Source organism: Eleutherodactylus coqui, chromosome 7 (assembly GCF_035609145.1).
Source record: "Eleutherodactylus coqui strain aEleCoq1 chromosome 7, aEleCoq1.hap1, whole genome shotgun sequence".
NCBI classification, from domain to species: domain Eukaryota; kingdom Metazoa; phylum Chordata; class Amphibia; order Anura; family Eleutherodactylidae; genus Eleutherodactylus; species Eleutherodactylus coqui.
In genome coordinates, this window is record NC_089843.1 from 230,059,967 (window position 1) to 230,132,055 (window position 72,089).

Below are 72,089 nucleotides of genomic sequence, written 5' to 3' on the forward strand. Positions count from 1 at the left end.
TTGAGGACGATTTCCAGAGAAAAAACATCTCCAGAGTGAAAGAAAAATTTGGCAAGATTTTTTCCAGCACTCCCCCCACTCTCCTCCAAAAGGGTGTCAAGATCGAGCAATTTGAGAAGTGATAGTAGAAGTAGCCTCTAATTCCTCTACCCTGTGGCCCAGATGTTTGATTTCCTCTTTAATTGCGGCCAGATCTGCTCTCACTGGGCACAGGGCTTGTGAGATCAGGTCCCTCATAAACCCTCTGGAGATGTGCTCTCCGTCCTCCCCATTGATGGATGCCTCCTCCTCCCCCTCCTTACTGTACGAAGCAGCCATCTCCTGAGCTGGCGCCATTTTGGAGGGAGCACGCGGTGACTGTGAATTCCATTCTTTAAGGTAGTGCTGCATGTCTGTTTGTCCTCTGCTCAGTCAGGGAGTACCCTGGAGCTCTCCCCCCTTTCTCCTTGTTAATCTTCCCCATTTTTTTCTTCTAATAGCCACTGTGAAGGGTCCCTGAAGGTGCCACTGAGATGGACCACTGCACTCAAACTTCCATCTCACTCAGCGGTCAGGCTCTGCCCCCTGTAATTGTTTTTTATTAAAAATTTCAAATTGTGTGGTTTCTATGCTTGTATTGTTTTCCAAGGTACTGCAGACTAGAGTACATAAATCTTTGCAAATTCTGTTAATCAGAGTAAACAGACAGCTTCTCCCCTAGCCTGCTCACCAGCTGTGAATGTGTTTCACTGCCTTTCTTAGCGTCACTTTGATAGTGACAGGCTTCGTGGAGATCAGGGGAATGGAGAGCAGAGAAAAAGCTATTATTACAGAGGACTGTAATTCACACCAGGTGAATTTTCTGCTCTTATCAGCAGTAAGGGGGGATGATGAGCAGCTTTTCAGAGAATCATTGAGAGATAGCTGTGTAGTATTGAGTGGGCATGATCATGCTACACAGCCTCTGAAAGAGGTGAGAGGAGAGGGAGCACAGCTAGTGCATGTTCATGAAAGAGACCAGTAAGTATGCGTTTTTACTATTTTTTTAAGACTTAGAAAAGTTCAAGGTTAAAGTAGTGGGACAACTGTGTGGGAGCTCATTCATGACACCTGCCAAAGTATTTAAAAGGTCCGGGTAATTTCAGGGGTAATGGTAGCTAGTGATAACTGAACTGTGGGAGAGGGCAATGAGTGGAGCTTCAGGATACTATATGATAGAAGAAAAGACAGAATGGACAGAGTGGAGACCAAAATAATGACAAGCTTCTCAAGTCCTGATGGATCTGGCCCTATTCCAAGTTTTAATATGGGACCCAAAGTTTACTTGTTGCTCCCCTGGGTCTTCTCCAGTGAGCTTTGGTTCAAATGGTTATGCACAGGGAACACTAATTAATTTTGCTATGTGTTTGCTATAGAAATGAGTCAATCATTTTGTATATTTAGTATATTACTAAGCATTACGACCAATAATATTCATATAATTATACCATAAAATCATATTTACTATGGTAAAAGATAGTAAATTGGATTATATGTTAATTAAGTACAAACTTTGGAGTAGATCCATACAGTATTTAAGCAATCACATTTCAGTGTATGGGATAGGCAAATTGAATAGGGATTAGGATTATTTACTGCTCCAAGAGTTCAAAGAAAGGGATTAGTGAAATTTTATATGGGCTGAATGTCCTGATCATTTCATAACCCAATAAACACCTATTATGAAACTATAGGCAAATACAGCTAATAAACAAGTGTTATATAATAGGATTATGACTATTGTGCTGCCATTTGATAAAGCTTTAGGACCGCGTCATATATAAATCGTAGCAAGTAAATAACGAACCATAGATAGATCTGGAAACAACATGGATCTGACAGGATTGGGGACCCTTCTTTTGGCTATGGTCATCTCCTGCCTCTTGATCTACTCAACATGGGACCAACTTTATAGGAAACGCAATTTGCCACCAGGGCCTACCCCATTACCTGTGATTGGAAATCTGCTGAGCATCAAGAGGGGTGAGATGGTGAAATCTCTTATGAAGGTTAGTTTTTATATCTAGACTATGTGTCAGCATAGACTGATCATGGATGGATATTTTTTGATAAATACAGAGTGGAAGCAGAGATCCTTTACGGTAGGAAATTCATCTCTCCTTTGTAGAAGTCTAGGGAGGTAGGTTGACAGTGACCTAATAGATTAACAACTGCAAAATTTTCACTAGTACATACTAAAATCAACATAATTTTTTCTATTTGAGAAGCAAAGCAAAATTTATATGACTGAAGATTGAGTCAGAATTTATAGTTTGGGTTAGGGAACAGATTAAGTCAGGTAGAAAGCATAGTGTAAATTGAGATTCTGGATTTATGAGTACGCACAGTTAAAGTTATGGTTATTGGGTGATGTTAGTACTTGCTTAATTTCCTTTGGCAATTTGAAAATTTTAGGAGTTTTTACTGTTAAAGACATCTATTCCCTATCCTGTTGATGAATATCTGATTTCTGGTGGTTCAACCACTGGGATCCCTACTGAACCAAGATTGGTCACAACTAGAGATGAGCGAGCATACTCGTCCGAGCTTGATGCTCGTTCGAGTATTAGTACCACGCGGTACTCATCTCGATTAAACGAGCACTGACCATTGAATTCAATGGAGCTGGCAATACAGCTGGCTCCATTGAAAGCAATGGGCTGCCGGCGAGCGCGGGATGAATTTTCAGGAAGGGCTTAAAAATATAAGGCCTTACCTGAAAATCATCCTAAAATGTGTAAAAAAAAAATGTATACTCCCCTTTCCGCTGCAGCCGGAGTTCAGCTGCGTCTGGCCGGCAGTTCTCCTGAACTGCTTTCTGTAGTATTCAGCAGGTGGGGATTTAAAATCATCTCTAGTCACAACCTAAATGTGGTGCACATGTTTGACCGCCAATCCATTCACTTCTATGGGATGGAGGGAGATAGCCAAGCACATCAATCTTCCTCCATCCCATAAAAGCGAATGGAGCAGCAATCAAGTCTGCACATTGCTGCTCCATTCACAGGGGCACTTGAAATGCAATTTTCTTGATAATGCTGGGGGTCCCAGCGGTAAGACCTCTAGCAATCAGAGATTAATTCCTTATCTCTTGTGGAGACTGAATAAATGTCTTTCTTTTGAAAACTCATGTAATTTAGCATTTCACTTCTTTTTATTGCATTTTGTGTTTTATTCAATATATAGTATGCATTTATCTAGTAAATTCATTTTACTGGCAGCTGCAAGATTCCAGCATATTATCTTTTAAATCAGTATCTATGTTGGGAATTTAGAGCTCTGACCAGTTTACAGATACAGTATATTAGGAAACGACTTGGCACAAAACTGTTGACATTTTTTTTAGATATAAAACAATGCAAGGAAGGATGTTCATTCCTAAGAGCTATTTACCATGTGGCTAAAACAGACTCCACATGGCGTCCTTATGTAATTCATCTGCCCCTATTAATTTGTCCCTCTCTCAAATTAATACAGACTAGTAAAAGAATCACCAATTCTTCTTCTACCTGATAGCTGAAAACTCATGCACTCACGTATTTAGATTGCTTTTCTTTTGCTATCAACTGCCCAATTCAAGAAGAGAGGCTGAAAAACAAAAATATGTTAACCCCCTAATAGTAAAAAATGGAAAAAAAACTTCCAAAAGCATCACTTTTTTATGTAGATAATGAATTTATGTCTCATGTAAATATATTTGATACAGAACTCAGTCACGTTAAGTGCATTTTAAACCCCTTAGTGTCATAACTAATTTAGCAATAAGAACCAGTAAATTATTTCCCCTTTTATTATTTCAATGGTTGCAACTAGGGATGAGCGAGTATACTCGCTAAAGCACTACTCGTTCGAGTAATGTGCTTTAGACGAGTATCTCTCTGCTCGTCCCTGAAGATTCGGGTGCCGCCGCTCTTCCCTGCTCCTCGCCGCAACTCACCTGTTAGCTGCGGCGGCTCCCGAATCTTCAGGGACGAGCGGGGAGATACTCGTCTAAAGCACATTACTCGAGCGAGTAGTGCTTTAGCGAGTATACTCGCTCATCCCTAGTTGCAACTTATTTTGTTTTGTCAATGTAGCTGTATACTTTATATTTTGCAGAATGAGTTCTAGTTTTTACAGGAACCAATTTTGTGTCTACATAACCTATTGAATAATATTTTTTTTTCAGCTTTGGGGCAATGGGAAAAAAAGCTTCTTCACCTTAGGTTTTTGTGATTTATTTTTATGGCGTTCATGTTATGGTATTCATGTTATGTTACCTTTATTCTCTAAATCATTATGATAATGACAGCACCAAATTTGTAGAGGTTTTATTATGTTTTAATACTTTTGCACAATATAAACACTTTTTTTTTAACAATTAGACTTTTTCTGTGTCATAACATTCCCGAACCAGAGCTTTTTCATTTTTCAGTTGACAAAGAGCTCTTTCAGGCCTGCTATTTATGGGAGAACGTATAGCTTTTATTGGTACCATTTTTGACGTATATGACTTTTAAATTATTTTTAATCCTGTTATAGGAAAGCGAGATGATCAGGAATCTGTTATTTCAGCATTATTTTTTTTAATGGAATTTATGGTACTGGATACATCATATAATATTTTATAGTATGGGTATGATAGATGTGGTGATACCAATTATGTGTAATTTTTTAATTTTTGTTTTCATTTTTTAATATTTAAAGCCTTGTGTAGGGGGGAATGAGTTTTTTTTCCCCCTAAAAATATTTAGATGTCATGGTCAGCAGTGACTGCAGCACCAGTGGAGCTAAGTGTCATAGAGCAGTGATTAGATGAGCGAGTCCACACATTTCACTCATTTTCTAGGAAGAAAAAAAAAACATATGAAAATCGGAGAGCAAATATCCTCTTTAATTGATGGGATATGATAACATGAAGACAAAAGAATGTCCCACTCATTTCCCTGGGACATATGGAGAGACAAATCTTCCCTGCTGCAAACTTGTATCCCTTCCCTTCCAGCTCTGCACACCAATGACAGATGTAAATTTAGTACCCCTGTCTCTGCGTCAAACTGCTGTAGCTCTAGCCTGTAAGAATCTTAGCTTTAAAATGACAACAAAAGCACCAAAGTTGTAATATTTTTGTTCTGCTCTATGAAGAGAACTCACCCTAAATTGCTTGAGGAGAGGGGTGTTAAAGATACAGCTATATTGCAAAGTATCTCTGGTTATAAGGGACTTTGGAGGAATATTTGTGTGCAATAATCAGTCCTCACTAAATATTGGTTTACCTGACAATCAGGCTGTGTAAAAGGACCAACAATCATCTGACGAACGAGTGAACACCACCAGACAGGGTAACCAGTTAGTTCTCGCATATGTACTACCACGTGTATTAGTAAATGTTTGCATGTTATCTATTTAAATCTTATATAATCTTAACATAGGGTATATTCCTTATTTCTAGATCCTCTTTTGTTGCTCCACAGGCCTTACTTGAACTGTAACTTTTTTCCTATATAGATGGGGGCTCAGCATGGATCGGTATTCACGTTCTACTTTGGCCAACGTCCAGTGGTCATCCTTAGTGGCTATCAGGCAGTAAAAGAAGCACTCATTGACCAAGGGGAGGAATTTAGTGGCCGAGGAAGAATGCATTCAGTGGACAAAATCTTTGAAGGATTCGGTAGGAAATGTTGAAGTATAGGCTGTAGTACTCTAAAGTACAAAGTAACCCATTAGCCACTACTTAGCTATATAAATTCCTGAAACACAGTTGTCTATACCTAGTAACATTGATTCTTTTGGTTTTGAATATGGGGGCTTGAACTCATGGTATTGACCACTGTAATCTTCTAACATTTCTCAATAACATGGCGAAGACCAATTTCGGGTGGAGTTCCCCTTTGGGGTTGGAATTTTTTTGGGGTCTTGGGTAGAGATGAGCGAACGTGTCCGTAACGGACACATCCGCACCCGGACACCGGCTTTAGCGAACACTGGAGTGTTCGCGCGTAAGTGTCCGGGTGCCGCCGGGGGGCGGGGAGATGCGCGGCGGCGCGGGCGGCAGTAGCGGGGAACAGGGGGGAGCCCTCTCTCTCTCCCTCTCCCCCCCACTCCCCGCCGCACCCCCCCGCGCTGCCACGGCGGCCCCCGAACTTTTTCGCCCGAACACCGAGGTGTTCGCAAAGTTCGGTGTTCGGGCGAAAAAGGGGCGGGGCCGAACGTGTTCGCTCATCTCTAGTCTTGGGTACTCAGATATTTTCCCCGTAGACATCAAGTGGAGAATACTGCTTACCTGCCCTTTTGATATCTTAAGTTTTTCATCTTGGCAAGGAGTAACATAACAACTGTAATAATTGTAAAAGTATTGTGTAGGAGTGAAGGTCTGGTACTTCTAGTGTGCATCAATACTGCTTTATAATTCTGTCAGGACCGCCTTCTTAGTACGATTTTTTTCAATAATTATTTCTCATCTGTTGGCCTAAAACAGTATATAATTTGCTACCTCTATAGCTGTACTGTATTAATATATATATATATACTAGCTGATATACCCGGCTTCGCCTGAGTTAATTTGGTACTGGTGTTTATCTGGTGTTCACACGGAAAATCTTATGAAGTCGTGGTTACTTTAGAGATACTGAGGAAAAACATATGTTCACCATTTTGCATAGTTCTCTGCAATACCCAGGGAACACCATGTGGAGGTAACCATGCGGCATTTCCTTTATATAAAATGACATCAGGAAGTGAGACAATTAGATTCCATATGTAAAATTTGAACGCTAATTCTTTTGCACTTAGAATTGAATAATCGAGTTGGGACCCAATAACTTTTCCTACTTATGACATAATCAATGCTCTTGCCAAATTTCAAGTTTCTCTGACGTTGGGAAGTGAGAGAATTAGATTTCGCACGTAAAATTTGGACGCTAATTCTTTTGCGCATAGAATTGAACAATCAAGGTGGGACCCATTAACTTTTCCTATTTATGAAATAATCAATGCCCGTTCCAAATGTCATGTTTCTATGACACCGGAAAGTGAGAGAATTAGATTCCGTACGTAAAATTTGGACGCTAGTTATTTTGCGCTAGAATTGAATAATCGAGTTGGGATCCATTAACTTTTCCTATTTATGACATATTCAATGCTTATGGCAAATTTCATGTTTCTATGATTTTGGGAAGTGAGAGATTTAGATTATGTACGTAAAATATGGACACTAATTCTTTTGCACATAGAATTGAATGATCGAGTTGGGACCCATTAACTTTTCCTATTTATGATATAATCAATGCTCGTGCCAAATTTCACGTTTCTATGACACCAGAAAGTGAGAAAATTACATTCGGTACGTAAAATTTGGACGCTAATTCTTTTGCGCATAGAATTGAATAATCGAGTTGGGACTACAGATGAGCGAGCATACTCGTCTGAGCTTGATGCTCGTTTGAGTATTAGGGTACTCGAGATGCTCGTTATTCGAGACGAGCACCACGCGATGTTCGAGTCACTTTCATTTTCTTCCCTGAGAAATTTGCGCGCTTTTCTGGCCAATAGAAAGACAGGGAAGGCATTACAATTTCCTCCTTTGACATTCCAGCCCTGTACCACCCCCCTGCAGTGAGTGGCTGGGGAGATCAGGTGACACCCGAGTATTAAAATCTGCCCCGCCCGCTGCTCGCCACAGATGCACACTGAGAGAGATCAGAGAAAGTGCTGTCTTGCTGTAGCTGCTATAGGGAGAGTGTTAGGTGTTATCTTAGTCTTCAAGAACCCCAATGGTCCTTCTTAGGGCCACATCTGACCGTGTGCAGTACTGTTGAGGCTGCTTTAAGCAGTGTTGCACATTTTTTTTTTTTTGTATATCGGGCGTGCAGACCATAGCGTCCTCAGTCTGCAGTCATTTTACAGAATATAGGGGCAGTACTGGTGAGGCAGGGAAAGAGGTATACTGGCTATATAGGCAGTGGGCTTTTTCCCAAAAAGTGGAAAAAAATACTATATTTGGCCTGCCTGTGACTGTCTTCAGTTTACTGTGTGTCTGCTGAGGGATAGTAGTCGCTGATTAACCCCTTAACGACCAGCCCATAGTGTTTTTACGTCCTCCCGAAGTGGGCTTTATTCTCTGAGGACGTAAAAACATGTGTCCTGCAGAGAATAATGCCCCTCGGGCTGTGGACGTGACAGCTCCATGCTGTCGGTGTCCGCAGGTAGCTGACAGCATGGAGCTGTCATCCCGGGCTGTTCGGCATTGCGATCTGCGCTATGCAATGGATAGCGCCGATCGCAAAAAAGTAAATAAAAGTGCAATAAAAGTTAAAGATTCAGCTGTCCTGATGGATCGGATCCATCGGAGCAGCTGAAATTACTCACCGAGGTTCACCACACGACTCCCCGCTGTCCCGATGCTCCGGGCGCCGTAGCGGTCCTTCTGCGCATGCGCGCCAGGCGACATTACGTCAGCCGCATGCGCAGAAGGCCCGGCGGCGCGGGAGACTTAAACCTCCTGGCTCCCGGCTACCTACAGGAGATGTCAGCGGGGACCGCGGTGAGCGGTCCCCGGTACCGCGATCGCCGTTATACAATGGATAACGGCGATCGCGGAAAAGTGCAAAAACATGTAAAAAAAGAAAAGTTTCACCTCCCCTCATGGATTGGATTCATGAGGGGAGGTGAAAATACTCACCTCAGGTCCGCCGATGTCCTCCGGCCGGTGTCGGGACCCCCCGCTGGTTTCTTCGACGTGCCGATGCGGCGCGCATGCGCAGAAGCCGGCGAGCCCGGCAAATTCAAAATCTCCCTGCACCCGCCTGTCACAGATAGCCGAGTGCAGGGAGATATGACTGGGGACCGCTGTATGCGGTTTCCAGTCATATGATCACCATTATCCATCGGAAAACGGTGATCATATAAAGTTAAAAAGTAAAAAAAAAAAAAGTTAAAAGTAAAAAAAAGTTTAAAAAGTTAAAGTTTCATCTCCCCATACGGATCGTATCAGTAAGGGGGGATGAAATTACGTACCCAAGGTCCCGGATTTGTTCCCTGGTGGGATGTTGATCCGCGGATCTTACCCCAGCTTCGGCGCATGCGCTCGTCAGCATGATGGCGGACGCATGCACAAAAGTGAAATATTGCCCAAGAAATATAAAATCTCCCTGCTGCTGGCTACAAAAGGTAGCCAAGAGCCTGGAGATGTCACGGGGAGCCGCGGTATGCGGTTACTTGTCACGTGATCGCCGTTATCCAATGCATAATGGCGATCACGTAAAAGTTCTTTAAAAAGTGGCAGTTTCATTTCCCCTCACCGATGCGATCGGTTGGGGGAGATGAAACATCTTCTCGGAGGCTTCCGCATTTGAATCCAGATGGGATTATCCTCCATGGACCCTTCCGGCTGCTGCGCATGTGCCCGCCGGCAAAATGCCGGACACATTCGCAGGAGCCGGGGAGCCCAGGAAATTTTAAATCTCCTTGCTCCCAGCGACCAACGGTTGCTGAGTGCTTGGAGCAGTGACCGGCGGCCTCGCTGAGCGGTCCCCGGTCACGTGATAAAGTAGCGATCTAACATTAGGCCGGTCACGCGTGACCGGAGAGGAATTACAGGTTCTGCATGCGCTTGATCAGCGGTAATCCACGGATCAATCGCATGCATTGGATTACACAATCCCCCCAATTAGCGGGTCGGAATTACCTAATCCTCTCACAGAAACAGAACACAGCATGCTATATTTTACCACGAATATCTGCAACCTAGAGCCCTTTGTGCTCTATGACTGCGGATATACCCGCAGCCCATATACAAACACATTGTGTACGGGCTGCGGGTACCCGGGTCATCTCTAAGCGACGGCGCGGGAAATGCAAACAAAAAACCGCCTGTGTGAGTAGGCAGTTATGCGCAGTACATTATGCAACCGTACGCAGGGTCACAGCCGGGGTCACAGCTGGAATCCGCTGCAGGCCTCGGCAAGCGGATTCCGCCTACGGCTACATGAGCACGGCGTTATTCAGACCGCTACCAGTAATCTGTAATGAACAAGAAGCCCCGGGAACGTTCGTCTTCCTGCAGTTCCAGGAGCAGCTTGTTGAGCGCCTTCTCTGTGAGACCGCTGCACCGCAGCAAGATTACAAAGCCTTACAGCGCCACTTTTTACACCCCATCCCCGCCGCTGAGGTTACGAAATACCCCCCAAAATCATGAGAGGAGGTGGGGGATACCCGGTTTTCTTGCCCCATGTGCCCAACCCAACCAGCCTCCGTAATTACCCCTGTCTTCGGACATAAAACGCAGTTTATATTATTACCTTAATCTAATATTTAGGGAATGCCAAAAAATGGGGATGGCGGAGGGGGGGGGGGTTATTTTTAGGAAGTCAAATTTTTTTCCGTATAAGTGGGCAATGGGGCCTGGAATTTATTCAGTTCTGCCCTGAAATCCAGCGGGCATTCCCTCCATTATGGGCCTAGCCATGTGTCCTGTAAGTAGATTAGGGCCACAATGGGTATGTTTCTGAACACGGGACAAATGGGGGTATCCATTTTGGGGTGGACGTCTTCATTCCTATGTACACTGTACAAAAAAAACAGTTTTTAAATTGACAAAATTGCCAAACAAATGAAAATCGTAATTTTTTCCTTTTGCTTTGCTTAGATTCATTCAAATACTTTGGGGTCAAAATATGCAGTACACCCCTAGATGAATTTGTTAAGGGGTCTAGTTTTTAAAATGGGGTCATTTGTGGGCGTTCTCTATCGTTTTGGACGCTCAATGGCTCTACATGTGGGCAATGGGGACTGGAATTTATTCCGTTGTACCCTGAAATCCAACGGGTGCTCCTTCCATTATAGGCCTAGCTATGTTTCCTTTAAGTAGATTAGGGCCACAATGGGTATGTTTCTGAACACGGGACAAACGGGGGTATCCATTTTGGGGTGAACGTCTTCATTCCTATGTACACTTTCCAAAAAAACAGTTTTTAAATTGACACAATTGCCAAAAAATGAAAATCATAATTTTTTCCATCTGCTTGGCTTAGATTCATTCAAAAACTGTGAAGTCAAAAAAGTCATCATACCCCTAGATAAATTCGTTAGGGGGTCTACTTTTCAAAATAGGGTCACTTGTGGGGGTTCTCCATCGTTTTGGTCACTCAATGGCTCTACAAGTGGGCAATGGGGACTAAATCTCCTTCAAGCAAAATTTCTGTTCCGAAAGCCACCGGTTGCTCCTTTCATTTTGGGCCCCATTGTGCATATAGACGTAATACTAGGGCCACAATGGGTATGTTTCTGAGCACAGGACAAACAGGGGTATCCATTTTGGGGTGCAAGTCTTCATTCATATATGTGCGGTACAAAAAAAACTGCTTTTGAAATGACAGAATTACCAAAAAAATGAAAATCGTATTTTTTTTCCTTCGGCTTGGCTTAGATTCATTCAAAAACTGTGAAGTCAAAAAAGTCATCATACCCCTAGATAAATTCTTTAAGGGGTCTACTTTTCAAAATGGGGTTACTTCTGGACGTTCTCCATCGTTTTGGTCACTCAATGGCTCTACAAGTGGGCAATGGGGACTAAATCTCCTTCAAGCAAAATTTCTGTTCCGAAAGCCACCGGTTGCTCCTTTCATTTTGGGCCCCATTGTGCATCCAGACATATGATTAGGGCCACAATGAGTATGTTTCTGAGCACGGGAGAAACAGGGGTATCCATTTTGGGTTGCAAGTCTTCATTCATATATGTGCTGTACAAAAAAACTTCTTTTAAAATGACAGAATTACCAAAAAAATGAACATCGTAATTTTTTTCCTTCGGCTTGGCTTAGATTCATTCAAAAACTGTGAAGTCAAAAAAGTCATCGTACCCCTAGATAAATTCGTTAAGGGGTCTACTTTTCAAAATGGGGTCACTTGTGGGCGTTCTCCATCGTTTTGGTCACTCAATGGCTCTACAAGTGGGCAATGGGGCCTAAATCTCCTTCAAGCAAAATTTCTGTTCCGAAAGGCACCGGTTGCTCCTTTCATTTTGGGCCCCATTGTGCATCCAAACGTAAGATTAGGGCCACAATGGGTATGTTTCTGAGCACGGGAAAAGCAGGGGTATCCATTCTGGGGTGCAAATCTTAATTTTCATGTGTACTATAGAAAAAAGTCCTGTCTTTAAAATGACATATTTGCAAAAATATGAAATTTTTGTTTTTCTCTTCTAAATTGCATTGACTCCTGAAAAAAAACTGTGGGGTTAAAATACTCATGACACCCCTCAGTGAATATGTTAAAGGGTGTAGTTTTTAAAATGGGGTCACTTGTGGGGGTATCTATCATTTTGACTCCTATGAGCCTTTCCAATCTTGGATTGGTGTAGGAAAACAAAGTGTTCCTCAAAATGCTGAAAAGTAATGTTACATTTGTACGTCTCCTAAATGGTTAAAAAAAAACGAAAGTTTTTCCAATGTGCGCCCAAAATAAAGTAAACGGATAGAAATATAAATCTTAGCAAAAATTTCTATATTATGTTTGCACATATTTGAGATATTGCAGTTGGAAATGTGAAAAAATGACGATTTTTTCAAAATTTTCCCAATTTTGGCGCTTTTAATAAATAAACACAAATTCTATCGGTCTTTTTTTCCACCTAAATGAAGTACAATATGTGGCGAAAAAACAATGTCAGAATCGCTTGGATATGCAAAACCTTTCTGGTCTTTTTCCATGCTAAAGTGACACGTGTCAGATTTGCAAAATTTGGCCTGGTCATTAAGGCACAAACAGGCTTGGTCACTAAGGGGTTAATACCCAGTCTTGCACATAATTGTTTCCTGGCTGCACTGGCCTTTCAGTAACCACAGTCATCCTCCAACAGGGAAATCCAAATACAGCGTATATCAGAGGCAGTGGGCTTTTTCCCAAAAAGTGGAAAAAAATACTATATTTGGCCTGGCAGTGACCGTCTTCAGTTTACGACGTGTGTGCTGCGGGTAGTAGTCGCTGATTAATACCCAGCCTTGCGCATAATTGTTTCCTGGCTGCACTGGCCTTTCAGTAACCACAGTTATCCTCCAACAGGGAAATCCAAATACAGCGTATATCAGAGGCAGTGGGCTTTTTCCCAAAAAGTGGAAAAAATACTATATTTGGCCTGGCAGTGACTGTCTTTAGTTTGCGGCGTGTGTGCTGCGGGTAGTAGTCGCTGATTAATACCCAGCCTTGCGCATAATTGTTTCTTGGCTGCCCTGGCCTTTCAGTAACCACAGTCATCCTCCAACAGGGAAATCCAAATACAGCGTATATCAGAGGCAGTGGGCTTTTTCCCAAAAAGTGGAAAAAAATACTATATTTGGCCTGCCAGTGACCGTCTTCAGTTTACTGCGTTTCTGCTGGGGGTAGTAGTCGCTGATTAATACCCAGCCTTGCGCATAATTGTTTCCTGGCTGCACTGGCCTTTCAGTAACCACAGTCATCCTCCAACAGGGAAATCCAAATACAGCGTATATCAGAGGCAGTGGGCTTCTTCCCAAAAAGTGGAAAAAAAATACTATATTTGACCTGGCAGTGACCGTCTTCAGTTTACGGCGTGTGTGCTGCGGGTAGTAGTTGCTGATTAATACCCAGCCTTGCACATAATTGTTTCCTGGCTGCACTGGGCTTTCAGTAACCACAGTCATCCTCCAACAGGGAAATCCATATACAGGCTATATAGGCAGTGGGCTTTTTCCCAAAAATTGGAAAAAAATACTATATTTGGGCTGCCTGTGACCGTCTTCAGTTTACTGCGTGTGTGCTGGGGGTAGTAGTCGCTCATTATTACCCAGCTAAGCCTGTGACCGTCTACAGTTTACTGCGTGTCTGCTGGGGGTTGTAGTCGCTCATTAATACCCAGCCTTGCGCATTATTTTTTCTGGATGCACTGTGCTTTCAATAACCACAGTCATCCTCCAACAGGGAAATCCATATACAGGCTATATAGGCAGTGGGCTTTTTCCCAAAAAGTGGAAAAAAATACTATATTTGGCCTGCCAGTGACCGTCTTCAGTTTACTGCGTTTCTGCTGGGGGTAGTAGTCGCTGATTAATACCCAGCCTTGTGCATAATTGTTTCCTGGCTGCACTGGGCTTTCAGTAACCACAGTCATCCTCCAACAGGGAAATCCAAATACAGCGTATATCAGAGGCAGTGGGCTTTTCCCCAAAAAGTGGAAAAAAATACTATATTTGGCCTGGCAGTGACCGTCTTCAGTTTACGGCGTGTGTGCTGCGGGTAGTAGTCGCTGATTAATACCCAGCCTTGCGCAAAATTGTTTCCTGGCTGCACTAGCCTTTCAGTAACCACAGTCATCCTCCAATAGGGAAATCCAAATACAGCGTATATCAGAGGCAGTGGGCTTTTTCCCAAAAAGTGGAAAAAAATACTATATTTGGCCTGGCAGTGACCGTCTTCAGTTTATGACGTGTGTTCTGCGGTGCTCCTGTACCACCCCCCTGCAGTGAGTGGCTGGGGAGATCAGGTGACACCGGAGTATTAAAATCTGCCCCGCCCGCGGCTCGCCACAGATGCACACTGAGAGAGATCAGAGAAAGTGCTGTCTTGCTGTAGCTGCTATAGGGAGAGTGTTAGGTGTTATCTTAGTCTTCAAGAACCCCAACGGTCCTTCTTAGGGCCACATCTGACCGTGTGCAGTACTGTTGAGGCTGCTTTAAGCAGTGTTGCACATTTTTTTTTTTGTATATCGGGCGTGCAGACCATAGCGTCCTCAGTCTGTAGTCATTTTACAGAGTATAGGGGCAGTACTGGTGAGGCAGGGAAAGAGGTATACTGGCTATATAGGCAGTGGGCTTTTTCCCAAAAGGTAGAAAAAAATACTATATTTGGCCTGCCTGTGACTGTCTTCAGTTTACTGTGTTTCTGCTGGGGGTAGTAGTCGCTAATTAATACCCAGCCTTGCGCAAAATTCTTTCCTGGCTCTGCTGTGTGTTCCGTAAGCGAAGTCAGCCTCCAACCACAGGCCAATAAGCGGCACATTTAATTACAGCGTTCTTTTTCTGCACTACTGGTAATACACCATGCTGAGGGGTAGGGGTAGGCCTAGAGGACGTGGACGTGGGCGAGGACACGGAGGCCCAAGTCAGGGTGTGGGCACAGGCCGAGCTCCTGGTCCAGGTGTATCGCAGCCAACTGCAGCAGGATTAGGAGAAAGGCACGTTTCTGGCGTCCCCACATTCAACTCACAATTAATGGGTCCACGCGGTAGACCTTTATTAGAAAATGAGCAGCGTGAGCAGGTCCTGTCGTGGATGGCAGAAAGTGCATCCAGCAATCTATCGACCACCCAGAGTTCTGCGCCGTCCACTGCTGCAACTCTGAATCCTCTGGCTGCTGCTCCTCCTTCCTCCCAGAATGACACATTCTGAGGAGCAGGCAGACTCCCAGGAACTGTTCTCGGGCCCCTGCCCAGAATGGGCAGCAATGGTTCCTCTCCCACCGGAGGAGTTTGTCGTGACCGATGTCCAACCTTTGGAAAGTTCCCGGGGTCCGGGGGATGAGGCTGGGGACTTCCGGCAACTGTCTCAAGAGCTTTCAGTGGGTGAGGAGGACGATAACGATGAGACACAGTTGTCTATCACTCAGGTAGTAGTAATTGGAGTAAGTCCGAGGGAGGAGCGCACAGAGGATTCGGAGGAAGAGCAGCAGGACGATGACGTGACTGACCCCACCTGGTTTGCTAAGCCTACTGAGGACAGGTCTTCAGAGGGGGAGGCAAGTGCAGCAGCAGGGCAGGTTGGAAGAGCCAGTGCGGTGGCCAGGGGTAGAGGCAGGGCCAGACCGAATAATCCACCAGCTGTTTCCCAAAGCGCCCCCTCGCGCCATGCCACCCTGCAGAGGCCGAGGTGCTCAAAGGTCTGGCAGTTTTTCACTGAGAGTGCAGACGACCGACGAACAGTGGTGTGCAACCTTTGTCGCGCCAAGATCAGTTGGGGAGCCACCACCACCAGCCTCACCACCACCAGCATGCACAGACATATGATGGCCAAGCACCCCACAAGGTGGGACGAAGGCCGTTCACCGCCTCTGGTTTGCACCACTGCCTCTCCCCCAGTGCCCCAACCTGCCACTGAGATCCAACCCCGCTTTGAGGACACAGGCACTACCGTCTCCTGGCCTGCACCCACACCCTCACCTCCGCTGTCCTCGGCCCCATCCACCAATGTCTCTCAGCGCACCGTCCAGCCGTAGCTAGCGCAAGTGTTTGAGCGCAAGCGCAAGTACGCCGCCACGCACCCGCACGCTCAAGCGTTAAACGTGCACATAGCCAAATTGATCAGCCTGGAGATGCTGCCGTATAGGCTTGTGGAAACGGAGGCTTTCAAAAGCATGATGGCGGCGGCGGCCCCGCGCTACTCAGTTCCCAGTCGCCACTACTTTTACCGATGTGCCGTCCCAGCCCTGCATGACCACGTCTCCCGCAACATTGTACGCACCCTCACCAACGTGGTTACTGCCAAGGTCCACTTAACAACGGACATGTGGACAAGCACAGGCGGGCAGGGCCACTATATCTCCCTGACGGCACATTGGGTGAATTTAGTGGAGGCTGGGACAGAGTCAGAGCCTGGGACCGCTCACGTCCTACCCACCCCCAGAATTGCGGGCCCCAGCTCGGTGCTGGTATCTGCGGCAGTGTATGCTTCCTCCACTAACCACCCTCCTCCTCCTCCTCCTATGCAACCTCTGTCTCACAATCAAGATGTGTCAGCAGCAGCACGTCGCCAGCAGTCGGTGTCGCGCGGCGTGGCAGCACAGCGGTGGGCAAGTGTCCGCAGGCCGTGCTGAAACTACTCAGCTTAGGAGAGAAGAGGCACATGGCCCACGAACTGCTGCAGGGTCTGACAGAGCAGACCGACCGCTGGCTTGCGCCGCTGAGCCTCCAACCGGGCATGGTCGTGTGTGAAAACAGCAGGACCTGGTGGCGGCTCAGCAGCTCGGCAGCCTCACGCACGTGCCATGCCTGGCCCATGTCTTTAATTTGGTGGTTCAGCGCTTTCTGAAAAGCTACCCATGGCTTGTCAGACCTGCTCGGAAAGGTGCGCCGGCTCTGTGCACATTTCCGCAAGTCCCACACAGACGCTGCCACCCTGCGCACCCTGCAACATCGGTTTAATCTGCCAGTGCACCGACTGCTGTGCGACGTGCCCACACGGTGGAACTCTACGCTCCACATGTTGGCCAGGCTTTATGAGCAGCGTAGAGCTATAGTGGAATACCAACTCCAACATGGGCGGCGCAGTGGGAGTCAGCCTCCTCAATTCTTTACAGAAGAGTGGGCCTGGTTGGCAGACATCTGCCAGGTCCTTGGAAACTTTGAGGAGTCTACGCAGATGGTGAGCGGCGATGCTGCAATCATGAGCGACACCATTCCTCTGCTATGCCTCTTGAGAAGTTCCCTGCAAAGCATAAAGGCAGACGCTTTGCGCTCGGAAACGGAGGCGGGGGAAGACAGTATGTCGCTGGATAGTCAGAGCACCCTCCTGTCTATATCTCAGCGCGTTGAGGAGGAGGAGGAGCATGAGGAGGAGGGGGAAGAGACCGCTTGGCCCACTGGTGAGGGTACCCATGCTGCTTGCCTGTCATCCTTTCAGCGTGTAATGACTGAGGAGGAGAAGGAGGATCCTGAAAGTGATCTTCCTAGTGAGGACAGCCATGTGTTGCGTACAGGTACCCTGGCACACATGGCTGACTTCATGTTAGGATGCCTTTCTCGTGACCCTCACGTTACACGCATTCTGACCACTACGGATTACTGGGTGTACACCGTGCTTGACCCACGGTATAAGGAGAACCTTTCCACTCTCATACCCGAAGAGGAAAGGGGTTCAAGAGTGATGCTATACCACAGGACCCTGGCGAACAAATTGATGGTAAAATTCCCATCCGACAGCGCTAGTGGCAGGAGGCGCAGTTCTGAGGGCCAGGTAGCAGGGGAGGCGCGGAGATCAGGCAGCACGTACAGCACAGGCAGGGGAACACTCTCTAAGGCCTTTGACAGCTTTCTGGCTCCCCAGCAAGACTGTGTCACCGCTCCCCAGTCAAGGCTGAGTCGGCGGGAGCACTGTAAAAGGATGGTGAGGGAGTACGTAGCCGATCGCACGACTGTCCTCCGTGACGCCTCTGCCCCCTACAACTACTGGGTGTCGAAGCTGGACACGTGGCCTGAACTTGCGCTGTATGCCCTGGAGGTGCTTGCTCGTCCTGCGGCTAGCGTCTTGTCAGAGAGGGTGTTTAGTGCGGCTGGGGGAATCATCACGGATAAGCATACCCGCCTGTCAGCCGACAGGCTTACACTCATAAAGATGAACAAAGCCTGGATTTCCCCAGACTTTTCTTCTCCACCAGCGGACAGCAGCGATACCTAAACAATACGTAGGCTGCACCCGCGGATGGAAGCATCGTTTTCTATCACCATAAAAAACGGGGACCTTTTAGCTTCATCAATCTGTGTATTATATTCATCCTCCTCCTCCTGCTCCTCCTCCTGAAACCTCACGTAAGCACGCCGAAAGGGCAATTTTTCTTAGGCCCACAAGGCTCAGTCATATAATTTTTGTAAACAATTTTTATACGTTTCAATGCTCATTAAAGCGCTGAAACTTGCACCTGAACCAATTTTTATTTTAACTGGGCTGCCTCCAGGCCTAGTTACCAATTAAGCCACATTAACCAAAGCGATTAATGGGTTTCACTTGCCCTCTTGGTTGGGCATGGGCAAGTTTTCTCAGGTACATTAGTACTGTTGGTACACCAATTTTTTGGGGCCCTCGCCTACAGTGTAATCCAATTAATTTTTTGCCCACCTGCATTAAAGCTGACGTTACATCAGCTGGTCTGGGCACTGCAATGGGATATATTAATGTACCGCCGGTGGCTTCCTGGCACCCACCCATGCTGTCGGTCCACACGGAGTTGTAACTGCATGTGGCCACTTCTAAAGAACCCCAGTCTGACTGGGGCATGCAGTGTGGGCCGAAGCCCACGTGCATTTAACATGACATTACCTCAGCTGTGATGGGCAATGCAATGAGATATATTTATGTACCGCCGGTGGCTTCCTGGCACCCACCCATGCTGTCAGTCCACACGGAGTTGTAACTGCATGTGTCCACTTCTAAAGAACCCCAGTCTGACTGGGGCATGCAGTGTGGGCCGAAGCCCACCTGCATTTAATTTGACGTTAGCTCTGCTGTCCAGGGCACTGCAATGGGATATATTTATGTACAGCCGGTGGGCTGTGGGTGCACACGGAATTCCCATTGCGGAGTTGTACCTGCCTGTGACTATTTATAAAAAACCGCGGTCTGACTGGGGCATGCAGACACTTTGACAGAATGAATAGTGTGTGGCACATAGGTTCCCCATTGCTATGCCCACATGTGCAGCTCCAGATGGAGGTGGCACAGGATTGGATTTCTCATTGCTTCTGTACAGCATTGTGGGCTATCGCCCCGCCCCTTTTAAAGAGGGTCGCTGCCTAGCCGTGCCAACCCTCTGCAGTGTATGCCTGCGGTTCCTCCTCATGGCAGACGCACTTATAAATAGACATGAGGGTGGTGTGGCATGAGGGCAGCTGAAGGCTGCGCAGGGACACTTTGGTGTGCGCTGTGGACACTGGGTCGTGCGGGGGTGGGGGTGGGGGGGGGGGGTTGGGCAGCATGTAACCCAGGAGAAGTGGCAGCGGAGTGTCATACAGGCAGTGATTGTGCTTTGTTGGAGGTAGTGTGGTGCTTAGCTAAGGTATGCATTGCTATAAAGGGCTTTTCAGAAGTAAAAATTGTTGGGAGGGGGGGCCCGCTCTTGCCGCTATTGTGGCTTAATAGTGGGACCTGTGAACTTGAGATGCAGCCAAACATGTAGCCCCTCGCCTGCCCTATCCGTTTCTGTGTCGTTCCCATCACTTTCTTGAATTGCCCAGATTTTCACAAATGGAAACCTTAGCGAGCATCGGCGATATACAAAAATGCTCGGGTCGCCCATTGACTTCAATGGGGTTCGTTATTCGAAACGAACCCTCGAGCATCGCGAAAATTTCGTCCCGAGTAACGAGCACCTCATCTCTAGCTAATGGGTCCCAACTCGATAATTCAGTTCTATGCGCAAAAGAATTAGCGTCCAAATTTTACGTACAGAATGTAATTTTCTCACTTTCCGGTGTCAAAGAAACGTGAAATTTTTCACGAGCATTGATTATGTCATAAATAGGAAAAGCTAATGGGTCCCACTCCCAACTTGATTATTCAATTCAATGCGCAAAAGAATTAGCGCCCAAATTTTACGTACGGAATCTAATTCTCTCACCTCCCAATGTCATAGAAACTCGAAATTTGGCAGGAGCATTGATTATGTCATAAATGGGAAAAGCTAATGGGTCCCAACTCGATTATTAAATTCTATGCGCAAAAGAATTAGCGTCCAAATTTTAAGTACGGAATGTAATTTTCTCACTTTCCGGTGTCATAGAAATGTGAAATTTGGCGTGAGCATTGATTATGTCATAAATAGGAAAAGCTAATGGGTCCCAACTTGATTATTCAATTCAATGCGCAAAAGAATTAGCGCCCAAATTTTACGTACGGAATCTAATTCTCTCACCTCCCAATGTCATAGAAACTCGAAATTTGGCAGGAGCATTGATTATGTCATAAATAGGAAAAGCTAATGGGTCCCAACTCGATTATCCAATTCTATGCGCAAAAGAATTAGCGTCCAAATTTTACGTACGGAATGTAATTTTCTCACTTTCCGGTGTCATATAAACGTCAAATTTGGCACGAGCATTGATTATGTCATAAATGGGAAAAGCTAATGGGTCCCAACTCGATTATTAAATTCTATGCGCAAAAGAATTAGCGTCCAAATTTTACGTACAGAATGTAATTTTCTCACTTTCCGTTGTCATAGAAACGTGAAATTTGGCACGAGCATTGATTATGTCATAAATAGGAAAAGCTAATGGGTCCCAACTTGATTATTCAATTCAATGCGCAAAAGAATTAGCGCCCAAATTTTACGTACGGAATCTAATTCTCTCACCTCCCAATGTCATAGAAACTCGAAATTTGGCAGGAGCATTGATTATGTCATAAATAGGAAAAGCTAATGGGTCCCAACTCGATTATCCAATTCTATGCGCAAAAGAATTAGCGTCCAAATTTTACGTACGGAATGTAATTTTCTCACTTTCCGGTGTCATAGAAACGTCAAATTTGGCACGAGCATTGATTATGTCATAAATGGGAAAAGATAATGGGTCCCAACTCGATTATTAAATTCTATGCGCAAAAGAATTAGCGTCCAAATTTTAAGTACGGAATGTAATTTTCTCAATTTCCGGTGTCATAGAAATGTGAAATTTGGCGTGAGCATTGATTATGTCATAAATAGGAAAAGCTAATGGGTCCCAACTTGATTATTCAATTCTATGCGCAAAAGAATTAGCATCCAAATTTTACGTACGGTATGTAATTTTCTCACTTTCTGATGTCATAGAAACGTGAAATTTGGCACGAGCATTGATTATGTCATAAATAGGAAAAGTTAATGGGACCCAACTCGATTATTTAATTCCAGTGCAAAAGAATTAGCGTCGAAATTTTACGTACATAATCTAAATCTCTCACTTCCCAATGTCATATAAATGTGAAATTTGCCATAAGCATTGAATATGTCATAAATAGGAAATGTTAATGGGTCCCAACTCGATTATTCAATTCTAGCGCAAAAGAACTAGCGTCCAAATTTTTATGTACGGAATCTAATTCTCTCACTTCTTGCTGTCATAGAAACATGAAATTTGGAACGGGCATTGATTATGTCATAAATAGGAAAAGCTAATGGGTCCCAACTCAATTACTCAATTCTATGCGCAAAAGAATTAGCGTCCACATTTTACGTACGAAATCTAATTCTCTCACTTCCAGGTGTCATAGAAACTTGAAATTTGGCACGGCATTGATTATGTCAGAAATAGGAAAATTCAATGGGTCCCAACTCGATTATTCAATTCTAAGTGAAAAGAATTAGCGTACAAATTTTACGTATGGAATCTCGGGCGAAGTCGGGTATATCAACTAGTATATATATATATATATATATATATATATATGTGTGTGTGTGTGTATGTGTGTGTGTATGTGTCTGTTCAAGTAGTGGGTTCCGCATGGATTTTCATTAATTATTAATAAAAGTTATATTTTAGTACTTTGATTTATATTTGGTTCTCTTTAGTGAGTTACCTTTTGGGGCAAGGGCTCAACAGAAACAAGAAACTGTGTGCAATTTCATGTAATATCACTGTCTCAACATGACCTCAGTTCTACCCAATTACAAAATTCCTGTCATGGTTGCAATCTTTACAATAATTACAAGGTTGCATACAATTTTTATCCTCAAAGTTGCCTCACAACCACAATTTGCATGCAACTTAATTTTACTGTGGAGCCCTGATGTTTAGATAAAATGGGGGATTTATTAAAAACAACGTTCCGTATGTCATTCTTGATATCATCCTAGCTAGAGTATGATGCACAGAATGTATTAAAAAGCACATGCTTCTTAAAGAAAACCTATTCAGAAATCCAATGATGTGCTTTTTATACTTACCTGGTTCACTATTCCCTTGCTGTTATCCCTGGAAGATGGCAGGCAGTCCATGCATTAGACTTATCTCTGCACTAAGCGTGCACCCATATGGGCACTGCTTCCTATGGCTGAGTGCATCCACTGACTGCAGAGATAAGTCCGATGCAGGGACCGTGCACTGGTTTCTAGGGCTGAGAGCGAGGGAACAGAAATCCGGGTAATAATAAAAAGCACATCCCTGGACTCTTTTACCTCTGTCCTATAAACTCATAAGCTTAGTTTATGGTGCTCATATGTAATGACAGGTTCTCTTTAATACATTACTAGTAATTATTAGGAAATTATAGCACCAGTGTTTCTGGTGGCACAATGCGCCACATAGTTCTGCTACATGCTACATCCATCTTGATTTCCAAACATCACACACAGCTCTACTACATCCATCCTGATGCTCAGACATTACACACACAGCTCTACTACATCCATCCTGATTCCCACACATTACACACACACAGCTCTACTACATCCATCGTGATTCCTACACATTACACACACAGCTCTACTACATCCATCCTGATTGCCACACTTTACACACATAGCTCTACACATTCATCCTAATTCCCATACATCACATACGCAGCTCTGCTACATCCTGATTCCTTCAGCTCATCCAGCAGAGATGACAATGAGCACAGCAGACTCCTGGATACAGTGATCAGCCCCTGTGATCCCTGACTCCACCCCCACAGATGATCACATCATTGTGACGTGATCATAGGTCCTTGTAGCTGCTGTCCAGCTCTGTCGGTGGCTCTTTGTATTGGTGCTTATCCAGTATACAGTACTTTCTACCAAACTCCAGAATAGCTCCTTCCACAGCAGCACTGGTCTCGTGAAAGTGACGTCACCGCAGGTCCTTCAGCCCCCCAGATTTCTGTGGTGGCAGTAGGTAGGTGTTTCCTGTCAGGACCGCTAAGTTGTGTCTAAGATAATAACAGCTTAGTTTTATTCTAATTTAGTTATTTTTGTCCTCCCCTTCCAAGAGCCCTAACTTTGTTCTTTTTCTGTCGGCCAGTCTCTGTTTTATATATGCTGTAGTACCCGCGATGACGTCATCATTATAAGAGCAGGGGCGAAGCACCTGCACATATACTCACGGACAAGTGGTCGCTAGTAGTTTGAAGGCACATCTTGTGCACCCAAACAAAGAAATCTACATCAGTTATGAGCTGGAGTAGATTTTTGGTATAATATACCCCTAATTCTACAGTAAATTATATTTAAATCAGAGCACCCACACCGTCTTTCCATAGGACATTCCCACTAAAAAAGAAAAATAGGTTTGAGCAGCATAAATTTTAAAGAGTTCAATTTTTTTTGCTCCAAAATAGGCAATTATTTATGTCACTTCTAGCATGGTATATTCCCTATAGTATTTTTCACCTTAGTATAAATGTAATATTCATATACAAATATACCATGCTTAAAAAGAATATCTAAATCAGGTGTGTTATGTATTGCTTTTTGCCCTGTAGAAACTAGAAGGTAACTCATTAAATGATTCCACCACTAGGTTTCACAATCTCATAGCTGAACAATCTGATACTATTTGTCACTGTAGGGTTCGAAGAAATAACTTAAAATATAACTTTTATTAAATATTGCATTAAAAAAGGAACTTGATATACAAGTCTCCGGGAGACACACAAGAAAACATAAAAGAATTATTCCCCAGTAGGTATTCCCAGAGATATTGTATGATGGGAGATACCGTATTTACGGGAAAGTAAGTAGCTTTAGTTTAGAGAGGGTATGTACTATGGCTTAGAAAATGATCAAAAGCTAACCTCCAATATATACAGTATAGCTATAGCCATTTGAGTGAGGGGTCAACCAGACTAGTACATAAAACTGATCTCAGAACTGCATCACCTTTTCCTTCCCAAAGCGAATACAGGAGGAGTTTAGTCAGGTGATTGCGTTCCAAGAGTGAGAAAATGTCACAGAAATTTCCTTGGTCTGATTTTTGACTAGGATAAGTAAAAATTCCCTTCCTGGTGTAATCTCTTGTTGAGACCAAGCGAAAATTTCAGCTGGAAGGAATCCTATCCTCTCAGAAGTAAGGTGCACAGGATGTAAAAGAAATCCCTATATTGTGCCCAATCTGATAGGAATTGAAAAGCACTTTGTGTGGATTTCTTACAGAAAAGAGGACAATATCAATAGTCCATCATTGACAAAAGACAGCCATAAATTGCATATAGAGGACTTAGGACGTTGCTCTCAAACAATTTACGCGGTTCAACGCGTTTCTGCTGCAATTATCGCAGTGTCATCAGGAACCTATTTCCATAGCAAAACGTCAGAAAAATAGTAGAGAGATCCTCAACTGCTAAACAGTAGCACAAACTAAGCTGTAGCTGACAAGAATATAAAGGAGAGATAAATGATGCTATCACCCAGAAGAATTAAAGATTCCCCAGAGATTCCCCCTTAAAATAATAAAGACCAGAATGGTAGCAGCACCAGCCCTTGTGGTAGGCTGGCGGCTAATAAAAGTTATATTTTAAGTTATTTCTTCGAACCCTACAGTGACAAATTTAAATTGGCCATCTGGTGTTCGTTCTGCTTCAGTGATTTTGTAACAATCTGATACTAAAAGGGTTTTTTTTAGACATTTTTTAGCCAGGAGCATTTTGCAGTTGGTTCACTATGCTAAATCTTTACCTGGTCTTGTGAAATTCCACATTAAACTGCAGTTCTATGCTAGAACAATTGCTGCATTATCAGCTTTTCTGTATTATCAGATGCCATATTAAAGAAGAATATATATTGTACATTGTTGTGATAACTTCCAATTTCTTTCATGCAGGAGTTGTATTCAGTAATGGGGAGCGTTGGAAACAGCTCCGTCGGTTCTCACTCACTACTCTAAGGAATTTTGGCATGGGGAAGAGAAGCATTGAGGAAAGAATCCAGGAAGAAGCTCAGTGTTTGGTGGAAGCAATCAGAGAATTTAAACGTATAATTTCCTTTGTAATCATTGTTATCTGACAAACAGAAACAAGATCTTAGCAATAACATCTCATATTGGTTATAAGTAGAGATGAGCGAACGTACTCGTCCGAGCTTGATACTCGTTCGAGTATTAGGGTGTTCGAGATGCTCGTTACTCGTAACGAGTACCACGCGATGTTCGGGTTACTTTCATTTTCTTCCCTGAGAAATTTGCACGCTTTTCTGGCCAATAGAAAGACAGGGAAGGCATTACAACTTCCCCCTGCAACGTTCAAGCCCTATACCACCCCCCTGCAGTGAGTGGCTGGCGAGATTAGGTGTCACCCGAGTATTAAAATCTGCCCCTCCCGCGGCTCGCCACAGATGCATTCTGACATTAGTTCAGGGAAAGTGGTATCTTGGTGGAGCTGCTATAGGGAGAGTGTTAGGAGTATTTTAGGTTTCAAGAACCCCAACGGTCCTTCTTAAGGCCATAGAAATCACAGATCGCACCTATGTGCGATCTGCGATTGCTGTTCTCTGCTCTATATGCACTCAATGGGGCCGGCGGCAGCAGCGCCGACCCCATTGAGAACATATAGAAGACAAATCATTCTTCTCTGCCACAGCTGTAACAGCTGTGGCAGAGAAGAACGATGTTTGCCCATTGAATTCAATGGAGCCAGCAATACAGCAGGTTCCACTGAAAGCAATGGGCTGCCGGCGTGCGCGGGGATGAATTGTCGGGAAGGGCTTAAATATATAAGCCCTTCCCTGCAATTCATCCAGAAATGTGTTACAATAAAAATATATACCGGCGTATAAGGCGACGGGGCGTATAAGACGACCCCCCAACTGTCACCTTATACGCCGTCAATACAGTGGAGCAAAGAATAAAAATCATTACTCACTTCTTCTGACGTTCTGCGGTGCTGCTGCAGGCTGTCGCTCCCTCCTGGTTCCCGGCAGAGCATTGCTTTCTCTACGAAGGGCTTTAAATCCCCGCCTCCAGAAACACACGTGCCTTCAGCCAATCACAGCCAATGACAATGATGTCATTGAATGGCTGTGATTGGCTGTGTTTCTGGAGGCGGGGATTTCAAGCCCTGCGTCCAGAAACCAATGCTCTGCCGGGAACCAGGAGGGAGCGACAGCCTGCAGGAGCGGCGCAGAACGTCAGAAGAAGTGAGTAATGATTTTTATTCTTTGCTCCACTGTATTGCCGGCGTATAAGGTGACAGTTGGGGGGTCGTCTTATACGCCCCGTCGCCTTATACGCCGGTATATATTTTTATTGTAACACATTTCTGGATGAATTGCAGGGAAGGGCTTATATATTTAACCCCTTCCCGACAATTCATCCTGCGATCGCCGGCAGCCCATTGCTTTCAGTGGAACCTGCTGTATTGCTGGCTCCATTGAATTCAATGGGAAAACATCGTTCTTCTCTGCCACAGCTGTTACAGCTATGGCAGAGGAGAACGATCTTTACGCTGACATTGCGGGGGGGGGGGGGGGCACTCTTGCCGCTATTGTGGCTTAATAGTGGGACCTGTGAACTTGAGATGCAGCCCAACATGTAGCCCCTCGCCTGCCCTATCAGTTGCTGTGTCGTTCCCATCACTTTCTTGAATTGCCCAGATTTTCACAAACGAAAACCTTAGCGAGCATCGGCGATATACAAAAATGCTCGGGTCGCCCATTGACTTCAATGGGGTTCGTTACTCGAAACGAACCCTCGAGCATTGCGAAAATTTCGTCCCGAGTAACGAGCACCCGAGCATTTTGGTGCTCGCTCATCTCTAGTTATAAGTAAAATAGCACCACCAGATGTATGCAGCTACGTCACAATTACCTCAGTGCTTCTAAGTATTAAATGCACATATGGAGCTGTCACGAACATTAGCGTTGAGCAAATTGAACCAGTAGAACCCAGCTTCATATCAAACTTGAACACAAACCCATACCAAGCTTTTAGCAAGGTTCTACCTGAAGTGATGTTTCTACAGGGTTGTATGTCACTGATAGCTCATTTATTGCTGCACTGAATTTGTATGACTTAGCGTGGGGTCACACTAGCGTGTTTTCGCACGTACATAGATGCGTACATAGGTGAGCACCTATGTACGAGCAAAAAGACACGTGTATGCAGCTGCGTGCTTGCTGTCAATGGAGCTGCGGCTGCTGCCGGCGGCCCCATTGAAAACAATGCTCTGCCGGCACCCCTGCATTCTTTTTCAGGGAAGGGCTTTACATATAAGCCCTTCCCTGAAAAAGAAATATTTTAGTGCAAAAAAACCCCCGTACCTCTCTGTTGCTGCCTTGACCCCCGCAGGCAAGAAGGACAGCTGCGATAGAGAATCCTGCTGCCGGCATTGAATTTCAGGTAAGTCCTTCCCTGAAAATCCCAAAAAAATAGTGTTGAAAATAAAAAAAAGCATACTCACCTCCCTTCAGCTGCCGGGGCCCAGCGGTGACTTCTGGCGCTGTCCCCGGCTCTGTAGTTCTCAGCTATCAGCAGCCGGGGATTTAAAATCCCCGCCTGCTGGTAGCTCTGATTGTGATTGGCTGCGCGCTTCAGCCAATCACAATCAGAGCTACCAGCAGGCGGGGATTTTAAATCCCCGGCTGCTGATAGCTGAGAACTATAGGGTCGGGGACAGCAGAAGAAGTCGCCGCTAAGCCCCGGCAGCCGTCAGTGGCTTTTCAGGGAAGGGCTTCATAAGCCTCTCCCTCAAAAGCCATTTAAAATAGTGTACAAAAAAAATAAATACTCACCCGCCGGGACTCAGCGGCGGCTTCTGCTGCTGTTCCCGACTCTGTAGCTCTGAGCTATCAGCAGCCAGGGATTAAAAATTGAGCGCTTCAGCCAATCACAATCAGAGCTACCAGCAGGTGGGGATTTTTAATCCCCGGATGCTGATAGCTCAGAACTACAGAGCCGGGGACAGCGGCAGAAGTCGCGGCTGAGCCCAAGCAGCTGAAGGGGGGTGAGTATGCTTTTTTTTACACTACTTTTCTTGGATTTTCAGGGAAGGGCTTATGTTTTAAGCCCTTCCCTGAAATCCAATGATGGGGATGCCGCAGCAGGATTCTCTACCGCAGCTCTCATGTGTGACAGCTGCGGCTGAGAATTGAAGAATTCCTCTGCTGCATCTGCCACAGATGTGGTAGATATGTTCTTCATGCCCGCGGGTGTCACAGCAGCGGCGGAGATGTAAGGGTTTTTTTTTTTTTTATACTAAAATGTTTCTTTTCCAGAGAAGGGCTTATATGTAAAGCCCTTCCCTGAAAAAGAATGCAGGGGTGCCAGTAAACCATTGTTTTCAACAGAGCTGCCGGCAGCAGCCTCGGTTTCATTGAAAGCAATGCGTGCATTCCCAATGGTGCACGCATGTCCTATCTTTGCAGGCACGCACCTGCAAAGTACGGACATGTGAACACACCATAGGGAATGCATTGTTGTAAATACAAGCGTGTTTTTGTGTGTGCATATGCCAAACAAAGACACGCTCGTGTGACCCCACCCTTATTGAGCTCATTAGTCTCTTCTCAACTAATTGTCTATTCCAACAAAATGTTGAAGTTGCATGTTCACTTTAGTGAAGGTAATAATTACAAGTACCGAGTCAATATAGATGTTCTCTGTGATGTTAAATACTCTTGTATATATAAACATATATATATATATATATATATGAAGTGATACCTTTATAGATGTTCACTGAAGCCCATACATGTGTAAGATAAGTTCTATATCTCATTAAGTTAATTTTCACCAACAGAAAAGCCCGTAAATCCTAGGAATATTCTGGCCCAGGCCGTCTCCAATGTTATCTGCTCTGTCGTTTTTGGGAAGCGGTTTGAATATGAAGACTTGAAATTTCTGAAACTCCTTAATCTGTTTAATGAGACTTTTGTGCTGATGAGCTCAACCTGGGGCCAGGTACAGTACAGTACTGATTGTTTAAAAAAATCTGTAAAAATAAAATATCTGTAGGTATCCATGTTTCAGATATGTAGAATATTGTAGCTTTTCTCCACAAAGAATGTAAGTCCCAAGTGTGTAACGTCTATCCTTGTGGAGAGCACCTCAACATTGTAGGGGAGTATAATGGGTCATGCAGAAAAGCTGTGCAAAAGAGTTATTGAATAACCTCCACAGTGCCACCTCTTGGGAGGTACTATATGAGTCTATATATGATCTTTAATAGTCCTTGGGAAATGACTAAGGGTGTAAGCTAAAACAGAGTACCCATGTATAGAGAATGTAAATGATCTATCCAGTGCACCTTTAGGTAACTACTACTCTTTAAGTCCATGTCCACCCCCCTGTATAGAGCCTTGAAACATGATGTGGGTTATCAGCCAAACTCACATAGAGCAAGTACACCAAAACTCCTCTGCGCAATGTACTTCATTGTGAGGGAGAACTATTTTGTATGCTTTTTCCCAGGGAGCATTGCTCTAAAATAACCCCTGGGAAAAAAAGTCTGCAAAATAGTTCAGCAAGGAGAATGCACTGAGAGTCTATCAATTTTTTGCAAAGTACACTTCAGTATTTAGAATGAATGAATGAAAACAAAGTTGCATGCAAATAATTAAAGGGGTTTTATGACATCCGTTACTTTTTACGTTAAGACCAGGAGGGAATTTAACAACGAGATGGTACCATTCAAGAAGGAGATTGGACAACTGCATATAATCACTGCAGGTTTATTGTGGCAGGAGATATACCAAGTGATATTTTGTCTCAATTTATGAGCCTTTCTTAAGTTATGTGTTGAGCCGAAATGTTTCTGGGTGGATATGATAATATGGTGCTGTCCAGTTTCCTTCTTTTATGGAGTTATTAATGGATGGATGGATGAGAGCGTATCCTCTGTGGACGGATTGTTGCATTCACTAAAACGTGGGACAAGTTTGCTCTCCTAAAGACATCCTTTCTTCAAATTAAATATTTAGATTATATGTGTTCTGTGTTGTTTGTATTAATTCATTACAACATTTACAACAATTTTTAAAATATAATATACTGATCTTAAAAATACTGAAGATATACAGTAGGTCCCAACAACTCAACCAACCACCTCAAAACCCAAGGGAGAGAGATGGGGCAAAGGGAGGGACAAAAACATGACAATTTAATGAATAGCTTCATAATTTAAAGATATATTCCCATCTCAGACATTTATGGAATATCCCCAGAATTTGCCATAAAAGTCAGATAAATGCGGGTTCTAGAGGTGAGTCCTGTACCTATCTCTTGTTGTCACCCACACCACTCTCAGCCCGGTCGTATAAGGTGACCAGGGATGATCTGGATTACAGAAACAGCTGACAGAGCTATGTTTTTTGCACAACTCCTTGGCTATTTCAATCTTCTTGACCACCCAGACACCTGGTATGGATCAGTATTTCCATGTATAGCTGAGATGGGGAGATCCCTTTAAAGGGGTTGTCCCGCGGCAGCAAGTGGGTCTATACACTTCTGTATGGCCATATTAATGCACTTTGTAATGTACATTGTGCATTAATTATGAGCCATACAGAAGTTATAAGAAGTTTTTCACTTACCTGCTCCGTTGCTAGCGTCCTCGTTTCCATGGAGCCCGTCTAATTTTCGGCGTCTAATGGCCAAATTAGACGCGCTTGCGCAGTCCGGGTCTTCTTCCTTTCTCAATGGGGCCGCTCGTGCAGGATGCCGGCTCCGTGTAGCTCCGCCCCGTCACGTGCCGATTCCAGCCAATCAGGAGGCTGGAATCGGCAATGGACCGCACAGAAGCCCTGCGGTCCACCGAGGGTGAAGATCCCGGCGGCCATCTTCAGCAGGTAAGTAAGAAGTCACCGGAGCGCGGGGATTCAGGTAAGCGCTGTGCGGTGTTCTTTTTTAACCCCTGCATCGGGTTTGTCTTGCGCCAAATGGGGGGGGGGGGGGGGGTTTGAAAAAAAAAAAAAATGTTTTGGCGCGGGACAACCCCTTTAAGTAAATAGTTTGGCCTATAGGCGTAGTAATGCTACTGAGGAGCTTGTGAGTCTATAAGAATTAACTGAGCCTTCATAGTTATATATTTGTTTAATTAATGTTATGGAATCTGTGTCACACAGGTTCAGGTGAGAAGATGACCACTTTCTAATAATAAAAAGCCTTGCCAAAACCCATACATATTGCCTAAAAACAAACAAGAGTTCAAAAGGATTGAAAAACTACATTTACTGTAAAAAAAAAAAAAAAACAGTAAAACTTTGAAGTCAATGCCTGCTAAAACTTCTGACCAATAGGTCTTTATCCTGGGACAGGTCCAGGTCATATGCAATAGAGCAGCATCAGGAATGTTGCACCTTGGGCAGCATGAGGTATGACTCTGCACAATTTTGTGTAGAAAGTAGACAGAATAGAAAGGGCTCTGTATCAGCATAAGCTGAACCATCTGATGACCGGAACATGAAGACGATGATTAAGTGGAATGTAAAATATTTGTCTACAGAGAAAACCCCCAGATGGTGTTCCCATTGTTTTCTTCTTTTGAACATAATTTTTGAAAAAGCACGAAAGTTTAGTAATTCATACAGCGCCTGTGTTCTTCCTCCAAATATAGCTCTCAATAATGAATACATGCTGTCTTTAGCTACAGGAACTAATTCCTAAAATTATGGACTATGTGCCTGGACCACACCACAGGATCAATCGCATCATTAAGAGAATGGTGAAATTTGTATCAGAAAGAGTCCAGATGAATAAAGCAACGATAGACCCAACGTCTCCCAGAGATTATATTGATTGTTTCATCACTAAAATGCAAAAGGTAACTATTATCCCCTTCTTTTTTAACTGATCAACTTTTAAGGAGCTTGACATTCCAGGACTATGCTGAAGATCAGTGATTAGTGTATGGTGGATAGATTAACTAATGAGCAATTCTAGCAGTAAAAAATTATCATTTAGGGCTCTAACCCACTTGCATTTTTTAACGCAATTGTCAATGGGACTTTCTACTGTTAAAAACGCATTGCAAGTTGGTGCTTTGCGATTTTTGTGCGATGCTTTTTTAACATTAGAAAGTCCCATTGACAATTGCGTTAAAAAAAAATGCAGCGAAATCGCAGAGCTAAAAAGAAGGCAAGTGGGTAGGAGCCCTTAGGCCTCATGCCCACAGTCAGGGTGGACTCCGCTAGCTGAATATCGCAGCAGAGTCAGCCACGGCGCCCACCAAAACCCCAATACTCACCTTCCGGATCCGCTACGCTATTCCCGTCCCTCGAGCCGGCAGTGCGGGATGACACGGATGACGGGAGATGGTGACGCGTGATCACGTGATACATCCACTGTGCTCACAGCAGAGGTATCGCGTGATAGTCGGCTTCACAATGGAAGCTGACCACGTGTTTTTCCGTGGCAATTAAAACATGCTGTGGTTTCTATTATGCCGCTTAATTCCAGGGGGGAATTTCACAGTGTGAACATTGAAAGGCAGCGAGCTATTAGGTTGAATAGAACCTAATACCTGCGACATAACGCCACGGATTTCCGACGCGTACAACGCAGCAAAAATTTGTCTGTGGGCGTTAGGCCTTAGGACCATCAAGAGTGAAGTTGTCACATCTAGATAAACTCTATTTCATATGATTTATTAGGACATTTATCATCCCATGGATGGGCCATTTTATGAGCCACAGTAGAGCGCCAATGCAAAGAGCAACTCCCACATTGGTGAACTGTAGAGGAAATGAGCAGCTTGATGAAGGTTTCTTTAGGTAAAACAGATGCTAATAGGAGGGGTTAGAAAAACCAGACTGGCACCTACAGTTTGATTGTCCAAAAAAATGCAAGCTGATAATGGGGGATTCCTTTTCATTTACCACTTACCTCCCATCACTCTAGAACTCTATCCATTGCTTTATGTGTATCCACGAAGAAATTATTATATTGCACAATTGTTAAAATACTTATTCAGGTTATTACAAGCGTGTGAATGCCTAACAAGTGTAAGTTTTAATTTTTATGTAACATACGCGCAAGAAAAAATATTTTATAGTAAGTTATTGTGTTTTTTGTAAATTGTTTTGCACAGGGCTGACTACACAGAGGTTCCCTAGCCTTAAACCCCATTATTGGGAAACCTGGTGACCCTATTAAAGGATGAAGTTGCCTTTGATCATGTCTTGGTCACATATGATTGCAATTATAAACAGCTGGAATCAGAGGTTCCTCCAATTTCAGCCGTACGGTTAATTGCGGCTATTACCTCCGGGTGTCAGCTCTAATAAATAGCTGACACCCGCACTCTATGAAGGGAGATAGCGGGACGTAAAAACACTATGGGGCCGTCACTAAGGGGTTAATGAACACTGTAAACAAGCTTATTAGCGCCAACATATTCCGCAGCGCTTGCATAGACAGGCGGAATACAGAAAGAAAAAAAACACAAAAATTACAGAACCATGGTTACATAGTAATCAGTTTATGGAAACAATAGGGGTGAGGGTCCTGCTCCAATGATCTTACATACTACAAGTAATGGGGGGATACAGAAAGTAAAGGGCTAAAGATGTTTACGGTATGGCAAGGTGGAGAGTGAGGGATTCTATACACATAGGTAGGCAATGGCCAGACATTTGGCCGTGTGACGGCAGAATCGGTATGGCTGCAGAAGCGGTTTATGATGGCTAGCAGGGATTGCAGTCAGTAGGTCAGGGAGCATGTTATCAGGCGGAGTACAGAGGGGTTTGTTTAGGGTATGCGGTATGCCTCCCTGAAGAGGTGCGTTTTCAGAGCATGCCTGAAGTTCTGCGAGTCCTGGATTGCCCAGGTAGCGTTTGGTAGTGCGTTACAATAACACCATTAAAAGGTTTGGCACGGTGTTAGCCTGTAGAGCAATATGTGATTGTTCTCAGTGAGGGAAACCAAGTAATCTTGTAGATATAATACCTTTTAATGGCTAACAAAAATACATGATGTTACAACAAGCTTTTGGGGATAATTCACCCCCAACAGGCTAATGAAGGAAACTAGTTTGGATGGCACATAATTATAACATACAGATGCAGAGGGGAGGGGGATACACCCCTCTTGATCTAAATAAATGTTCACACACAGAAATTTTGCGGTCCAATATTACACTTACCCGATAGAATGTAGCCTAAGGTTAATTCACCATAAACAACTTAAATAAATGTATGCAGAGGCAAACTAAGTAACTGCTAATATTGCTATTAAATCACTGTTCATAATTCGATAAAAGTAATGTTGCAGTTTTAAAGCACCCATGGCTGATCTGCAAAATCTTTACGGTCAAAAGCCCATGATGGCACTTCTGCAACCTGGGATCACAATATGTGAGAACACACAGGTAAGGAGTCTGCCTTAGGAAAGAGACTTCCTAAGCTGGGAAGTAGGAAGCTGACCCACCGCCTCTACTACGAGCTTCCAAGGTAATACCCTCTTCTCCTTCAGAAGTAGTCCACCCTCTCTTTTAGGGTTCCTCCCTTATACTGAGAAGAGGCCATCAATAGTTTACAATTGGACAACCCTTTTAATAACATCACAGTACAGGAACTATACAAACAGGGATGCCACAATGGACAGATAATACAGACTATGATATCATAGTACAGGAAAAAGACACACAGAAAAGTCATTGTGTACAGCATAGAAAAAAGAAAAATGTCCGTGCTCATAAGGGGTTAAATACTGTGAATTCTAAAGTTGATCATTTTTCCAGTGTGAACACAGAATTGTGACAGGTTTTTTTTTATATTACATTGTAGGACAATGAAAACCCTACTTCTGAATTCAACATAAGAAACCTAGTACTGACCGTCCTGAACTTGTTTTTTGCTGGAACAGAGACAGTCAGCACCACATTACGACATGGATTCCTTATCCTTATAAAATACCCTGAGATACAAGGTATTTTATGTAGACTCAATGTACAAGAGCCTGTATTGTGCAGCTAGCACAGTGGTAAGACTGACCAGTTCATGTGACCAATGATTGCCATAACTCTTCTCAGACTAGAAATGTGTTCTTTTCTATTGTACATTTTATAATACCTACACTACCGTTCAAAAGTTTGGGGTCACATTGAAATGTCCTTATTTTTGAAGGAAAAGCACTGTACTTTTCAATGAAGATAACTTTAAACTAGTCCTAACTTTAAACAAATGCACTCTATACATTGCTAATGTGGTAAATGACTATTCTAGCTGCAAATGCCTGGTTTTTTGTGCAATATCTACAAAGGTGAATAGAGGCCCATTTCCAGCAACTATCACTCCAGTGTTCTAATGGTACAATGTGTTTGCTCATTGGCTCAGAAGGCTAATTGATGATTGGAAAACCCTTGTGCAATCATGTTCACACATCTGAAAACAGTCTAGCTCGTTACAGAAGCTACAAAACTGACCTTCCTGTGAGCAGATTGAGTTTCTGGAGCATCACATTTGTGGGGTCAATTAAACGCTCAAAATGGCCAGAAAAAGAGAACTTTCATCTGAAACTCGACAGTCTATTCTTGTTCTTAGAAATGAAGGCTATTCCATGCGAGAAATTGCTAAGAAATTGAAGATTTCCTACAACGGTGTGTACTACTCCCTTCAGAGGACAGCACAAACAGGCTCTAACCAGAGTAGAAAAAGAAGTGGGAGGCCGCATTGCACAACTAAGCAAGAAGATAAGCACATTAGAGTCTCTAGTTTGAGAAACAGACGCCTCACAGGTACCCAACTGGCATCTTCATTAAATAGTACCCGCAAAACACCAGTGTCAACATCTACAGTGAAGAGGCGGCTGCGGGATTTTGGGCTTCAGGGCAGAGTGGCAAAGAAAAAGCCATATCTGAGACTGGCCAATAAAAGAAAAAGATTAAGATGGGCAAAAGAACACAGACATTGGACAGAGGAAGACTGGAAAAAAGTGTTGTGGACGGATGAATCCAAGTTTGAGGTGTTTAGATCACAAAGAAGAACGTTTGTGAGACGCAGAACAAATGAAAAGATGCTGGAAGAATGCCTGACGCCATCTGTTAAGCATGGTGGAGGCAATGTGATGGTCTGGGGTTGCTTTGGTGCTGGTAAGGTGGGAGATTTGTACAGGGTAAAAGGGGTTCTAAATAAGGAAGGCTATCACTCCATTTTGCAACGCCATGCCATACCCAGTGGACAGCGCTTGATTGGAACCAATTTCATCCTACAACAGGACAATGACCCTAAACACACCTCCAAATTGTGCAAGAACTATTTACAGCAGAAGCAGGCAGCTGGTATTCTATCGGTAATGGAGTGGCCAGCGCAGTCACCAGATCTGAACCCCATTGAGCTGTTGTGGGAGCAGCTTGACCGTATGGTACGCCAGAAGTGCCCATCCAACCAATCCAACTTGTGGGAGATGCTTCTAGAAACGTGGGGTGCAATTTCACAAGCTTACCTCAACAAATTAACAGCTAGAATGTCAAAGGTGTGCAATGCTGTAATTGCTGCAAAAGGAGGATTCTTTGACGAAAGCAAAGTTTGATGTAAAAACAATGTTATTTCAAATACAAATCATTATTTCTAACCTTGTCAATGTCTTGACTCTATTTTCTATTCATTTCACAACGCATGGTGGTGAATAAGTGTGACTTTTCATGGAAAACACAAAATTGTTTGGGTGACCCCAAACTTTTGAACGGTAGTGTATATACATAGTAACATAGTATGCTAGGCTGAAGAATTCAAATGTTCATACATTTCAGCCCGTTTCCACCCCCCATGTTGATCCAACCACCCCAATGAGGAAGAAGATACTTTACCCCACCCTGGGGAAAAAATTCCTTCCTGACTCCATTATGTCAGTCAGAACAACACTTTTTAGAGAAGGTTCCCTTCTGACTTTATGTCAGGGAATTGGAAGATCCCTTATGAACAACCCATTCTGACTATTCAATGTCTATTTCCTGTAATATCACAGTGTTTTAAAAAGATGCCTAGTCCCCTCTTAAACTCCTCTATCGACTTTGCCATCACCACGTCCTCAGGAAGAGAGTTCTATTGTCTCACTGCTCTTACAGTAAAGAACCCCCTTCTGTGTTGGTGATGAAATCTTTATTCTTCCAAACATAGAAGATTCCCTCTTGTTATTGTCGCAGCCTTGGGTATAAACAGAGCATGGGAGAGATCCATATATTATCTCTTAATATATTTATACAAAGTTATTTGGTCGCCCCTTAAAGGTCTTTTATCTAGAGTAAATAATACCATTTTTGATAACCTCTCTGGGTATTCTAATCCTTCCATTCCATTTCTTAATTTAGTTGCCCTTATTTGAGCCCCTTCAAGCACTGCAATGTCTTTACTGAATACTGGTGTCCAGAATTGTATAAAGTATTCCATGTGAGGTCTAACAATTGCCTTATATAGTGGAAAAATAATGTTCTCGTCCCTCACCCCTTTACCTCTTTTAATGCACCCCAAGACTTTATTTGCTTTTGCAGCAGCTGACTGGCAGTGATTGCTTGAGTTAAGTTTACAGTCAACTTGTACCCCCAGGTCACTTTTCCTTAGCACTACCCCATTTAGTGTATATTGGTGACATTTGTTTCTCTTGCCTATGGGCATAACCTTACATTTATCAATACTGAACTTCATACAAACCTCAAATATGTTGTGTTGAGTGAAGCTACTACAACTCATGCATGTAGCTGATGATGACCTTTGTGTTTGTTCTAGAAAAGTTACATAAGGAGATAGAATCTGTGATTGGCCACAATCGAAGTCCAAACATTGAGGATCGAAGCAAGATGCCCTATATGGATGCAGTTATTCATGAGATACAGAGGTTCAGTGATGTTATCCCATTGAATGTCCCCCATACTGTCATCAAAGACACCACATTTAGAGGATTCACCATACCAAAGGCAAGTGAGGAGCAAACTGCTTGCAAAAAACAAACAGGCTTTTCCAGAATTTAATATTGAATGCTGGTTCTTTAGCTCAGCACATTCAAGTGAACAGAGCTCAATAGAACTCATCTGCAATACCAGTTCTAAGGACCTAAGGATGTCACTGTGTCATGTTTTAGGTTAGAATGGTTCTTTTTTTTACCCAAGTCCAGCAAAAAGAACACTTGCCTGAATGAGGTTTATCAAAAAGCCCTTTATTGTTTTAAAGTCCAAGTATGTGCATTCTGTTACCCAGCTGCTGCAAAAAGAAGACCTCTCTAAAAGAAGTACCAGTGAACCGTATCCCTAGATTCCAAACCAGAAGGCTTTGAATGGGTCGGAAACCAGTGACCTCACTTGGCCAAAGCTTAGTGAGAACCCATCTGTGCTCCACAATCTCCACAGTGAAAAACACCCACCAGAGCTCAACACTCCATGATCAGCTGCCCCAGATGGAGGAACTTGAAACCCTTACACATCATCTAGATCACTGAGTGAAAGACAAGCACTCTCCAAATGGAGAAAAATCTTTAACCTTCCACACCAGAATGACCTGAAAAGGTCAAGGATCAATAGCCTCTCATCGCCAAAGCTTAGAGATTTTTTTTGTGACACAGCATTTGCTTAGGCTGTTGCCTACCCCTCAGCCAAAATGCAAAGCCTAGGTCCAGCTCTCCCAAAAGGAGAAGCTCAGTTATAGGGGGTAGGGAATCTGATAGCCACTCAAAGGGAAAAAATCTTCATACTAAAGCTTTGTCTAAAATTAAAGGAAAGTGCACTCAAAACACTTAAAACTATTTTCAAGGACCCGACAGATCATTTCATACCTTGGGCCTTCCAATTACCAAACCTAATGGCATTGATCAGGTTTGTTGTATTGCATTCACCCAGGTGGAAAACCTCTTTTGTATGCTGCACCTATCCATTCATCACTATGTCTGCCACCCGTATTGTGGGGGTAACTAAAAGCCACAAACTCAGTCTTTTGAGAAAAGGGGCTGAATATGACCAGTCAGTCATGGCATTGTGTGCAAAGTGTCTGTCCAATCAAACAATTGCTTTAACCCCTTAGTGACGGAGCTTTTTTGCTTTTTTCCATTTTTGTTTTTTCCTACTCCCTTTTAAAAAATCGTAGCTCCTTTATTTATCCATCGACGTCGCTGTATGAGGGCTTGTTTTTTTGCGGGACGAGTTGTATTTTTCAATGGCACTATTTATTGTACCATATAATTTACTGAAAAACTTTTTAAAAATTCTTAGCGGAGAGAAATGGAAAAAAAAAACCACATTCCACCATCTTTCGGTGCATCCTGTTTCTACAGCACACAAATTGCAACAAAAACGACCTGATATTTTTATTCTATGGGTCAGTACGATTGCTACGATACCAAACTTGTATAGTATTTTTTTTGCTGTAGTACTTAATTTTTTTTTTAAGATATTAAATTTTTTTCAATTATTTTCTGCGGTCATTTTGTGCGCGCAATACTTTTTTTATTTTTTCGTCGACGTAGTTGAGCAAGGGCTCATTTTTTGCGGGATGTCCTGAAGTTTCTAAAAGTATCAATTTGGGATACATACGACTTTTTGATCGCTTTTTATTGCGTTTTTTCTGGGAGACAGGGTAACTAAAAAAGTGTATTTCTGGCGTTCTTTATTTTTTTTTTTCAGACGACGTTCACCGTGTGGGAAAAAATAATGCACTACTTTGATAGATCGGACTTTAACGGACGCGGCGATATCAAATACTTATCTTTATTTTATGATTTTGATTTTTTAATAATGGATATGGCAAAAGGGGGGTGATTTAAACTTTTATAACTTTTTTTTTTTAACAAAATAAAAAACTTTATTGATTATTTTTTTTACATTACTTTGAAGTCCCCCTGTGATGCTTTGATCGCTCCTGCAGTATGACGTAATGCTATAGCATTACGTCATACTGCTTTTTTACAGGCAGTCTTTCAAGCCACCCTGTGTGGATGGCTTGATAGGCAGTCTGCTAAGGCAGCCCTGGGGCCATTCATTAGGCCCCCGGCTGCCATGACACCTGCACGGATCCCCCGATCTCACCGCGGGGGGGCCGTGCGGGACCCCCGAACAGCGTTCGGGGGATTTAAATGCCGCTGTCAGAATTGACAGCGGCATGTAAAGGGTTAATAGCCGCGATCGGCCGAGCGCAGCTATTGCCCGGGTGTAATAAACATCTGATGCCCGCGCTGTATGGAGGGAGATAGCGCCGCTACCTCCCTCCATACACGTCCTGCAACAGCAGGACGTAGTTTTACGATAGGGCTGTCACTAAGGGGTTAATCTTAATATCTGCTCTTTAATATTCATTAGGTAGCTCACCAATGTCTGGCCCAGTTAGACTACATCATTTAGCAGTTTCCTCTACATGAACATAGCTGATTGGCTTGTCATCTAACATCTAATTTAGTATTGAATAATAATAAACCTGATTGGTAAAAGCTCCAGTCTTCAGACTCATTCAGTCGTAATTTTTTAACCATACACCTTCAATAACTACCATCAAAGTCCACTTGACATGTACTAAGAGAGATGATTTAATTCATCAAGGTGCCCTTACACCTTCAATAACTGCTGTTCGGCCAATAGCTATTTTTCTTAACCCTCGCATACTCCTGAGTGCCTCCTTCGGCCAAGTGTTCATGCATTTTCATCGGCATAGAGGAGTAAGCTGCTGCCAGATACTTTAGATGATGGCTTATCTCCAGAGTGAACAAAAGGATCAGGCATTGTATTTAATCCACTCAATCTTTCTTTTCTCTGACATCATCTGCCAAGAGAGAGACAGGACGACCCTATGCACTTACAATACTTGTCCGGTCCCACCAAAATTGGTGGATTTGGGGGCCTTAACTCAAATGGGAATGTAATATAATATATCATGAATAATTGCAAAAACAGTTGGGTGTTCTTTAACCCATTATGGAACAAGCACTGTAAATTTATGGCAGTTGATTCTGGGCTTTAAAAATACTCTGTGGGATTAAAGCTCCTGCAATGTCACAAGCGCAGGTGCATCTGGAGGACAAGGCAGAAGCGGTTTTGAGCACTATGTAGTGAAGTCTGGGTGCCCTCTGCCAGAGCATAACTGCAGGGCTCTAGCAGATCCAGATAAGTTCTCCTATTGTCTACTGTTACAGCAGGAGGTTATTTTTCCCTGTAACTGGGGCTCCTATGGATGCTCCAATTAGAGTGGAAAAATGTGAGATTAAAAAAAAAAGACAATGTGAATATGCCCCCATAGATCTTATATGACATCATGGGAAACCTGGATGTTTAAAAAAAATAGTTACAGAAATAAGTTAAAAAACATTTCTGAATAAAGTAAGAAAATATATCTAAAAAAGAAAAAAAAACCCACTGACAACACAAACCTAAATCATAGCCACATGTGTCCTGTAATCTAAAACTATAGAAAATAGGCAAAATGTTTTAAACAAAATGAGTAACCCATTACTGTACGGTATTTTAGCGTAAATATACTAATTTTAAAAATAAACAACTACAAATTAAAAAAAATATGTATATCTTTTTACCTCTAATAAAACTAAAAAATGGGAAACAAATAGAGATGAGCGAACCTACTCGTTTCGAGTAATTACCCGATCGAGCACTGCGATTTTTGAGTACTTCAGTACTCGGGTGCAAAGATTCGGAGGGCTCCGGGGGGCGTGGGGAGGCGTGACGGAGCAGGGGTAGCAGCAGGGAACAGGGGGGAGCCCTCTCTCTCTCCTTTTCCCCCCCACTCCCCGCTGCAACCCCCCACTCACCCACGGGGCCCCCCGAATCTTTTCGCCCGAGTACGGAAGTACTCGAAAATCGCGGTACTCGGGTGAAAAAGGGGCGTGGCCGAGTAGGCTCGCTCATCTCTAGAAACAAAATCTGTGAGAAATGATTAGTTGTATATCTCACGGAAAAAAAGCAGCAAAAATATTTTTGGTAGCTGAAAAAAAATATTGTGCCATAAAACCACCACATGGGTAACATCTAGAGATGAGCGAGCACCAAAATGCTCGGGCGCTCGTTACTCGAGTCGAACTTCCCGCGATGCTCGAGGGTTTGTTTCAAGTAACGAACCCTATTCAAGTCAATGGGCGACCCGAGCATTTTTGTATGGGACCTATGCTCCGCTAAGGTTTTCATTTGTGAAAATCTGGGAAATTCAAGAAAGTGATGGGAACGACACAGAAACTGATAGGGCAGGCGAGGGGCTACATGTTGGGCTGCATCTCAAGTTCCCAGGTCCCACTATTAAGCCACAATAGCGGCAAGAGTGCCCCCCCCCCCCAACAATTTTTACTTCTGAAAAACCCTCATTAGCAAGGCATACCTTAGCTAAGCACAACACTACCTCCAACAAAGCACAATCACTGCCTGCATGACACTCCACTGCCACTTCTCCTGGGTAACATGCTGCCCAACCGCCCATTTCAGTAATAGTAGCAGTCAAGACAGGCCCCAGTAACAATTTCAAAGCAGCAGTATAGGGGGAGCACAGTATTAGTTCCATTGCAGTAGTAGTAGCAGTCTAGACAGGCCCCAGTAACATATCACTAGCAGCAGTATAGGGGGAGCACAGTAGTAGTTCCATTTGAGTAGTAGTAGCAGTCTGGACAGGCCCTAGTAACATATCACTAGCAGCATTATAGGGGGAGCACAGTATTAGTTCAATTTCAGTAGTAATAGCAGTATAGACAGGAGCCAGTAACATATCACTAGCAGCAGTATAGGGGGAGCACAGTCTTAGTTCCATTTCAGTAATAGTAGCAGTCAAGACAGGCCCTAGTAATTATTCCGAAGCAGCAGTATAGGGGGAGCAGAGTATTAGTTCCATTGCAGTAGTAGTAACAGTCAAGACAGGCCACAGTAACATTCCCGTTGCAGCAGTTTAGGGAGATAACAGTCTCTTTCACATTTCAGTAGTTACAGTATAGACAAGGCCCCAGTTACATTTATGTAGCAAAAGTGTAGGCCAACCCCACACACCTTGCTGTACCATGAGTGCAGGCGAAGCCCATAAAAATTACTAGGATTACACAGTAGGCGAGGGCCCAAAAAAATTGGTGTACCAAAATTGCCCATGCCCAACCAAGAGGACAGGTGAAACCCATTAATCGCTTTGGTTACTGTGGCTTAATTTGTAACTAGGCCTGGAGGCAGCTCAGTTAAAATAAATATTGGTTCAAGTGCAAGTTTCAACGCTTTAATGAGAATTGAAAGCAGGAGCAGGAGGAGGAGGATGAATATAATACACAGATTGATGAAGCTAAAAGGTCCCCGTTTTTTATGGTGATAGAGAACAATGCTTCCATCCGCGGGTGCAGCCTACGTATTGTTTAGGTACCGCTGCTGTCCGCTGGTGGAGAAGAGAAGTCTGGGAAAATCCAGGCTTTGTTCATCTTTATGAGTGTAAGCCTGTCGGCACTGTCAGTTGACAGGCGGGTACGCTTATCCGTGATGATTCCCCCAGCCGCACTAAACATCCTCTCTGAGAAGACGCTAGCTGCAGGGCAAGCAAGCACCTCCAGGGCATACAGCGCGAGTTCAGGCCACGTGTCCAGCTTCGACACCCAGTAGTTGTACGGAGCAGAGGCGTCACGGAGGATGGTCGTGCGATCGGCTACGTACTCCCTCACCATCGTTTTACAGTGCTCCCGCCGACTCAGCCTTGACTGGGGAGCGGTGACACAGCTTTGCTGGGGAGCCATAAAGCAAAGGCCTTGGAGAGTGTTCCCCTGCCTGCGCTGTACATGCTGCCTGATCTCAGCGCCTCCCCTGCTACCTGGCCCTAGGAACTGCGCCTTCTGCCACTAGCGCTTTCGGATGGGAATTTTACCATCAGTTTGTCCACCAGGGTCCTGTGGTATAGCATGACTCTCGAACCCCTTTCCTCTTCGGGAATGAGAGTGGAAAGGTTCTCCTTATACCGTGGGTCGAGCAGTGTGTACACCCAGTAATCCGTATTGGCCAGAATGCGTATAACGCGAGGGTCACGAGAAAGGCATCCTAACATGAAGTCAGCCATGTGTGCCAGGGTACCTGTACGCAACACATGGCTGTCCTCACTAGGAAGATCACTTTCAGCATCCTCCTCCTCCTCAGGCCATACATGCTGAAAGGATGACAGGCAAGCAGCATGGGTACCCTCAGCATTGGGCCCGGCTATCTCTTCCCCCTTCTCCTCCTCAGGCTCCTCCCCCTCCCCCTCCTCTTCCTACTCCTCAACACGCTGAGATATAGACATGAGGGTGCTCTGACTATCCAGTGACATACTGTCTTCCCCCGCCTCCGTTTCCGAGCGCAAAGCGTCTGCCTTTATGCTTTGCAGGGAACTTCTCAAGAGGCATAGCAGAGGAATGGCGACGCTAATGATTGCAGCATCGCCGCTCACCATCTGAGTAGACTCCTCAAAGTTTCCAAGGACCTGGCAGATGTCTGCCAACCAGGCCCACTCTTCTGTAAAGAATTGAGTAGGCTGACTCCCACTACGCTGCCCATGTTGAAGTTGGTATTCCACTATAGCTCTACGCTGCTCATAGAGCCTGGCCAACATGTGGAGCGTAGAGTTCCACCGTGTGGGCACGTTGCACAGCAGTTGGTGCACTGGCAGATTAAACCGATGTTGCAGGGTCCGCAGGATGGCAGCGTCCGTGTTGGACTTACGGAAATGTGCGCTGAGCCGGCACACCTTTCCGAGCAGGTCTGACAAGTGTGAGTAGCTTTTCAAAAACCGCTGAACCACCAAATTAAAGACGTGGGCCAGGCATGGCACGTGCGTGAGGCTGCAGAGCCGCCACCAGGTTACAGCCGTTGTCACACACGACCATGCCCGGTTGGAGGCTCAGCAGCGAAAGCCAGCAGTCGGTCTGCTCTGTCAGACCCTGCAGCAGTTCGTGGGCCGTATGCCTCTTCTCTCCTAAGCTGAGTAGTTTCAGCACGGCCTGCTGACGCTTGCCCACCGCTGTGCTGCCACGCCACGCGAGACTGACTGCTGGTGACGTGCTGCTGCTGACACATCTTGATTGCGAGACAGAGGTTGTGTAGGAGGAAGAGGAGGAGGAGGGTGGTTTAGTGGAGGAAGCAGACACCGCCGTAGATACCAGCACCGAGCTGGGGCCCGCAATTCTGGGGGTGGGTAGGACGTGAGCGGTCCCAGGCTCTGACTCGGACCCAGCCTCCACTAAATTCACCCAATGTGCCGTCAGGGAGATATAGTGGCCCTGTCCGCCTGTGCTTGTCCACGTGTCCGCTGTTAAGTCGACCTTACCAGTAACCGCTTTGGTGAGGGCACGTACAATGAATGTTGTGGGAGACGTGGTCGTGCAGGGCTGGGACGGCACATCGGGAAAAGTAGTGGCGACTGGGAACCGAGTAGCGCGGGGCCGCCGCCACCATCATCTTTTTGAAAGCCTCCGTTTCCACAAGCCTCTACGGCAGCATCTCCAGGCTGATCAATTTGGCTATGTGCACGTTTAACGCTTGAGCGTGCGGGTGCGTGGCTGCGTACTTGCGCTCAAACAGTTGCGCTAGCGACGGCTGGACGCTGCGCTGAGAGACATTGCTGGATGGGGCCGAGGACAGCGGAGGTGAGGGTGTAGGTGTAGGCCGGGAGACGGTCGTGCCTGTGTCCTGAGAGGGGGGTTGGATCTCAGTGGCAGGTTGGGGCACAGGGGGAGAGGCAGTGGTGCAAACCGGAGGCGGTGAACGGGCATCGTCCCACCTTGTGGGGTGCTTGGCCATCATATGCCTGCGCATGCTGGCGGTGGTGAGGCTGGTGGTGGTGGCTCCCCGGCTGATCTTGGCGCGACAAACCTTGCACACCACAGTTCGTTGGTCGTCTGCACTCTCGGCCTCTGCAGGGTGGCATGGCGCGAGGGGGCGCTTTGAGAAACAGTTGGTGGATTATTCGGTCTGGCCCTGCCTCTACCCCTGGCCACCGCACTGCCTCTTCCAACCTGCCCTGCTGCTGCATTTGCCTCCCCCTCTGAAGACCTGTCCTCAGTAGGCTTTGAAAACCAGGTGGGGTCAGTCACCTTATCGTCCAGCTGCTCTTCCTCCGAATCCTCTGTGTGCTCCTCCCTCCGACTTACTGCCCTCACTACTACCTCACTGATAGCCAACTGTGTCTCATCGTCATCGTCCTCCTCACCCACTGAAAGCTCTTGAGACAGTTGCCGGAAGTCCCCAGTCTCCTCACCCGGATCCCGGGAATTTTCCAAAGGTTGGACAGCGGTCACGAGAAACTCCTCAGGTGAAAGAGGATCCATTTTTTCGCACTCAAGGCCGGGACCCGAGAACAGTTCCTGGGAGCCTGCCTGCTCTTCTGAATGTGTCATTTGCTGGGAGGGAGGAGGCTGGGAGAAGGGAGGAGCAGCAGCGAGAGGATTCAGGGATGCAGCAGTGGACGGCGTAGAAGACTGGGTGGTGACGGTGGATAGTTTGCTGGATGCACTTTCTGCCATCCACGACAGGACCTGCTCACACTGCTCATTTTCTAATAAAGGTCTACCGCGTGGACCCATTAATTGTGAGATGAATCTGGGGACAACAGAAACGTGCCTCTCTCCTAATCCCGCAGCAGTTGGCTGCGATACACCTGGATCAGGAGCTCGGCCTGTGCCCACACCCTGACTTGGGCCTCCGCGTCCTCGCCCCGTCCACGTCCTCTAGGCCTACCTCTACCCCTCAGCATGGTGTATTACGAGTAGAGCAGAAACAGCATGCTGTAGATAAATGTGCCGCTTATTGGCCTGTGGTTGGAGGTTGACTTCGCTTACGGAACGCACAGCAGAGCCAGGAAACAATTATGCGCAAGCCTGTAGTCAGACCTAGGTGCGTATGACTGAGCTACTGGACTTCACAGGGCAGAACCAGTCAAGTGGCCAAAGGCCAGTGGTAGGCCTTAAGTATTTTGCTTCAGTTTTTAAAAATGGTGAGGTGAAAAACCAGACAGACACCGTATGCAGCATATATATGTATACTCTTTCCCCCTTGCGGGCTGACGGCGATCATGTAACGGACACAGCAGAGCCAGGAAACAATTATGCGCAAGGCTGTAGTCAGACCTAGGTGTGTATGACTGAGCTACTGGAATTCACAGGGCAGAAGCAGTCAAGTGGCCAAAGGCCAGTGGTAGGCCTTAAAGGGGTTGTCCCACGGCGAATAAAATTTTTATTTTTTTTTTACAATCCCTGTGTTAGTTTAAAAAAAAAAAACCGCTTACCTGCATCCCCGTTTGGGCAGCTTCTTCTTTTCTTCTTTTAAAGATGGCCACCGGTCCTTTCCCAAGGATGCACTGTGGTTTTCTCCCATGGTGCACCGCGGGTGTTCTCCCATGGTGCACCGTGGATTTTCTTCTCCTGTTCTGCGTTCCACTGCCGATACAGCCACCTCATTGGCTGATCGGCAACACGTGACGGAGGCAGAGCTACGATGACACGGAGAAGAGGGAGGAGCCAGCACGCAGCTCGTGAGCCCGGAGGGAGACAAAAGAAGAATCCTGCGGTGCGCAAGCGCGACTGTTCGTGCGACTAAGAAGCAGCTTTAGTCGGCGCCATGGAGACGGGGACGCCAGCAACGGAGGAGATAAGTGTATAACTTCTGTATGGCTCATATTTAATGCACAATGTATATTACAAAGTGCATTAATATGGCCATACAGAAGTGCTTAACCCCACTTGCTTTCACGGGACAACTCCTTTAAGTATTTTGCTTCAATTTTTTAAAATGGTGAGGTGAAAAACCAGACAGACACCGTATGCAGCGTATATATGTATACTCTTTCCCTCTGGCAAGATGACGGCGATCATGTAACGAACACAGCAGAGCCAGGAAACAATTATGCGCAAGCCTGTAGTCAGATCTAGGTGTGTATGACTGAGCTACTGGAATTCACAGGGCAGAACCAGTCACGTGGCCAAAGGCCAGTGGTAGGCCTTAAGTATTTTGCTTCAATTTTTAAAATGGTAAGGTGAAAAACCAGACAGACACCGTATGCAGCATATATATGTATACTCTTTCCCTCTGGCGGGATGACGGCGATCTTGTAACGGACACAGCAGAGCCAGGAAACAATTATGCGCAAGCTTGCTGTAATGCTTAGCTGGGTAATAATGAGCGACTACTACCCCCAGCAGACACGCGGTAAACTGTACACGGTCACAGGCTTAGCTGGGTAATAATCAGCGACTACTACCCCCAGCACACACGCAGTAAACTGAAGACGGTCACAGGCAGCCCAAATATAGTATTTTTTTTCCAATTTTTGGGAAAAAGCCCACTGCCTATATAGTCTGTATATGGATTTCCCTGTTGGAGGATGACTGTGGTTATTGAAAGCACAGTGCAGCCAGAAAAAATTATGCGCAAGGCTGGGTATTAATGAGCGACTACTACCCCCAGCAGACACGCAGTAAACTGTAGACGGTCACAGGCTTAGCTGGGTAATAATGAGCGACTACTACCCCCAGCACACACGCAGTAAACTGAAGACGGTCACAGGCAGCCCAAATATAGTATTTTTTTTTTCAATTTTTGGGAAAAAGCCCACTGCCTATATAGCCTGTATATGGTTTTACCTGTTGGAGGATGACTGTGATTATTGAAAGCACAGTGCAGCCAGAAAAAATTATGCGCAAGGCTGCAGTAACACCTAGCTGGGTAATAGTGAGCGACTACTACCCCCAGCAGACACACAGTAAACTGAACACGGTCACAGGCAGCCCAAAGATTTTTTTTTCCCAATTTTTTTGAAAAAGCCCACTGCCTATATAGCCCGTATATTTCTTTCCCTGTACCACTGTCCCTGTCTCAGCAGTACTGCCCCTATACTCAGTAAAATGACTGCAGACTGAGGACGCGATGGTCTGCACGCCCGATATACAAAAAAAAAAAAATGTGCAAAACTGCTAAGAGCAGCCTCAACAATACTGCACACGGTCAGATGTGGCCCTAAGAAGGACCGTTGGGGTTCTTGAAGACGAAGATAACAGCCTAACACTCTCCCTATAGCAGCTACAGCAGGACGGCACTTTCCCTAATGTCTCTCAGCGTGCATCTGTGGCGAGCCGCGGCCGGCCCCAGTTTATATACTCGGGTGTCACCTGATCTCCCCAGCCACTCACTGCAGGGGGGGTGGGATAGGGCTGGAATTTCACAGGAGAAAGTTGTAATGCCTTCCCTGTGTTTCTATTGGCCAGAAAAGGGCGCAAACTTTTCTGGGAAGAAAATGGAAGTGACTGGAACACCGCGTGGTGCTCGTCTCGAGTAACGAGCATCTCGAGTACCCTAATGCTGAACGAGCATCAAGCTCGGACGAGTACGCTCGCTCATCCCTAGTAATATCCCTTAAAGTCTCTGTTCCTTTTGAACCAAAACACCCTGGCCCTGTTGCAGGATATGCAACAATTTATTGTTTTGTACATCTGATTTGGCTATGGGCTTACCAGCCTGGCAAAGATTAATTATTATTTTCCAGTCAAATATCTCTTAAAGCAAATAAAGTGAAGTCTGATTTAGAAAACTAACATTCAAATTGTCTATTTAGGCACTCTGAGTTAATAGAAAGAAGTCTCCCCCCAGACAGGAACTAGAACGTGCATGTTACTGTTGGACTTGACGTGCCTATGCATTACATGGACAGTTTTGTCTACAGTGATGATTCTTTTTGGATTATCACTGATAAAATCTAATAATTTATGTGATTGATTTGTTTCTCCTCTTATTCTGGGATATAGGGCACTGATGTTTATCCTCTGCTGTGTACTGTTTTGCGAGACCCCAGCCAGTTCAACACCCCAGAACAGTTTAACCCTGGACACTTTCTTGACGAGACTGGAAGCTTCAAGAAAAATGATGCATTTATGCCATTCTCCACAGGTAAAAAACAAATGAGAAGAGCTGCCTGGCTTATAAAGCCCATTTTCAGAGTTCGGCTCCTTTTACACAGCCACAGGCGCTTTCATGTGCGCCCATCGGTGCGGTAAAAACGTGTGAATGGACGCACAAATCTAACGTTTGTGCACCCGTTCAGGCGGCACAGGCCCAGGCACATATACACCGAGGCCATAATGCCATTGCCTCCCCTGCCCTCCCCAGCTTCTTTTTCCTTCCCTCCAGATGTTTGCAATAGGAGTGGGAGGAAAAGGGGCAGAGCTAAGCAACCGCCCCCTCCCTGCCCCTTGTCCCCAGCCAGCAGGGAGGGCCAGAACTGGGTGGAGCTTAGCTCCACCGTGCCCCTCTCCCTCCCATTGCAAACAGCCGGAGGGGAGGAGAGAGGAGGAGAGAAGAGGGAGGAAGTTTAGCAGTCACGCTGCTAAACTCCCTCCCACCTCCTTTCTCCAGCTGTTGTCATTGGCTCCCATAGGAGCGCATGCAGCAGTTGACGTATTCCGAACGGAAAGATAGTTCCAGGATTATCTTTTCAGCCCGGTGTGAAAGCTCTCGGCACTATATTGACCTGGCTGGGCGCTTTAACGCCATGGTAATACAGCCATGTGATCTGATGCATTGGAATCCAATGCATCAGATCGTAGCGTATACCTGCCGGTTGTGAAAACGGCAACCTATATATGCTCGTGTGAAAGAGCCCTGAGGGTGAAGTCACACGAACGTATATCGGCTCGGTTTTCACGCCGAACCGATATACGTTGTCCTCGTGTGCAGGGGGGGGGGGGGAGGATGGAATAGCCAAGTGCAGGAACTGAGCTCCCGGCCCCCTCTCCACCTCCTCTCCGCCCCTCTGCACTATTTACAATGGGGAGAGGTGTGGCGGGGCGGGGCTAATTTGCATAACTTAGCCTCGCCCCCGCCCTGCCTCTTCCCATTACAAATAGTACAGAGGGGCGGAGAGGAGGCGGAGAGTAGCCCGGAAGCTCAGTTCCTGCTCCTGGCTCTTCCATCCTCCCCCCCTGCACACGAGGACAACGTATATCGGCTCGGCGTGAAAACCGAGCCGATATACGTTCGTGTGACTTCACCCTTGGAGCGGCTTTACAGGGGTCAATTAATTATCGTATGGTATAAACAGGTAATTGTTGTCTTTCAATGACTAGCCAACAACTTTGCAGGGAGGTGTGCGCTTGTTCAGCGTGCGCTTCCCACCAAATGCTAGCTGGCTCGCATCTATGTTTGAACATTTTTCCCTCCCACTTAAGATTTTTCAATTCCTAAAGGCACATGAGTGCTTGCTGTCCTGGACTGAACTTTTCAAAATAACATGTTGCTTTGGATATTTAAAGGGTTCACTTGAAGTAGACTTGGCAACCAATGAGTGTGCTTTGAGGAGGGGTAGGAATTTCATCTAAATGCTGTCCAAAAACCTTTATGCCATCTAACATTTAGTTCAGCAATTATGAAACTGAACAAGAAGTGAACAGCAAACACTCTGTATAAAAGCACACAAACAATAGTCATTTGTATTCTTAAGGGCTCCTCTCCATGGGTGTATTTGCACATGCAAAATTTGTCTGCACACTATGCAAAGAATAGAGCCCATTGATTTCAATGAGTGCATTCAAATTTCCTTTTTTTTGTGCGCACATTTCTGACATGTGCAAAAAAATGTAACATGATCTATTTTGTGCATATTGGGGGTCTATGGGGGGGAGGGGGTGCAAAAAAATGCAAACAATACGCAAGTAGATGTGCAAAATACATTGCAAATCCGTCGGAAAAAAACACATCAGGACCTCGCTTGGCTAAACAGCGTTTTAAATTAGGGCAGGGTCGGTGTTACACGCATATGAACAGGCTTTGCATGTGCAAAAAAGTACAGTACAATGAGCAGACATGCGTGCAAAAGTGCCTCCTTCATAGTGCAAATAAGGTGTGCTGAAGAGTGTGCATTTGTGTATACATTCCTGTGAAAGAGCCCTTAGCGGGTAATTTGAACGATTATTGAGAGGATAGTTGTCAAGTGTAAAGTTACCTTATGGTCGGCTTCGCACGACCGGATTCCTGTTGGCATCCATGTGCAGGACCCATTGCAAATCGCAAACATTCAAAGGCATGTACTTTTGGTTTTTCGCTCACACTTACGGATATGAATTGCGCATTCTGCGAGCAGAGGAAAACTCGCAGCATGCTTCATTTTGCTGTGGACTCCACAAGGATGGTCTCACTGGAAGTCAAATAACATTGCGTATGGGCTGCGAGTATCTGTGTCATCACTGGGAATCTGCTGCAAGATCCCACAAGCACCTGGTCGTGTGAAGCCAGCCTAAGGGTGACTACCCACTACAGTTTTTTTTTTACTGTGAAATTCGCAGCGTTTTCTTTTCTGCTGGGGTCTATGGGACTTGTAATGTTAAAATCGCGATCGCGCAAAATCGCAATTTACCGCGAAATCGTGATTTTAACATTACAAGTCCCATAGACCCCTGCAGAAAAAAAAACCGCTGCAAATTTCGCAGTGAAAAAAACTGTAGTGGGTAGTCACCCTAAGGGAAGCTTCACATGGTCATATGTGGAAATGCGCACACTTCAGCGCAACCTATTTGCACTATGAACGAGGTAGATTTGCACACATATGGGCACATTTTACTGTGCTTTTTGCACACACAGAGCATATTCATTTGTGCACGGCAGACAAACACACCCCAATTGAAATGGCTATTTAGCCTAATGAGGGTCAGATGTGTTCTTCTTTTTCACAAAATTGCTAAATGCATTTCACATTTGCATGCACATGGAGCATACATTTGCATACCTTCCATAGACCTCTATGGGGACTTGTGGAATGTTAATTCATACAAAAATAGGTCAAGTCCACAAAAAGAGGAAATGAGAATGAACCCATTGAAATCATTGTGTTCAATTCTCTGTGTATTGCATGTGCAAATTGTACGCATGCAAATATGTTTGTGTAAAGCTGCCCTTAGGGTATATTCACATGCAACACATTTGTTGCAGATATTTCTGCAGCCAAAGGTTGCTCCCATCTTTTTGAATGGGATTATTTCTGCAGCATGGATTTCTGCTAATCCTATTCAGATAAATGGGTCAGTTGCAAAAATCTGCGGCATGTGAACATTCCTTTAACGAAAGAGGCTCCCTATTCAAGATCCTGATTATAGTGGGATCTGTGTGATGTTTTATTTGCCCCGTTGTTGCCTTTAAGGAGAATTTCTGCCAGGTTCCTGTTTAGATTACAGCTGATGATTGGGGATCCCATCAGCAGTATACTCTGTGATGGACTTATTGTAGGGGACCCTTCTAATAAAAGGGATTGCCCAATGTGCAAAGCTATTTTAATGGTATTTTTATTGTTGTACACTAGGTTATTGGTGTTAAATAAAATAGTTGGAACTCAAAATTTGCTTGCTTGCCAATAAGTTTTTAATGTCTGGCAAGATTCCCAGAGAACAGTGGAACAAAACATATTAATTTACTATAAATTACTGTATGAAAATGTACTGATATAACTGATACCATGGTTCAATACCGGAATGTTATTTATTTTAGATAATATGCCAGTTCATACCAGTACCAGGCTTACACCTACCATCAGTGGTCTAGGGGCACATGACAAGAACATTGCTCTTCCTCTTAACAAGTTACTGTTCAGACCAAATATGGAATATTGTGTAATGTTTTGGGCACCAGTACTAAAGCGTGACATATCAGAGCTTGAGCGGGTACAAAGACGGGCAACTAAAGTAATAAATCGAATAGGCGGACTACAATACCCAGAGAGGTTATCAAAATTAGGGTTATTTAGTTTAGAAAAAAGATGGCCGAGGTGTGACTTAATAACTATGTATAAATATATCAGGGGACAATACAAAGATCTCTTCCATGATATATTTATACACAGGACTGTGATGGTAACAAAGGTGCATCATCTACGTCTAGAGGAAAGAAGATTTCTACATAGAAGGGGGTTCTTTATTGTTAGATCAGTGAGAATATGGAACTCTCTGCCTGAGGACATGGTGATGGCAAACTCTATAAGGGTGCGTTCACACGAACGTATATCGGCTCGGTTTTCACGCCGAGCCGATATACGTTGTCCTCGGGTGCAGGGGGGGAGGATGGAAGAGCCAGGGCCAGGAACTGAGCTCCCGCCCCCTCTCTGCCTCCTCTCCGCCCCTCTGCACTATTTGCAATGAGAGGAGGCGGGACAGGGGCGGGGCTAAAGGCCGTGAATTAGCCCCGCCCCCATCCCGCCTCTCCCCATTGCAAATAGTGCAGAGGGGCGGAGAGGAGGCAGAGAGGGGGCGGGAGCTCAGTTCCTGGCCCTGGCTCTTCCATCCTCCCCCCCTGCACCCGAGGACAACGTATATCGGCTCGGCGTGAAAACCGAGCCGATATACGTTCGTGTGAACGCACCCTAAAAGAGTTCAAGAAGGGCCTGGATGCCTTCCTTGAGTGATACAATATTGTATGTTATAGTCACTGATTACTTCAGAAGAATTGCTGATCAACACATTATTCTGATTGCCAGATTGTCAGTAAGGAATCTTCTACCTGATTGGGATTTATTGCCTTCCTCTTGGTCAACATTGGGGAAGGGGAGGGAAATAGGCTGAACTGGATGGACATATACCTTTTTTTAATCTAACATACTATGTAACTATGTTACCAGTTGCACTCATTACAGCATGTCAAACTGTGATGTCAATTGAAAAAAAACGCAATATTTTTTCAAATTGCGATAAAGAGATGATAAAGTTATGTTGAAGTGGTTGTCCCATCTCAGTTCTTCCTGGCTGAATAAGAGAACCACATTGTACTGTGACATCCAGCGAGGTGGTCGGGAAATCAGTTGTCGGTTTCACCCAGGGAGTGCTGAGATGGAAATATTCCTTTAATATAATCTTGCATTACATTGTGGATCCAATTTTAACATGGATAGTGGTAATCAGGAGATTTAAAGGGGTTGTTTCCTGCCCTCACATGGGAAATGAAGCATTACACAGTTGTTTCAGAGGTGAAAAAATGAAAACAAACCAACAGCAATCATACTGGACACACACAAAACTAGTCACAATAATGACAGTTATTTGTGCCTCCTCTTACCTAGGGTTTCCACCTTTGTCACACAAAATACCAGCCAAAATAAATAGGACTGTGGTGTGGGGGTGGTTATGGACACGGCTTATCACAATGCTCCCAATAGTAATAGTGCCCCCTCTAGTGGCCCCAATAGTAACAGTGTCCCTAGTAGTAATAGTGCCCCCAATAGTGGCCCTAATACTAGTAGTGTTGGCAGTAGTGGCCCCAATAGTAACAGTGTTTCCAATAGTGACCCAATAGTAATAAAGCTGCAATTACTGTCTGGGACGGTGAATTACCAGATGTGTGGCAACACTACTCTCACCTCCCCACATCTTGTCTGATTGCCACCTGCCCTGACCCCCATCCTATTTTACCATATAGCTTGTACTCCAGCTACTCCAAATTTGACCTGTTGTACTGACTACATTCTTGACTGTCCCTTTTGTAATACAGTGATGCCTTCTTGCCCACCCAAGTCAGCTGTCACTGCACTGATACTACCAGTGCTAGGCAGCTGCTGCCAAGGCAAATAGGATCATGGGGTGCATCAAAAGAAGCATAGGGGCACATGAAGAGATCATTGTTCTGCCTCTTTACAAGTCACAGATCAGACCACACATGGAATATTGTGTACAGTTTTGGGCACTGGTATTCAAGAAGTACGTATCAGAGCTTGAGTGGGTGTGAAGGCAGGCAACTAAATTAATAAATGGAATGGGCAGACTACAATACCCAGTGAGGTTATAAAAACTGGGATACTCCACTTAGGAAAATAGACATCTATGGGCAGACCTAATAACTATGCATAAATAAATCACAAATCAATACAAAGACCTCTCCCATGATCTGTTTATACCCAGGACTATGATGGTAACAACGGGGCTTCCTCTACATTAAGAGGAAAGAAGATTTCTACACCACCATAGAAGGGGATTCTTTACAGTAAGACTACTGAGCTCTCTGCTGGAGGACGTGATCATGTTGAATTTGCTAAAAAAAGTGTTTAGGAGGGGCCTGGATGCACTGGTGTAACTATAGGGGATGTAGTTGCACTTGGGCCCAGCAGCCTTAGGGGGCCCATAAGGCCTCTCTTCTCCACATAGGGAGCCAAGTATTATGAATAAAGCATTACAGTTGGGGGGCCTGTTACACATTTTGCATTAGGGCCCAGGAGCTTCAAGTTACGCCTCTGCATTAAGGGGTTAAGATAAGTTTGCGTGCCCCGAAGATAAACTTTTGCACCCGGACCCATGAGCCTTTAGCTATGCCCCTGCCTGGACACCTTTTTGAGTATAATACTAGTATTACATGTTATTACTAATAACTTCAGAAGGATTCAGAGATTATTCTGATTGCCCGATTGGAGTCAGGGTGGGTTCACGCAAGCGTGTTTTGGTGCGTGCATACGCACGCACAAAAACATGCTTATATTTACAACAATGCATTCCCTATGGTGTGTGCACATGTCTGTCTTTTACAGGTGCGTACCTGCAAAGATAGGACATGCGTGCACCATAGGGAATGCACGCATTGTTTTCAATGGAGCCGCGGCTGCTGCCGACGGCTCCATTGCAAAAAAAAAAGTCTGCTGGCTCCCTGCATTCTTTTTCAGGGAAGTGCTTTACATATAAGCCCTTCCCTGAAAAAGAAAGATTTTAGTGTAAAAAAAAAAATGCAGGCATTCTCTTCAATGAGCCACTGCTGCTGCCAGCGGCTCCATTGAAGACAATCGTCTGCTGGCACCACTGAATTGTTTTTCAGGGAAGAGCTTTACGTATAGGCTCTTCCCTAAAAACGAAAAATTTTGGTGTAAAAAAAAAAAAATGCAGCCATTCACTTCAATGGAGCTGCTGCTGCTGCCAGCAGCTCCATTGAACACAGCGGTCTGCTGGCACACCTGAATTGTTTTTCAGGGAAGAGCTTTATATATAAGCCCTTCCCTGAAAATCAAGTAAAAGTGATTTAAAAAACAAAAAAATAGATACTCACCTCCCTTCAGCTGCCGGGGCTCAGCCATGTCTTCTCCTGCTGTCCACTGCACTGTGGTGCTGATCTATCAGCAGGTGGGGATTTAAAATCCCCACCTGCTGAAAGAGCTGAATGTGATTGGCTGAGGTGCTCAGCCAATCACAGGCAGGTCTCCCCGAATGAATGACAGGTGAGAGCTGCCTGTGATTGGCTGAGCACCTCAGCCAATCACATTCAGCTCTTTCAGCAGGCGGGGATTTTAAATCCCTGGCTGCTGATAGATCAGCACCACAGTGCAGGGGACAGTAGGAGAAGACGCGCTGTGCCCCAGCAGCTGAAGGGAGGTGAGTATCTATTTTTTGGTTTTTTAAACCACTTTTACTTGATTTTCAGGGAAGGGCTTATATTCAAAGCCCTTCCCTGAAATCAATTGCCGGCAGCAGAATCCTCTACCGCAGCTGACGTGTGACAGCTGCGGTAGAGAATTAAAGAATTCCACTGCGGGGGAAACAGCAGCGGCAGACAGGTAAGTAATTTTTTTTTACACTACTTTTAATTGGCTTTTCAGGTAAGGGCTTATGAAACCCTTCCCTGAAAAGCCATTGACAGCTGCTGGGGCTCAGCGTTGACTTCTGCCGCTGTCCCCGGCTCTGTAGGCTGCTGAGCTATCAGCAGCTGGGAATTTAAAAATCCCCGCCTGCTGGTAGCTCTTATTGTGATTGGCTGAAGCACTTCAGCCAACCACAATCAGAGCTACTAGCAGGCGGGGATTTTAAATCCCCGTCTGCTGATAGCTCAGAACTACAAAGCCGAGGACAGCGCCAGAAGTCGCGACTGAGCCCCGGCAGCTGAAGGGAGGTGATTTTTTTTTTTGCACTATTTTAAATGGCTTTTCAGGGAAGGGCTTATGAAGCCTTTCTCTGAAAAGCCATAGACAGGATGCCGGCAGCAGGATTCTCTACCACAGCTGTCACGTGTGACAGCTGCGGTGGACAATTGAAGAATTCCCTTTGCTGCATCTGCCACATCTTCTGCCACAGATGTGGCAGATGTAGCAGCAGGGAATTCTTTTAACTAGCGGGGGTGAAGGAAACATCTGCTGCATGCGGCAGATGTGTTCTTCATGCCCGCGGGGGTCACAGCAGTGGTGGAGGGGTAAGTTGACAACAAGCACGGCCCCATTGACAACAAGCACGCAGCTGTGTTCACTCGTGTTTTTGCTCGTACCTAGGTGCGGACGTATGTACGCACCTAAGTACACACCAAAACACGCTCGTTTGAACCCACCCTCAGGAAGGATATTTTTTTCCCTTAACCTCTTCAGTGGCAGGTTTATTATTACCATGCCATGCCTCACAGTCAACAATGCAATTTAATCTTGCAAGTATTTGAAAGTACTGTTCCATTTTGACAGTTGGTATTATGGCAGGCAAATCTCCGGGACTTCGCTGAGTATGCAGTAAAAACCCAGGACGATTTCAGATGACAGCTCAGTGCTCTGCACATTTCAGCACTAGAGCTGTCCACGGAAATCTTCTGGGGTTAAACTGCATGGTCAGTGCAGCAAGCCCCAGAGATTTTCCGGGTGTGCCAATAAAGGGGTTAGATGAGGTAAACTGGCTTTTACCTCATTGGGTTTTTTCCTTTTTCTCTGTACTGGATGGAGATATGTTTTTTTCCAGCCTAAGGTACTATATTACGGAGTTGGGCTACATTCAGCACATACAGTAGAATTTGCTATTGTGTATAAGTGGGAGTGCCAAATAAAGGTGATTATCACATTCTGACTCAAAATTCACCAATGTTCTCTGTATTTCAGGAAAGCGCATTTGCCTGGGAGAAGGTCTTGCTCGCATGGAACTTTTTCTTTTTCTTACAACCATTCTGCAAAATTTCACGTTAACATCAGAAACACGGTTCACAGAATATGATATTGCTCCCCGCATGACTGGATTTGCAAATGTTCCCATTGATTACCAGTTGTCATTTATTCCTCGTGTAGCATAAGTGAAATGCAGACCCTCACCAAGATCATTCTAATCCTATTCTTTGTGAAATTACCAGAATCTTGCTGTTTGCTATTTGTTTGTGATTTTTAATTACGCTTTCTTTAACAATTATATTATGTGTGCAGTGTTGTGGGCATAATAGTGAAAAAAGTTAAATTCTGCGTATGGCTCTGTTCACATTTGCATCATGGCTTTCATTCACAATGGCAGTTACAGGATCTGATTTCCTTCACACTGTACAATTGGAATAAGCTGCGGGTGTGGGATATGATGCCAGTTATGGTGAGGCTTTACACAGCTCAGTTGAACAAACAATGCTTTACTGAATTTACGATAAAATACAGAAATATAGCAATAATATACAACTGTATTATTTTTATGCAATGCAAACCATTTACTAATGTTCAATCAATGCTGCAACTCATTTTGTACCCTATAAATAGGGTTTCCTTAATATTGTGCATGCAAAACCTTTAGAGAGGCTGTATAGTGGTGAAATCAAAACAATCTGTTTTACCGTTGAAGAGCCTCTGTGATACCACTCACAATTACACACTTGTTATGTTCGTGTGGGCAACTTTGTACCGGGCCTACACGAACGTGACTCAAAAGCACGGGTTTAGGGAAACACCAGGTGAACCACCACAGATATACACCTCTCCCTAACTACTACTAGGTTTGGCAACACAGACCTACCTGAGCAGGGACATTGCCCCTATAAAGGGCAGCCCAGCGGTCTTTGTATCTGGGCCCATTGTATCAGGGTGTATCCTAGGAACCATACACCCAGGATAGGACACAAACATGCCACAATGACTGGGACAACTGGACAGAGTAAGCTGACACACAGAGCCGGAATCACACCAAAATGCAAACAATAGTAGCAGGTGTTAAAGGGGTTGTCTCGCGCCGAAACGTTTTTTTTTTTTTTCCATAGGCCCCCCGTTCGGCGCAGGAAAACCCCAAAGGATGTGTTAAAAAAAAAAAAAATTATTACTTACCCGAATCCCCGCTCTGCGACGTCTTCCTTCTTCCTTCTTCTTCCTTCACCAAGATGGCCGCCGGGATCTTCACTCACGATGCACCGCGGGTCTTCTCCCATGGTGCACCGTGGGCTCTGTGCGGTCCATTGCCGATTCCAGCCTCCTGATTGGCTGGAATCGGCACACGTGATGGGGCGGAGCTACGAGGACCAGCTCTCCGGCACGAGCGGCCCCATTCACCAGGAAGAAGACCGCACAGCGCAAGCGCGTCTAAAAAAGCAAGAAGACATCAGAATTAGACGGATCCATGGCGACGCGGACGCTAGCAACGGAGCAGGTAAGTGAATAGCTTCTGTATGGCTCATATTTAATGCACGATGTACATTACAAAGTGCATTAATATGGCCATACAGAAGTGTATAACCCCACTTGCTGCCGCGAGACAACCCCTTTAAGCTATATATGCCAGGTATTATTTGACATTTTGATCAAAATATGGAAGCTAGCAGGCCATGTCACGGCTCTTGGCTATACCGCTAGTCCCTACGCTAACAAGAAGTCCAGTGACACCAACCTTTCTAGCACTCACCACACAAAGAACCTGTTCACACCACAAACAGAGACAGAATGAGCACTGAACAGGACTGTCCACACCTGATGTCTAGCCACCTGCACAGACACTGGACAAGACACTGTTCACACACCTAACACATATACAGGCATGCAAGACTGCAAACCCTAGAGAAGGGATACCTGCTTTTGCTTATAGAAGGGGTTGTGAATATATATGCAGCAGACCCATGGCAATTGTCTGGCAGTAGAAACTCCACACCCAGCCAGCTCAATTATCCCACACCTGTGAAGGTGTGCTCCTGGAACCCTGTAGTATGACAGATCCCAGCAGCACAACTTGAGAGAACCTCCCTTTTTAAAAGGGGGCCTCTGGACCCTTAAGGCATAAAACAAAATAAAAAATAACCTCTAAACACGACCACTGTGCCCTACACAAAAAGGCCACCGAACAGTAGCCTGCATCGAGTATGTACAAATTCAGAGGGAAATAAGATGAAAAACCCTCCCTGCTGACATAACGTGCACAGGACTTGTCTGTGCGGGCCGGATGCGGATGCCAGCTAGTCAGCAATGGAAAAGGAATACACACAGGTACAACACAGTGGTCTGGAGCAAACGGTAGTAGGCTGGTCATTATGTTACATCCACTGGGCGCTCCTCGCCGCAGCACGGATGCGGATCAGGTATCACATTGCTACAGAACGCTCTTGCTGAAACGCCACTCAGACACCATGCATGCCACCAAAGCTGTATGGAGTCACCACAACATTAACTTTACAAGGGAAGGAAAATTGTGGCTGGCATCACCTAGCCTACACCACGCAACAGAAATCAGATGTTTGAAGGCCGCACCTGCCAAGGGAAAGGAGGAACTTGTGAGTGGCTGTACCTGTGCAGTCACCATATTACACACAACTGGATGCACCCCCCCAGAATGCCAGGAGGGGAGGAACAGCAGGTGTCCAAACCATCTGCGAGGAAATATGGGGGAAGTCGCTCCAACAACTGCATGCAACTGCACTACCATCTGAGCACCAACATAACATAAAACATACCCAGAAGAGGATTATCCACACCTGATGTCTGGCCACCTGCACAGACACTGGACCTGTCACTATTCAAACACAGCAACATAATGCACAGCAACATAATGCATACCAACATATGTTACGTTCGTGTGGGCAACTTAGCACCGGGCCCACACGAACGTGACTCGAAGTCACGAGTCTTGGGAAACAACAGGAACTACCACAGATAAACACCTCTCTTTATCATCTACTAGGTTTGGTGACATAGACCTACCTGAGAAGGGACATCGCCCCTATAAAGGGCGGCCCAGCAATCTTCGGATCTGGGCCCTTGCTACTCCTAGGAACCACACACCCAGGATAGGACACACAAACATGCCACAACAACTGGGACAACTGGACAGAGTACGCTGACACACAGAGCCGGAATCACACCATACAGCAGCCAAAATGCAAACACTAGTAGTAGGTGTTAAGCTATAAATGCCAGGTATTAGTTGACATGTTGATCAAAATATGGAAGCTAGCAGGCCACGTCACGGCTCCTGGCTATACCACTAGTCCCTACAATAACCAGGAGTCCAGCGACACCAACCTTTTCTGCAGCCACCACGCATAGAACCTGTTCATACCACAAGCAGAGACAGAATGAGCACTGAACAGGACTGTCCACACCTGATGTCTAGCCACCTGCACAGACACTGGACAAGACACTGTTCACACACCTAATACATATATAGGCATGCAAGACTACAAACCCTAAAGAGAAGGGATACCAGCTTCCTCTTGCAGAGGGGATTGTAAATATATATTCAGCAGATCCGTGAAGATTGGCTAGAGGAGCAGCTCCACACCCAGCCAGCTCAATTATCCCTCACCTGTGAAGGTGTGCTCCTGGAACCCTGTAGTACAACATCCCAGTGGCACAACCTGAGAACACTACTGTAACTTGAATATCCAATACTGGCTTTAGGTCTATTTGCTCTCACTAGTGGTCTCTTCTGGTGATAGCTCAGCACTTATGGTCAGTAATTGTAGAGGTCTTTTTCTTGGACGATCAGCAAACCTTCCTCTGGCACTCGTGTTGCAACAGCTGGGTTGCGCCACTCCAGGAATTCGAGTTGTGTTTTCTCTCTCTGGTACAGACAAACCCAGCTCTCCAGTAGCACTGGGGCAGCTCACTCCTCACAAGGCTCTCTACAAAAACTATTGTCACACAACAAAACACAACCTGCCTTTTATATCTAGCTCATCCGCCAATGAATGTGCAGCTCAGCAGCAAAATTCCCAGCAGCAAAATTAGAGAAAGACAAACATTCATATGTAGTCCAGCAATAATGTACATAGATATATATATGCACAAATATTTAACCTTTTACACAATGCCAGATCTAAACTCCCACAATGTACAATACAGGATCTGATCTCCTACACTCTGTACAATATAGTATGTGATCTACTCCAGGTGTAGTAGTTATGTTGGACCAGAGAGTAGCTGGGAGGAAGCTGGAGATTGTCAACAGGTAGTCACGATTTACAGAAGAGGAGCAGGTTTAGGAGATGAAGCTTGTGGAGTAGAGATGAGCGAGTACACTCGTCCAAGCTTGAAGCTCGTTCGAGTATTAGGGTACTCGAGATGCTTGTTACTCGAGACAAACACCACGCGGTACTCAAGTCAATTGCATTTCCTCCCCCGCATGTTTAGCGCCATATTCTAGCCAATAAACATGCGGGGAAGGCATTACCACTTCCTGCTGTGACGTGCCAGCCCTCTCCCCCCCACAGTAGTGAGTGGCTGGGCCAATCAGGTGACGACCGAGTACTTAAAATGGTCCCGCCCGCGGCTCGCCTTAGACGCATGCTGGCAGAGGTTAGGGATAGTGCTGCTGCTGAAATAGGGACAGTGTTAGAGTAGGATCCTGTCTTCAAGAACCCCAACGGTCCTTCTTAGGGCTACTCCACATTGTGTGCATTACTGTTGTTGCTGGCTGGGAGCAGTAGTGCACCCTTTTTTTTTTTTTAAGCATCTCGGGCTGTGCAGGCCATTTCAGCTATAGCGTTCTCAGTCTGCAGTGTATTACGCAGAGTTTAGAGACAGAGCTGCCTATATAGGGAAAGTTTTACAGGACTCCTGATCCTCTGTGCAAGAACCCCAATGGTTCTTCTTAGGGCTACATCTGACCGTGTGTTTCACAGTTGTGGCTGGCTGGGAGGAGTAGTGCACCAATTTTGTATGACAAATCTAGGCCTGTTCCCAGCCTTGTAGTTATAGCGTTCTCATCCTGCAGTGCATAACGCAGAGTTTAGGGACAGAGCTGCTTCTATAGGGAAAGTTATACAGTCCTGATCCTCCATACAAGAACCCCAATGGTCCTTCTTAGGGCTACATCTGACCATGTGCTTTAAAGTTGTGGCTGGCTGGGAGCAGTATTGCATCAATTTTTATATTACACATCTAGGCCTGTTCCCAGCCTTGCAGTTATAGCGTTCTCAGCCTGCAGTGCATAACGCAGAGTTTAGGGACAGAGCTGCTTCTATAGGGAAAGTTATACAGTTCTGATCCTCCATACAAGAACCCCAACGGTCCTTCTTAGGGCTACATCTGACCATGTGCTTTACAGTTGTGGCTGGCTGGGAGGAGTAGGAGGTGGAGGTGGAGGAGGGGGAGGAGGAGGAGGAGGAGGAGGGGGAAGAGACAGCTGGCCACACTGCAGAGGGTACCCATGCTGCTTGCCTCTCATCTGTTCAGCATGTATAAATTGAAGAGGAGGAGGAGGATCCTGAAAGTCATCTTCCTAGTGAGGAAAGCAATGTGTTGCGTACTGGGAAGCTGGCACACATGGCTGATTTCATGTTAGGCTGCCTTTCCCGTGACCCTTGCGTTAGACACATTCTGGCTAACACGGATTACTGCGTGTACACCCTTCTCGACCAAGGAATAAGGAGAATCTTTCCACTCTCATTTCCGAAGAGGAAAGAGGTACGAGAGTGATGCAATACCTCAGGGCCGTCCTGGAAAAGTGATGTAAAGTACCCATCTGACAGCACTATACACTTGGTACACAAATTTTTACAGGTGTTTGCCTATACTCTTGGTACACCAATGTTACTGGGTTCCACCTATACTATTGCTACAGAAATGTTACAGGGGTCTGCCTATACTTTTGCTGCAGAAATGTTACTGGGGTCCGCCTATACTCTTGCTACAGAAATGTTACAGGGGTTCGCCTATACTTTTGCTAGAGAAATGTTACTGGGGTCTGCCTATACTTTGGCTTCAGAAATGTTACTGGGGTATGCCTATGCAGTTTCTACTGAATGGTTTGAGGCGTTCACCTATACTTTTGCTACAGAAATGTTACTGGGGTCCGCCTATACTCTTGCTACAGAAATGTTACTGGGGTCCGCCTATACTTTGGCTACAGAAATGGTACTGGGGTCCGCTATACAGTTTCTACTGAATGGTTTGAGGGGTTCACCTATACTCTTGCTACATAAGATTCACCTATACTTTTGCTACAGAAAAGCTACAGGGGTCTGCCTATGCTGTGGGTGCACAAAGACTTCCCATCGCAGTGTTTTACCTATCAGGCACAAATACACTGACTGACTTGGGCAGAAATGTGGGCCGAGGTCCTTGGCGGGGTGAAACTCTACCATGTTTGGGCACTCTGATTTCTTTCTGTGTAATACCATCTTTGTGCACTGACAGCATATGCGAGCCCAAGGAACTCAAAGACTTCCCATTGCGGTGTTTAGCTATTTGAAACCTTCACAGAATGAATTGTGTGGGGATACATGGATTTCCCATTGCTATGTAACTCGTGGCACCTTGGGTCACACAAGGTGGAGGCTGGGACCAAGCCTGACCCTGGGCCCGCTCATGTGCTACCCACACAGAGTATTGCTGCATTGTGGAGATGTGTAGAAGTGCTGGCACCTGAGTCCCCTTTATGCCCACGTTTGCGGCTCCTGCCAATTTTGTGACGGAGGTGGCACGGGATTGGAATGATGATCGTATGTCAATTTATAATCAATTCTCAAAAGCATTGTGGGCTATCTCCCACACTTTCGAACAGGGTCACTGCCTGGCCCTGTTAACCCTCTGCAGTGTGTGCCTCCGGTTCCTCCTCATCCAGTACGCACTTAGAAATAAACATGAGGGTGGTGAGGCTATAAAGCGAGCGTGTGGCATGAGGGCATTTTAACGCTGCGCAGGGAAAATTTTGGGTGCGCTATGGATGCAGGATCGTGCGGGGGGGTTGGACAGCAATGCCAGCATGTAACCCAGGAGAAGAGGCAGCGGTGTCACCCGGAACAGTGATTGTCAATGGTTGCAGGTAGTGTGGTGCTTAGCTAAGATGTGCCAGCACGTGTGCCTTGCTAATTAGAGTTTGTCCGAAGTAAATTGTTAGGCGGGTGACACCAGACTCTTGCCCCCATTTCGGCTTAATAGTGGGACCTGGGAGCCTCAGGTGCAGCCATGCATGCTGCCCCTGCCCTTCCCTATCCGTTTCTGTTGTGCTTCCATGACTTTCTGATGTTTTCTGGTGTTTGACAAGTCATCACCTATGCGGAGCATCGGTCCCATACAAAAATGCTCGAGTCGCCCATTGACTTCAATTGGGTTCATTACTCAAAATTAGCTCTCGAGTATTACGAAAAGCTTGACTTGAGCAACGAGCACCTGAGCATTTTGGTGCTCGCTCATCTCTACTGACAACCCCTTTAACTGCGGGTAAGACAAGTGTTTTCCCAGTAGTATGTAATTTGTCACATTGCACTATTAATAAAAAGACTTTATAGGAAGCAAGGAGGCCTTTGTCAGCATTGAGAGCAGATTTTCCACATAGCTTGCCTACAGTGCTGCGGCTCTCAAACTTTGACTTTAAAGCTTGAAAAAATGAAATAGGCTTACCTTACTTTGTCTGATTGCATTTTTGCAAGGTGATCACTCAGTCTCGAAGGCTTCATATAGAGATGAGCGAACGTACTCGTCCGAGCTTGATACTCGTTCGAGTATTAGCGTGTTCGAGATGCTCGTTACTCGTAACGAGTACCACGCGATGTTCGGGTTACTTTCACTTTCATCTCTGAGACGTTAGCGCGCTTTTCTGGCCAATTGAAATACAGGGAAGGCATTACAACTTCCCCCTGCGACGTTCAAGCCCTATACCACCCCCCTGCAGTGAGTGGCTGGCGAGATCAAGTGTCACCCGAGTATAAAAATCGGCCCCACCCGCGGCTCGCCACAGATGCGTTCTGACATAGAGGAGGGAAAGTGCTATCTTGTTGGAGCTGCTATAGGGAGAGTGTTAGGAGTATTTTAGGCTTCAAGAACCCCAACGGTCCTTCTTAGGGCCACACCTAACCGTGTGCAGTACTGTGGAGGCTGCTTTTTGCAGTGTTGCACATTTTTTTTTTTGGTATATCGGGCGTGCAGAGCATTGCGCCCTGCAGTAATACTCCAGGGACAGAAGCGCTTAGGCAGGGACAGAAGACATATTGATTGAATATAGGCAGTGGGCCTTTGCAAAAAAATTTGGGGAAAAAAATCTATCTGGGCTGCCTGTGATTGTCCTCAGTGTTCTGGGTCTGTGCTGGGTGTAGTAGTCCTCCAAATTCATACGCAGCCAGCTAAGTGTTACAGCAGGCTTGCACAAAATTATTTCCTGGCTCTGTCTGGGCTGTGAAATCACCGCTGTATTGCAGTTCACAGTGCAACACTCTGCAGTTCTTTGACATACTCCAGGGCCAGAAGCGCTTAGGCAGGGACAGAAAACATATTGATTATTGACTGAATATAGGCAGTGGGCCTTTGCAAAAAAATGTGGGGAAAAAAATCTATCTGGGCTGCCTGTGACTGTCCTCAGTGTTCTGGGTCTGTGCTGGGTGTAGTAGTTCTCCAAATTCATACGCAGCCAGCTAAGTGTTACAGCAGGCTTGCGCAAAATTATTTCCTGGCGTTCCGTAAGCGAAGTCAGCCTCCAACCACAGGCCAATAAGCGGCACATTTAATTACAGCGTTCTGTTTCTGCACTACTGGTAATACACCATGCTGAGGGGTAGGGGTAGGCCTAGAGGACGTGGACGCGGGCGAGGACGCGGAGGCCCAAGTCAGGGTGTGGGCACAGGCCGAGCCAGTGTGGTGGCCAGGGGTAGAGGCAGGGCCAGACCGAATAATCCACCAACTGTTTCCCAAAGCGCCCCCTCGCGCCATGCCACCCTGCAGAGGTCAAGGTGCTCTACGGTGTGGCAGTTTTTCACAGAGACGCCTGACGACCGACGAACAGTGGTGTGCAACCTTTGTCGCGCCAAGATCAGCTGGGGAGCCACCACCACCAGCATGCGCAGGCATATGGTGGCCAAGCACCCCACAAGGTGGGACGAAGGCCGTTCACCGCCTCCGGTTTGCACCACTGCCTCTCCCCCTGTGCCCCAACCTGCCACTGAGATCCAACCCCCCTCTGAGGACACAGGCACTACCGTCTCCTGGCCTGCACCCACACCCTCACCTCCGCTGTCCTCGGCCCCAACCAGCAATGTCTCTCAGCGCAGCGTCCAGACGTCGCTAGCGCCACTGTTTGAGCGCGAGCGCAAGTACGCCGCCACGCACCCGCACGCTCAAGCGTTAAACGTGCACATTGCCAAATTGATCAGCCTGGAGATGCTGCCGTATAGGCTTGTGGAAACGGAGGCTTTCAAAAGAATGATGGCGTCAGCGGCCCCGCGCTACTCGGTTCCCAGTCGCCACTACTTTTCCTGATGTGCCGTCCCAGCCCTGCACGACCACGTCTCCCGCAACATTGTACGTGCCCTCACCAACGCGGTTACTGCCAAGGTCCACTTAACAACAGACACGTGGACAAACACAAGCGGGCAGGGCCACTATATCTCCCTGACGGCACATTGGGTGAATTTAGTGGAGGCTGGGACAGAGTCAGAGCCTGGGACCGCTCACGTCCTACCCACCCCCCGAATTGCGTGCCCCAGCTCGGTGGTGGTATCTGCGGCGGTGTATGCTTCCTCCACTAAACCACTCTCCTCCTCCTCCTCCTATGCAACCTCTGTCTCACAATCAAGATGTGTCAGCAGCAGCACGTCGCCAGCAGTCGGTGTCGCGCGGCATGGCAGCACAGTGGTGGGCAAGCGTCAGCAGGCCATGCTGAAACTACTCAGCTTAGGAGAGAAGAGTCAGACGGCCCACGAACTGCTGCAGGGTCTGACAGAGCAGACCGACCGCTGGCTTGCGCCGCTGAGCCACCAACTGGGCATGGTCGTGTGTGACAACGGCCGTAACCTGGTGGCGGCTCTGCAGCTCGGCAGCCTCACGCACGTGCCATGCCTGGCCCATGTCTTTGATTTGGTGGTTCAGCGCTTTCTGAAAAGCTACCCACACTTGTCATACCTGCTCGGAAAGGTGCGCCGGGTCAGTGCACATTTCCGCAACTCCAAGACAGACGCTGCCACCCTGCGCACCCTGCAACATCGGTTTCATCTGCCAGTGCACCAATTGCTGTGCGACGTGCCCACACAGAGGAACTCTACGCTCCACATGTTGGCCAGGCTCTATGAGCAGCATACAGCTATTGCGGAATACCAACTCCAACATGGGCGGCGTAGTGGGAGTCAGCCTCAATTATTTACAGAAGAGTGGGCCTGGTTGGCAGACATCTGCCAGGTCCTTGGAAACTTTGAGGAGTCTACCCAGATGCTGAGCGGGGATGCTGCAATCATTAGCGTCACCATTCCTCTGCTATGCCTCTTGAGAAGTTCCCTGCAAAGCATTAAGGCAGACGCTTTGCACTCGGAAACGGAGGCAGGGGAAGACAGTATGTCGCTGGACAGTCAGAGCACCCTCATGTCTATATCCGTTGAGGAGGAGGGGGAGGAGCATGAGGAGGAGGGGGAAGAGACAGCTTGGCCCAGTGCTGAGGGTACAGATGCTGCTTGCCTGTCATCCTTTCAGCGTGTATAGCCAGAGAAGGAGGAGGGGGAGGAGCATGAGGAGGAGGGGGAAGAGACAGCTTGGCCCACTGCTGAGGGTACAGATGCTGCTTGCCTGTCATCCTTTCAGCGTGTATGGCCACAGGAGGAGGAGGAGGAGGATCCTGAAAGTGATCTTCCGAGTGAGGACAGCCATGTGTTGCATACAGGTACCCTGGCACACATGGCTGACTTCATGTTAGGATGCCTTTCTCGTGACCCTCGCGTTACACACATTCTGGCCACTACGGATTACTGGGTGTACACACTGCTCGACCCACGGTATAAGGAGAGCCTTTCCACTCTCATTCCCGAAGAGGAAAGGGGTTCGAGAATGATGCTATACCACAGGGCACTGGTGGACAAATTGATGGTAAACTTCCCATCCGACAGCGCTAGTGGCAGAAGGCGCATTTCCGCGGCCCAGGTAGCAGGGGAGGCGCAGAGATCAGGCAGCATGTACAGCGCTGGCAGGGGAACATTATCCAAGGCCTTTGCCAGCTTTATGGCTCCCCAGCAAGACTGTGTCACCGGTCCCCAGTCAAGGCTGAGTTGGCGGGAGCACTGTAAAACGGTGGTGAGGGAGTACGTAGCCGATCGCACGAACGTCCCCGGTGACGCCTCTGCCCCCTACAACTACTGGTTGTCGAAGCTGGACACGTGGCCTGAACTCGCGCTGTATGCCCTGGAGGTGCTTGCTTGTCCTGCGGCTAGCGTCTTGTCAGAGACTGTGTTTAGTGTGGCTGGGGGAATCATCACGGATAAGCGTACCCACCTGTCAACCGACAGTGCCGACAGGCTTACACTCATCAAGATGAACAAAGCCTGGATTTCCCCAGACTTCTCTTCTCCACCAGCGGACAGCAGCGATACCTAAACAATACGTAGGCTGCACCCTCGGATGGAAGCATCGTTCTCTATCACCATCCAAAACGGGGACCTTTTTGCTTCATCAATCTGTGTATAATATTCCTTCTCCTCCTCCTGCTCCTCCTCCTGAAGCCTCACATAATCACGCCGAACGGCAATTTTTCTTAGGCCCACAAGGCTCGGTCATATAATTGTGCTAAACAATTTTTATACGTTTCAATGCTCATTAAAGCGTTGAAACTTTCACCTCAACCAATTTTTATCTTAACTGGGCTGCCTCCAGGCCTAGTTACCAATTAAGCCTCATTAACCAAAGCGATTAATGGGTTTCACCTGCCCTCTTGGTTGGGCATGGGCAATTTTTCTCAGGTACATTAGTACTGTTGGTACACCAATTTTTGGGGGCCCTCGCCTACAGTGTAATCCAATTAATTTTTAGCCCACCTGCATTACAGCTGACGTTACATCAGCTGTGTTGGGCACTGCAATGGGATATATTTATGTACCGCCGGTGGCTTCCTGGCACCCACCCATGCTGTGGGTCCACAGGGAGTTGAAACTGCATCTGTCCACTTCTAAAGAACCCCAGTCTGACTGGGGCATGCAGTGTGGGCCGAAGCCCACCTGCATTAAACATGACATTATTACCTCAGCTGTGATGGGCAATGCAATGGGATATATTTATGTACCGCCGGTGGCTTCCTGGCACCCACCCATGCTGTGGGTCCACAGGGAGTTGTAACTGCATGTGTCCACTTCTAAAGAACCCCAGTCTGACTGGGGCATGCAGTGTGGGCCGAAGCCCACCTGCATTAAACATGACATTATTACCTCAGCTGTGATGGGCAATGCAATGGGATATATTTATGTACCGCCGGTGGCTTCCAGGGAGCCACCCATGCTGTGGGTCCACCGGGAGTTGTAACTGCATCTGTCCACTTCTAAAGAACCCCAGTCTGACTGGGGCATGCAATGTGGGCCGAAGCCCACCTGCATTAAACATGACATTATTACCTCAGCTGTGATGGGCAATGCAATGGGATATATTTATGTACCGCCGGTGGCTTCCAGGGAGCCACCCATGCTGTGGGTCCACAGGGAGTTGTAACTGCA

The 72,089-nt window shown here is 45.7% G+C and overlaps 1 protein-coding gene across 1 annotated transcript; it reads left to right on the top strand.

The window, feature by feature from the left end:
• The first annotated feature begins 1,847 nt into the window (after nucleotides 1-1,847).
• LOC136573694 (cytochrome P450 2G1-like) lies at nucleotides 1,848-59,587 on the top strand. The gene is made up of 9 exons (XM_066574956.1): nucleotides 1,848-2,027; nucleotides 5,506-5,668; nucleotides 25,490-25,639; nucleotides 29,400-29,560; nucleotides 32,244-32,420; nucleotides 35,383-35,524; nucleotides 38,320-38,507; nucleotides 50,297-50,438; nucleotides 59,347-59,587. The coding sequence occupies exons 1-9, from the start codon at nucleotides 1,848-1,850 to the stop codon at nucleotides 59,532-59,534; spliced, it is 1,491 nt and encodes a 496-aa protein (XP_066431053.1). The 3' UTR covers nucleotides 59,535-59,587.
• The last annotated feature ends 12,502 nt before the right edge of the window (nucleotides 59,588-72,089 follow it).

Bases quoted from the DNA above. Each gene is read 5' to 3' on its own strand.
- LOC136573694 (XM_066574956.1), top strand. From the start codon at position 1,848: ATGGATCTGACAGGATTGGGGACCCTTCTTTTGGCTATGGTCATCTCC. The intron at 32,421-35,382 runs GTAACTATTATC...ATTACATTGTAG, and splicing joins TCATCACTAAAATGCAAAAG to GACAATGAAAACCCTACTTC. The intron at 35,525-38,319 runs GTATTTTATGTA...TGTTTGTTCTAG, and splicing joins AAAATACCCTGAGATACAAG to AAAAGTTACATAAGGAGATA.